General features: G+C 39.5%; 1 protein-coding gene and 1 long non-coding RNA gene across 3 annotated transcripts; one reads left to right on the forward strand and one right to left on the reverse strand.

Moving 5' to 3' along the window:
• Nucleotides 1-2,093: 2,093 nt before the first annotated feature.
• LOC116652774 lies at nucleotides 2,094-5,917 on the reverse strand. The gene is made up of 2 exons (XR_004305978.1): nucleotides 3,996-5,917; nucleotides 2,094-2,602 (listed from the first exon to the last, which is right to left on the reverse strand). It is a non-coding gene; the product is annotated as an uncharacterized LOC116652774 (long non-coding RNA).
• A 363-nt stretch (nucleotides 5,918-6,280) lies between these two features.
• On the forward strand, nucleotides 6,281-56,354 carry CWF19L2 (CWF19 like cell cycle control factor 2). 2 transcript variants are annotated; one of them, XM_015852225.2, is made up of 18 exons: nucleotides 6,281-6,752; nucleotides 10,479-10,589; nucleotides 11,527-11,646; nucleotides 12,994-13,101; nucleotides 14,572-14,691; nucleotides 15,594-15,687; nucleotides 16,788-16,903; nucleotides 18,470-19,167; nucleotides 21,973-22,069; nucleotides 22,889-22,978; nucleotides 34,241-34,366; nucleotides 35,351-35,488; nucleotides 48,513-48,725; nucleotides 49,336-49,452; nucleotides 51,712-51,867; nucleotides 52,845-52,925; nucleotides 54,812-54,913; nucleotides 55,773-56,354. In XM_015852225.2, exons 1-18 carry the CDS (start codon nucleotides 6,492-6,494, stop codon nucleotides 55,911-55,913), a joined length of 2,889 nt encoding a protein of 962 aa, XP_015707711.1. In that variant the 5' UTR covers nucleotides 6,281-6,491; the 3' UTR covers nucleotides 55,914-56,354. The 2 variants fall into 2 exon arrangements, with proteins under 2 accessions (XP_015707711.1, XP_015707712.1); XM_015852226.2 differs by lacking the exon at nucleotides 6,281-6,752 and adding an exon at nucleotides 7,527-7,623 and having other exon boundaries at nucleotides 55,773-56,345.
• Nucleotides 56,355-72,089: the final 15,735 nt, after the last annotated feature.

The raw sequence follows: 72,089 nt of genomic DNA on the forward strand, positions 1-72,089 counted from the left end.
TTATTATTATTATTATTATTATTGTTATTATTATTATTATTATTATTACTCTAATGATTTCTGCTGTGTACTCACTTCAGATCTCACCTCACCCTACAGCCCATGTTCTAAGGAAGCATAAACAGGATCTTTTATTTTGAGTTCATCATCACCTCTTGCCAGGGCACCAGAATGAGAGAATACATTTCATCTGGCCCTATTATTTGCTCCTCCTTCAGATCATGTCCTCTCAAATTGTGAAGTTAAATCACTGTGAAGACACTGGAAACCAGCATCCACATTCAGAGCTCTAAGAATTATTTTTGAGCCCTCCAAGCAGTCTAATACCTTTTTTAATTGAAACAAAATGAGTAAGGCTGTCCTCCAGTAACAAAGCTCTGTACTCCAGTCTCTGTGTTACTGGGATTTGAAACCAGCAGTGTAGGGGATACATGAAAAGACATCTGGTTCTGGAAGGTAGTTTGGTTCAAGAGTTTCAATGGCACTTGGTGAGAGGGGGCTGTCACCTGCTAATTCTACCACTGTAGGCGTAAAGGTGGTGTCTATTACAAACCTCTACGGTGGAGGCTGAAGAAAGCCGGATCACCACAGGAGGTTTCTAGCAGAAAGCAAATGGCCACTATTTTCTGACTAAGTGCAGCCAGCACTTCTGGTAGTACCTACAGTCTGATGGGAGTGCAGGAGCCCTACCCCGGAATCTTCTTGGTTTCACAGCTATGCAGACCAATGGATAGCTACTGCAGCATCGTCCCCTCTGTTTTTCATCTCTTTCCTCACAAAGTAACACAGTCTCCTTCTCATCTAGATTAACTTCAGCCTGCAACAAAGAAACATTTCTAAGGGAACCAGAGCATCTCATTGCCCATATTCGATGAAAATTAAATGAACAGAGATGAGCTGCATACCAAGATATCTATAGCTCAGATCATCTTACTGTGCATTGCAAACATGTTCAGCGAAAGCAGTAATTTACCACAGCGCTCATTAAAGCAAAACCTTTCCATCCACGAGCAGTTCTTGTGTCAGTGTATGGAAGGCGCGTACTAGAACATAGGACTGAACTTATAGGACTGATGGAGCACTGGAACAGGCTGCCCAGGGAGGTGGTGGAGTCTCCTTCTCTGGAGATATTTAAGACTTGCCTGGACGCCGACCTGTGTGACGTGGTGTAGGGAGCCTGCTTTGGCAGGGGGGTTGGACTCGATGATCTCTAGAGGTCCCTTCCAACCCCTACAATTCTGTGATTCTGTGATTTCTTGTTTTCACTATTAAAGATCTTTAACCTATCTTTCTGAAGCAACGCTGTGAAGAAGATAGCAAAAAAGCATGCTTGCTTATTTTGCACTTGGGTTCAGGATGATAAGAAGGTGATGTGCAGTGATTCAAGTGTACATTCACACTTATTGCTTGTAATGAAGCAATGCTGATGAAGATTTGGCTTATCCATGTACTTTGATTCTCCGTTGCAATGGAAGAACACCCTCCTATGATACTCCACAACCTGAGTCCAGCTGGGAGCCCACGCAGTGACTTTCTTCATATTGCTGGGTGCTGCCCACGTAAGTGTGCATTGAAATGAGCAGGAGAGGAGGACAGACAGCCCCCAGGTCTCTGGGAGATGGCTGCTGATGGAAGACAGCATAATGCACTGTCTGTGATACCAGGTTAGGGTATCCCTGCTCTTCTAACTATAGGGCTGACACAACTGCCCATGGAACTAGGCTACAGGCTGATTTATGTAACTGGCCCGGCCTCAGAAAGCAGATATATTTTAATCTTACTTTAAAAATTGAACAAATCAACCCAATGCGTTGCGCTGAAGCTTTAAACAAGACTGTTGGTGCTACTGTTGCATTGGTCTGATGCATTTGGACTGATACCCCAGAGCCCCAGGGTGTTAATTTCTGCCCCAACCAGGTGATCTGAGTCAGTATATCTGTCTGTGAAGCAGCTGGCTTGGATCTCCCTGTCGTGTGCACCATTGGATCTCTCCAACATGAGCAGGCTTAGAAAAGATCTTCCCATTTCCCCCAGAGAAATGATTTTTAAAAACATCAGCTATCAGACTCAATAAAGAAAGGCCAGGACAGGTGTTATCACTGCTTTGTGCTTGACGACTGATAAAAGCCTTTGTTTTCAAAGTCTCAAAAGATAAAAGCAGTGTGTAAAATTCCCACAAGAAATGAACTGAACAAGTTATCATTGCACGTGTATAACAGCACCATTTGAGCTTCTATAGCTTCCTCACCAAACATTCATTAGTCGCTGTCACTGGAGAATTTACCGGATGAACCATCCTCATTATTACGGTTGTAGAGGTGGGGCGGGGAAAAACGGGTGTAACCTCACATCCTTGGTCTGCTAAACTACACTTGAAAAGATCACTTGTTTCCAACATAGCCAAGCAAATTAACAGAATAATTTGCTTAGGGGCAGATCCCGTAGTGTTCGCTATTGAAAACAGAACAATGGGTGAATCATTCTCCGGACCATCACAGATTCCTTGTTCATTTTCATGGTGAGCTGAGCTCTGATTCCCGAGGCAGGCTGCCATGATTCTCGCTGTCACAGGGCTCTTTTGCTGCTGCCAGGAATAGTCTTTCTGATGGACAGAAGAAAGATGTCAAGTCAGGCCCTGACTGCACAATTCAGGCAGCTAACGACCCAGGCAATGCTACTGCACTGATTTCTGGGCGAGGTGTTCTATCATTTTATAGCACCAAGGTTAGACATGGTTCCTTCAGTTTTCTGCTGAGGAAGCATTATGAAATTTATGTGAAAGAAATACTAATTTCCCCACAATTATGTATTTTTTTGTTATTTTTTCTTTTTTTTTTTTTCTTTTTCTTTTTCTTTTTTTTCCTGTACTTTCTCAATGGTTCCTATTTTGATTTTTCAGACCATTCAATGCAATTTCCCATCCTGGTCAGTTACCCTTAAGAATCAAATCCAAATGACTGCTCAGAAGACTAACGGCAACCAGATGGTTTCATTTTGACTTGAGTGTACCCTCTCTATTGGATCTATTGGATGTTGTGCTTCTTCAGTACGAACACTTCAGCATATATTGCTAAAACTGAAGTGAGAAGCTGTCTCCTGTGGCAGGCTGGATTTACCCACGTGCTTAAAGCTTCTTTACCGCTGCAGAAAAAATACTTCCATGTTTTCAAAGTAAAGAACCTCTTTTCCCCAGTGAAGCACTGTCTTTCACTTAAAGAAAACTGTAGAGGAATTTTTTTTCCAGCCTTTTTCTTGTAAAAATAAAATATCAGAGAGCTGAAGGCAAGTAGTGAAGGTTGCAGTGTGAAGGTTTATAACACTGGTCAGCTGGAGAGTCATCAGCTTCTTGGAGGGAAAGCATAAAATGTGCCATTAAATGGGAAATAATAATTTACTCTGCAAGGTCAGTGCCTCCCTGCAGGAGTTCAGTAAGGATCAGTATCTCTGAAGCATTATTGTTTTACTAGTGTGGTTAATTTTGGGAATTAGATGACTGAGCAGAGGTGCCCTGCCAACCATTGCAAGTGGTATATCAGGGTTCTCAAGGTTCACTGATGATTTCTGAGCACATTAAAGTACTCAGACAGAGCAATATCTCGAACAAAATGAGACTAAAGTTTCATTTTTTGCTTGTTTCCTCTGAAAAAATCCTTTCCTAGACAAGGAGATGAAATAAGATTAAAGTATGTCAACCTTTTCCTAACGTCTGACCTCAGAATTAAAGTCAGCTCACAAAAAGCCAACAGCAGAATGGTCACATTTATGAGAACGGTCACATTTATGAAATACTTTTCTAACTCTAATAGTTCCTTCAGCTGTTGAGATTCAAGAGTGCATTTGTGTCAGCTCATCTCTTCTAAAACAGAACAACTCGAAACTTGGATTTAAGTGAAAATTTACAGTACTGCCTTATTAATCAGGTGGACAATTACAGATACCAATAATAGAACCAAATGCTGCAAAAGGTCAGACACTGCTTGGAGTTCTCTTTGTACCTTTCTGCTGTAGAAAACACAGTCTTTGTTCTCATTATTGCTGCTGGAGGAAAATAATTGTCCACAGCTGTTGCAAACTGGCTTCTGTCAGCTCCCAGGCTTTCATTGCAGGTATCTCTTCCAAGTACCTCCTGAACTGATTCAGTCAATAGCAGTCAGATCAACTCCCGGACTATCAATTCACCATCTAGTTCAATATAAATCCATTAAACAAATATGCCTGACTGCCTGGAGTGAACTAGGGGGCACCCACCTGACCTGCCCTTCTGGCTGCTTGGAGCCAAGATAAATACGAACCAGTTTGTCAGTTAAAAGAGCACATCAAGATCAGAGAAGAGGCTTTGCTTACTGAGCCAAACAGGTGCTTTCCTACCTCCTCTTTCAACTGGTGTGCTTCACTGCAGACAGCCATGGACTGAGCATGCAAGGCATTTTACAGCCCTGCTGGAACATCTTTTGTATCCATCTGTTTCCTCTATAAGTGGCTCTTGTACTGCTTTGCCAAACAGCTTATGAAGCAATATCAGTTATCATTCCCTACCTAGTGGTGATCTATGACAGGCTTTTTTCTTGAGATGTTGGCTGTCATAAAATAAATCAAATGCAGCAAAAAGATGCAAATGTGATTTTCACATTTAATACCACCATGGAGATGATGATTAAATTACTGTTATCACTTCAGAAACATATTGTCCAATGCAAATAGCCAACAAATTACCGGAACACTTTGCTCAGACCTTCACCTAAATAATGTCATTACTTGGCAGCTCTGAACGTGTCTGGTGTCACGCACATTAATAATGCTCTGATCTCGTCCCAAAGAAATGATGTTTTGGATGAATATTTGCTACACCTGAGATACAGCAGTCCTGTCAAATACTGTTGGTCAACACCAATTTGTGCGTGCCTTATATATATATATTATATATATATATAAATTTTTCATATATATATTTTAATTTCCTTTCAGGTTTGCCCTACCAGCTGCCAACCTGCCACTTATAGAAGCCAAAATGCAGCCCAAAGGTGCTGAATCACCTGCAAAAGGCAGATGCAGAGGCCAAATGTCCTTGTGCAGAGGTATTGCAGCAACGTGTAGCTCAGTAGCGTGCAAGAGCATTAGGCCACAGTTTTCTCTTGTTAATCTTGGTGCAGAGGAGTAGACTGGGGCTGACATAGGATTATTTCGACCCAGCAGGAAGATCAAAATTCAGCCTGCAGTTCAATATTTCCTTGCCATAGTCTGTGTTTGTTGTCCCATGTGTCAAGTGGCATAAACATTAACTAAGTTATACATGCCATGATGTGCTACTTGCTGTGAGCCTTACTAGGCAGACTGTGAAAAGTCTTCTAGGTGTTGGGTCAGAGAATCATAGAATCATAGAGAGGTCTGGGGTGGAAAGGACATCAAAGATCACCTTTCTCCAATCCCCCTGCTGTAAGCAGGGCTGCCAAGCACTAAACCATGTAGTAGGTCATGTTGCCCAGGGTCCCACCCTACCTGGTCTTGGCCATCTCCAGGGAATGAGCTTCTCTGGGCAGCCTGTTCCAGCACCTCACCACCCTGTCAGTGAAAAAGCTCCCCCTGCCATCTAATATAAATTTTCCCTCTTTAAGGTTAAAACCGTTCTCCCTTGTCCCTCAGACTTGAACACAGTCTGATGAGATGGGCTTGAACTTGCTCTGCTCTTACACTGGGAGAGGTTTTGCTCACCCAGCTCCCACCTAGAGGTTCAGGGATGTGAGGTTCAGGGATGTGAGATGCAAGAAACCTGGCTGCCAGTGAAGACTGAGGCAAAGAGCTCGTTGAGTACTTCAGCCTTCCCCGCATCCATTGCCTCCTTATCCCTCGGGTTGGGGAATCACAGAATCACAGAATGACCTGGGTTGGAAGGGACCTCAAGGATCATGTAGTTCCAACCCCCCTGCCTGGCAGGGCCACCAAACATACACATTTACTAGATCAGGTTGCCCAGGGCCCTGTCCAACCTGGTCTTGAACACCTCCAAGGACGGGGCATCCACAACCTCCCTGGGCAGCCTGTTCCAGGGCCTAACCACTCTCCTAGTGAACAACTTCCCCCTAACATCCAACCTAAATCTTCCCTCTTTTAACTTAAAACCATTTCCCCGTGTCCTGCTATTGTCAGCCCTTTCCAAGAGTTTACTCCCCTCCTGGGAGTAAGTTCCCTTCAGGTATTGAAAGGCTGCAATGAGGTCACCCCGCAACCTTCTCTTCTCCAGGCTGAACAAACCCAACTCCCTCAGCCTGTCCTCATAGGGGAGGTGCTCCAGCCCCCTGATCTTGTGATGGGAAACCATCACAAGAAGGATGGCTGGATGATGGAGTTGGTGAAACCATCTCAAGATGGACAGCCTTGTAGTGGTGGTACAGGCAAAGCAGAGCTGTGCTCCGGAAGGACTGCAGACCCAAATGTTCAGCTGAACCCGGGCCCTTGGGAGGGGAACTGCCCAAGTGCAGACTTGAGTGGGAGCCATGGCTGTGTGGGAGACAGCGCACACAAGGGGCAGCCACCACAGCCCGTCCCCGGCTGCCGGGCGGATCCCAGCCCAGCCCGCCCCGCCCGCCGTTGCCCGGGACGCCGTTCGCGACAGCCGCTGTCTCACGGTACGGCAGCGCTGCCGTGTTTCGCCGTGTTCCGCCTTGTTAGCGATGGAGGCCGGATGGGAGAGTGAGCGGAGCCTGGAGGAGCGCAGGGAGCAGCGGCGGCGGGAGAGGGAAGCGCTGCTGGCGCAGGTGGGCGGCCATGCCCGTGTCCTCTGCCGGCTGTGGGGACGCTGGGAGAGTCCGAGGGGGTGTGGTGAGGAGGGGGTTGTCAGCCTCTTCCATGTAGCAGTGATAGGATGAGAGAGAACGGCCTTAAATTGCATCATTTACTCATGCTAGGTGCTTGTGCGAGCTGAGACACAGCAGTCGCTCTTTTGCAGCTTCCATGGTGTTGCTGTGACCCAGCAAGCTGTCCTTATCCTGACATAGGCAGAGCCTGCCTGTGTGCAGTGATCGGTGCATGTGCAGGAAGCTGCTCGTTCTCATAACTCAAAGCCAGAGTGAGTGGTGGCATTAGGAATCACATGCTGGTTAGGTAACATGGCTTAGTATGGAGTGACAACATGAATGTGTATGAGGGGGAGAAGATACAGAAATAATAGATTGTGATGGTGGGCTTGTGAGAGAAGGAAGACAGCCAAGATATTTGTAGAACAAAGGTAATGGGAAAAAAGCCTGAATGTCCCGCTGCTTACACAGCAGTGATGTCTTTTCTCACTTTTCAAAGCGACAAGATAGCAGAGTTTAGGTAATGTTTTACGTGGGTTCCTCTTGCATAGCTAGGAACTGTTCCTAGGCAACAGGATTTCCATTCAGTGACATCAGAATGTGAAACAGTTCTACCCTGTGTGTTCCCTTCTTACAAGCAGTTGAAGGGAGTATCCTTTAACTAAGCAGAAGCCCGCAGAAGTCCTTTTTTTTCTTTCTTTTTCCTTGGAGTTATTATATATATATATATATATATATATATATTTGCACTTTCTGCTTGATTTGAATCCCTGTTAGGAGTGCTCAATTCAAACTGATGGATGCTGAAAAACATGTTCGTAGATGGAAGAAAGTAAGACTACTGTAGGACACCATTATCCTGCTTTACCTCTTCTCACTTGTACAGTAAGAGAGTTGAGAGTTCACAGCTCTATTTGTCGAAACATTGTACAATGTCAGGCATTGTTGGTGTAGCTTATCAAATAATCATTTATCTCTTTGCTTTCTTTGCTCCTGCTGGCATCAGTGGTGGAACATGGAATAGAAGTATTCTGGGAGGATTCTGCTTAAAAATTTTGGCATAACTTGCTCTTCAGAGGACTTCCTACTTCTTTTGTTTGTATCTTTAAAATAGTGTGAACTTTAAGTAGGAGATGTAGCATTAAACACTTCTGTGGCATCTCTGTAGTCATTAGACTGTGGTATTAAATATACTGGAAAAGCCAATTAATTTGTATTTAACTTGTCATCATGTTTAGGTAAGTCTCATTTGAGGGAGACATGGTGAACTGCTTAAGAGTGTGGATAGTGATACAACAAGGGAAATAGATTTAAACTAAGATGGGGAAGGCTTAGGTTAGATATCAGAAGGAAGTTTTTCACACAGAGGGTGGTGAAGCACTGGAGCAGGTTTGTGTTTGCGCAATTTGCCCTCCCAACTGCGTTGATAAAACCCCAGCAGCTGGTAATGCTTATGGATAATGATCAGTAATCAAATAATTAAGTGTTGACATGCAAATTGGTATCAAGCTCCAGAAATAGCATCTTGTTTTGATGACTGTGATCGTTCATGACACGAGTGTTTCATTTTGCAAGTTTAGGAAGAGAAAATAAATTGATGGGTGTTTTGGTAAGCGCAGGGGTGTGCACTTGTCTTAGATCATAGAATCATAGAATTACCCAGGTTGGAAAAGACCTTGAAGATCATCAAGTCCAACTGCACCCTAACCGTAGTACCCTAACTCTAACAACCCTCTGCTAAATCATATCCCTGAGCACCACATCCAAACGGCTCTTAAACACAACCAGGGATGGCGATTCAACCACCTCCCTGGGGAGCCTATTCCAGTGTTTAACTACCCTTTCTGTAAAGAAGTGCTTCCTAATATCCAACCTAAACTTGCCCTGGTGCAACTTGAGGCCATGATCATAGATGTGAACACTTGGTTTCTTTCTTTGGTAAAAACTGGCAATAATTCACTCTGGAGTTAACCCCTGAATCTGTGCATTTTGTGACAGCTTTTAATTTTATTGCTACCCTTCTTTGACTTGTTTTTTTATGGACATTGATGAGTTGGACATGGTTTAGTTGGAGCTATTGGTAATAGGTGAATGGTTGGACTGGATGATCTTTTAGGTCTTTTCCAACCCTGGTGATTCTATGATTCTATGATCTATGAGTTTTGCTTGGTTTCTAAGGCTGATGTGATTTGCTTATTGCTTATGTAGGAACTGTTGGGGATGACTGATAGATTGCAAGATTCTCTTGCTAACAACATGTTGTTTAATAAATATATATTTGCAAGTAAATGAGAGCTCACTCAGTGGTTCGAGTGAATACGGTCTGTTCTGAAACAATGTCAATAAAATGATGGTGCTTTGAAACAGGGTAATGACACGAACAAGAATTTGTTCCTAGTTTGTAACATTAGCTTCATTTAACTCAATGTCTATTTGTAAATTTTCCATCACGAGGTGAATAATGATTTCATTTAAAATATACCTTCTGTTACAGAGAAGAGTTTAAATCACACACATACAACAGAGCACAGAAAAAAACCCGCAGCCCAGCAAATGTGAAGAAGTAATGGAATATAAGTGAATTTATGAAACATTGATGAGTTCTTTGGGGGGGAGGGAGGGGCGGAAGTAAATACAGGAGAAAAGTGAGTGTTGCTGAGGAATGAAGCTGATAGAGGAGACAAAAGGGTTGGGGGGTAATTTTGAACTTTTGTAATGTGAGAAAAGAGGCAGCCAGTTCCAAATATGTAATACTGTCACTCTTTGTATGCAGTCACTTGGTTTATGATTGAGAGCCCTTTGTAGTAAGACTGATTCAGGATGGAAACCAAATTCTGCCTTTGGTTTTTGCTTCAGCTGCAGTAGAACGTGCACAGTTTATCTCACACAGCTGAAAACGTCGCAGGAGTGGAGTTGTAATGGAATAAAGATTTCCTGCTTCATCAGATGTGATGATTGCATTTGGGATAAAGAGTTTTCATAAGGACAAATTCAGTTTGAGGGAAGTGAAAGCCACGCTGCTGATGAATGTATCGCAGGAAACTTCATTGTCTGGAAAGGTCGACGTTTTATTGACATAGTTTACAGAAATCCTTTTCAGGAGTTGAAGCTGCAGTGATTATTAACTCTTCAGAAATAGGACTAAAAATATTTCTAGTTTTCGCTCCATAACCAGAAAGGGAAGAGCCTCTTACAGCTCCAGATTTTGTACCTGGCTGAGATATTTCTGAAATTGAGAAGACTTGCTTACAGCTTACCTGTAAAATTAACTCGTACTGAGCTGTGCTTGGCAATGGAGTAATTGCCCAGGGAATGTTAGAGATAGAAAAATCAGAAGTCCCCTGTATCATGTAATGTGCTCTTTGTGAAGGCTGTAAGAAAGAAGACTTCACAGAGCAAAGGGAAAGTGAATGTTTTTGCCTCGTTTACTGAGGATGATAGGATGGAATTGGTGAGAGGAGCTGCAGAACTGTAGCCTGAGGATGTAGGGTGCGTAATCTTTTTTTAGCTTGCTTTCTGTTTAACGTGTAATAATCCTAAAGTACTTTTATTGCTTTCCTCTAAAAAGAAAAACTCTCAAGTACTGTTCTTAAAATTGTGTATGATGTGTCAATGTGACTTACTAAAGCATCTGTAACTAATGCCACTGAGCTGCATTTAGTTATTTCTCTTCTCTGTTTGTCCTAGGCCAAAAGTGATTATGAGAAGGAGGAGAGGCGCAAGCTGCAGAAGCGTCTGCGAGGTGAAGACACGTGGATGCTTCCTGACGTGAACGAGCGTGTGGAGCAACTGGAGGAGGTGGGGACAGGACTGGGGGAAATGGGATGAAACTTCAGCATAGGAAGTTCTGCACGAATGTGCACAAGAATGTCTTTACAGTGAGGGTGACGGAGCACTGGAACAGGCTGCCCAGGGAGGTGGTGGAGTCTCCTTCTCTGGAGATATTCCAGACCTGCCTGGATGCCTACCTGTGTGACATGGTGTAGGGAGCCTGCTTTGGCAGGGGGGTTGGACTTGATGATCTCTAGAGATCCCTTCCAACCCCTACAATTCTGTGATTCTGTGAGGTGATGTGCCTGGGAATCACTGAGTTGTCTTAGTTTTATAAAATGTCCAGTTCCTAAATTTTTTATGCTTCAATATTAGCTTAGTTTAAGTGGAAATGACAACTTTTTAAAGTGGGAATGACAACTTTTGTCATTCAATTCCAGCTTTAATTTTTATCATATGCAGGGGAGCAAGTACTCCCAGTGCCACGAGAGGAATTCTAGAGGCTCCAGGGTTTTATAGTAGACCCATTTGTGCTAATTTAAGGGAGAAGTTGTAATGGAGCATACAAATATCACACCCCTAAATGTTATTTTAGGATATATTATTTATATTATATATTATATTTAGGTGTGATATATCATCAAATGAGATGTGCATTGATTCAATGTTGCCCAAGGAAACAGGTTTGACCAAAACAAGGGTAGTGCTGTATCTGATCCAGTACCTTAGTTCTAGTGAAGAGGATACTGTGGGTAGGGGTGGGGATTGGTTATGGATGTGAGGCATAGCGTGCTCTTCCCTATCCCCAAAGTGAAGAGAGAAAGTAGCAGAAATAAAATGTGTCTGTGTCCAGCTGTGTGTGTTTTACCTTTTTCAGTGTGCTTTGGTATGTAGGTTATGATTGTTTTCCTTGTATGTGGCCAATTGAGTTTACTGAATCTCATTTACAAACATTTTCTTGCAGGAACACTCTGGGAAGAAAAAAAAGAAAAAGGAGAAACATTCAAAAAAGTCTAAGAAAGAAAAGAAGAAAAATAAAAAACATAAATCTGAAAAAAAGGATGACACTGATGATAGTTCTTCAGTAAGTAAGAGACTTAAGAGGGCTTCAAGTGACATTTAATAACCTACAACATTCTGTGGGTACCTGGGTACACATGGTTAAGTAATACTGAGGCTTGCTTTTTCTGTTGGGAAAAGCTGTGGCACTATTTGTCTCTTTAATGTACCAAGTCTCTTTCATATAACAAATGTTTAGTCAGTTTAGAAGATGCTGTAATCTGAGTCTGTCTGAATTGTATAACATTCAATTAGGAAATAAGGATTTGCAGTTTTTTAGCAAAAAACTTGATATTGGGGATTTCTGGGGTGGAGTGGAAAAAATTGCAGATTCTCTGTAGTTACTGGTATAAGGTAGAATGATGTGTCTCAAATGGAAACTGTTAGATTTCAAGCATGAGTTACTGTTGCCTTTTCCCATGGATATTCAAGTATCAAGGAATTCATATCCAAGTACCATGGATATTCAAGGAAGGCTCAGACCAGTGCATTTGATTCTCTTGACAGATGCCTTCTCATTCAGAGGCACTCTGGCAAAACAGCACAGAGACTGTATTAACCTGCTGCTTTCTGGCCATGATGTGCAAAACATGTTCTTGGTGTTTTGGTGCAAGTCAGGTAGCAGTGTAAGTTTTCTTTGGAGAGAATCTTTTCCTGAGTGAATGAACACTCAGTATGATGAGGTTTATTTTCTAGTGTCGATGGAGGTGAACTATTCTTTAAGTGTAGGAAATAACCACAAATTTCCCACGTATTCTGTGGGATTCATCAAAACTAATATCACATTAGTGAGTCCTGCAATAAAGCACAAGTCTGATTGCTTTGGTCCAGAGTCTTTTATTGCCATTACAGGTTCAGATAAATAGCAAAGAAATTCTATTCAATAAAATACAGTTTTGTTCAAGTGTGAAATTACAGTGCATGGTTTGCAAATGAAGGAAGCTGGATATGAAAATGAGAGTACATAGCACCTGAAGTGCTTTATTTGGTACTGTTGTTGGTTTAGTTTTCCAGTGTAAAACATAGTAATGAACCTAAACTTTTTAAATGTTTTGTTTTTGTAATTCAATGAGGACATTTATGTTTGTTTTTATTTGGCTGTTTTAATGTTAGCAGTATTATGTTGTGAGTCAGCAGCCATTGGGAACTGGTGTTACTGCAGTGTGCTCATGAACTCTAGCAGTGCGTTTTGGTTGTGAAGGGACAGTTTCCTTTTGGATCAATCAAAACTACATTTTTATAATCAAACATTTCATTAGCATTACTTAGCAACCAGCATCACGTTTGACTAACAGTATACTTGGTAAGTGGTATAAATTTTATCAGTGTATGTTGGTGTGTTGTAATTCTTTGTATTAAAATTCATACTTAGGATTCTTCAGTTGAATGGGTCGAGTCAAATGCATCACAGTCAGATAACAGAGAAAAGGCCTGGAAGGTCAGCAAGCAATCAGATGCTGTGAAAGAACCATCTGTGCAGGTAAGAGGTCAGAGAACTACTCCAGAAATAAATTCAGCATGAGCAAATGTGGAATGTGTTTGGATTTCTTGACAGTTCTTTTGCAGTGTGTTGAAAAAGCACTTTTTCACGGGGAAAAGTCTGTGTTTATAAAGCAGTCTTGGAGCACATAAACCCATTTCATATATACAGAAGACAGAGCCAGGCTCTTTTCAGTAGTGCCCAGCGCCAGAACTTCAGCAACAAAGTTTGCTCAGAGCAGTTGTGAAATCTCAGAGATCTTCAGAAGACATCTGGATACTGACCTGGGCACCCTTCTCTGTGTGGAATCAGGGAGCTTGGACCAGGTGTCCTCCAGATGCTTACAGGTCTTCTGTTGATCCATATTGCTTGGTTATGTGAGTGCAGGTTCTATTGAATTACCTGAAAGCAGATTATTTTTCAGTTCTTTCTTGGAGGAGATCTGAGAAGTGGAATGTTGTTTATCACCTCCAAAACATTCTGTTCTGTTGTTTATTATCATTTTTGAGCAGTGGAGAACTAGTTAACGTACAGCATCTGTTAAGACTGACAACTCAGACTTGAACCTTAGCAAAGACATTTGAAGACTCTTCTGCGAGGACATGTTTTGAAATAGGTGTAGCTGTGTCATTTTGATTGCTGTACTATATATAGAAGTGTTCCAAATGCTTTTGCAGAGTAGTTGCTTATAATGCGTGTGACACTGCCTTCTTTTGATGCTTCAGGTTTTGTATGTATAAAGGAGAAGTGTTTCAAATTTGAGTAGGTTGTCCATATGCTGCTGTTCTTTAGAAGGCAGTCCTAGTTTTTAACTGTCCTCAATCTGGCTTTGGTTCTGTGCATGCAGTTTTCTACCTGCTGCTGTGGGGTACAGATCACAGAATTTAGATGTGCAACTCTTTAATTTGAGGATGCTGTTAGATGCTGAGATATCCCAGGTGTATGAACTATGCTCAGTGATATTTTTTCGGCAGATTTTGTATATGCTGGAAGATATACAGGAGTTTGCAAAGCCAAAAGCAGCAAAATGAAGCTCTGTAATGATGGGGAAGGAACTGGTTTAGATGTACAGTGTTCACTTAAGCAAAAATCAGAAAAAGCTGCCTATACATTTTGCATATTTACTAGTGTCTTAAATACACCGGGTGGAGGACATGGGGCAATGGGCACAAACTGGAACACAGGAAGTTCTATCTGAACATGAGAAAACTTCTTTACTGTGAGGTTGACAGCACCAGAACAGGCTGCCCAGAGAGATTGTGGAGTCTCCTCTGGAGATATTTAAACCCTGCCTGGATGTGCATCCACACACACTTGCATACAGAAATACTAAAGACCGAAGTTCTTAAAATCACTTTTGCTTTTCGCTGAAATCTTTCATATGTATTAGTAAAATATATGCTGTTTATTGTAAATAGCTTTTGCCAGTAGTTGCATTGTTTTGTTTTGTTTTGTTTTTTTATTTTGAAGAGAGAAGAATGGATGAATTTAGACTTCATGTCTCTGAAAACCACGTCACTGGCGTCTGTCAAAAGTGAAAGACAGAAAGAAAAAATGCTGGAACGACAGAAAGCTCGAGAAATTGAGCAGGTAGGAGGAATTAATGCACCAACTTTTTTCTACATTTTACTTATGTTTTACATAACAAACTGGATCAAAGACCTAAGTCTCAGTATGCTCTTAAGTTGTTTAGGTTAATGCCTGATGTTGTGTATGATAAGGGTTCTAATTAAATGGATCAGATATTTGTTCTCATTGGGTACTTGTAGCAGGCTTATCCTGTAGAGAAAAGTCTGTAGTTACCTTTCTAGTAAGAAAAAAGCCAGCTTAGAAAGTACTAAGTTCTGTAACGATTGAACTTCTTCTGAGACGTGTTATTTAGTTACATACTCTTGGTATGGCCTTTTCCCCATGACATGTATGAAAGGAGCCCTGATGTTTTGTGTGATAAAAGCTCACTCAGATTTCTGTGTTAAAGCATATTATGCTTAGGCTGTTTTTCACGAAGAAAGAACTCAGAGCAGTTGCAGTGCCTTTCATGCGGTAGTTGTGTATTAACACATGGGAGAATCAGAGTCCAATTGGGGAAGGGAATGGTGTCATAAAATTAGTTTTGTGTATGCGCAGTTGTTGGTGGCTTCATTAGTTCATTCAGCTCTTTAAAAGCAATAGGATCTGATTTGAAAACGTAGTTGATGATCACAGCCTGGGTACCCCAAACCATCAAAGAACAGAGTTGAAAATACTGTGGAACCAAATATAGACTTTTTTTCACTGCGGGAATTTCCTATTAAAAAATTTCTCCAGTGAACTTGCTTGCTTCCAGAGAAGTAAGCTGACAGAATCACGATAAGCAATCTATTCTGAGATTTCTTGAGGTAAAACCAAAAGCTTTCACTAGCCCTCCTTCAGACACAAGTGCATGTTACTGCTATGCTGATAACAAATACAAAACATATGCTATGCATGCATAAAAATTATCTCTGTATTAGGCTGTGCTTTCAGAGAGAGAACTCAATCCCTATTGGAAGGATGGTGGTACAGGATTGCCACCAGAAGAGGATGAATCAGCTTCAGTTAAGAAAGGTAAACAGCATAAATAATATTAAATTTCTGTCTCCACTCCCTGGTCTCTGGGTTACTAGCAAGTTACTACAAACGTTAATGTAACTAGCTTATGGATAAGGTAGAATTCAGATGAAAATTTGGTAGTCAATATTGGGTTAATATCATAGTATGTTGTTTTGCAGAATTTCTCTTCACTGCTTGTTAGTCTTGAGTGGTTTAACCTTCAGTATCTTCATAGAAATTCCCCATGTGAAACTAATTAAAATAAAGCATGATTTAACCAAGACAAGATAAATTGTTGTCATCTCATTTGGTTCCTTTCATTCCATTACAGAAATTATAGTTTTAGAATACGCAACTACAGTAGTCTGAGTCACATTAAAATGAAGTGCATTACAGATGCAATTTGTGAAAAATATTATTTCTGTAACCTTTCCTTACACTGGGGTTATCTTGTTTGTTTCTAGCAAAAACAGCTAGAAAAGTGTTTTTCGTAATGTCATGAAACATGTATCATGTGGTAAAAAGTCAGTGGGGAACACGAGGGTCCCTTACACTTCTGCTTGGGAACCTTTCCCTGTGGACAGTCTGTCCTACAAACCATCAGCCTCATGCACGCTGGTATGAGTAGCAGGGATCAGTGCTTTATGAAGGGTGACAGGCATTGGTGGATACATATCCTGAGTGTTAAGACCTCATGCTAACTTCTTAAAGGAGAAGCAAGGGATTCCTCTTCAATTTTCTGAGAAGGAAAATGCACTTGTTTGTATTGGATAGATGTGCCAAAGAACAGACATAGGAGGTAGAAACACTGAGAAGGTTCTGTAAGTTCATTTATAAAAATCCCACAGCTTTTTGTGTGCTGCTTCTGTATTGGAAGATTTATGTTGTGTTCTGTGACAAAAGAGAAACTTAATCAATAGTATGACTGAGGTACACTTGACTGAACTTATAAAAATGTGTAATTGCATTATTATATTCCTTCTATTCTTCTTTTGCATCCCACCAGTTATTACATTAACTTCAGGTGAAGGTTTAATGTCACATAAAGAGCAAGATTTAAATAGAAGTAACTACTGAAATACAAAATTATGACTTCTCGTTATTTTCCATTTTAGTTACAGTGGTAGAAGATGCTGGTTTAAGTTGGTTACGAAAATCATATCAAAGAATGAAGGAGCAAGCTGAGAGAGAGAAACGAAATATTGAGGAAATTGTAGCTGAAAGATATGGGGTAAGGATCTTCAATTATTTTTTTTATACTAATAGGTGCTTGGAAATGGTTACTTTCATGTAAAAAGCACAAATACTTAATGTGTGGTGTCAGAAAGAAGCAGTAGGAAAGAAGCAGGAAAAGGCAGCCTCTTAAGAAGTGATGAAGAGTTAAATGCTATCCAAATTCATTTAATATCTTTTTAGTTTAATATTATACATACTATAAAATTATATTATAAACATTATAAATATTATTTAGATTTTAAATCCCATATATTGAAATAATTTCAGTTACAAAGTACCTGAGTGCATTAGAAAATTGTGATAGTTATTAGAAAATATAATTTTTTTCTGCTCATACAGCTTGTGGGTAATAATAATTTCAAAGTAATTTGGAGAACTACCAGATCTGAATCTTCTGGTCTCTTGTCCCTGTGTATTGAGAAAGCTGTATGCTTCTGAAGAGTTTAAAAACTCCTTTATTAAGTCTGCCATAACAATATTAGAATCATAGAATTATTGTATCATTTGAGTTGGAAGGCACCTTTAGAAGTCCTCTAGTCTAACTCCCCTGAAATGAACAGGAACATCTACAGCTAGATCAGATTGCTCTTTAAGGCCTATTCAGATGTGTGGGCTGATAGTATTTAATCTTGGCTGTAGTTTTATTTTTGAGTTCTGTGTTTGTGGTGTGTGTGGTTTTGGGTTTGGTTTGGTTGTGAAAATCTTGAGTAAGACCATGTGAGTTCATACAGTTGTTTTGTCGCTCCTGAATGATGAAACCAGCAACATCAGCACTGGTGGAAATCGGTTGGTGCCAGTGAATTTAAGGAATATTATTTTTAAGAGTCTTTTTCAAGAAACTAGGATTTAAACACACAAACACTCAAGCTGCTGTGGTACAGGGTAGTGATTGAAAGAGATCTTAACCAGGTATGCCTCAGTATGTACTGTTTTTAGATGGATCTTTAAGATCCCTTCCAGTCCAAGCCATTCTATGAAAAACATGTGTTTAATGGCATTTAACTCAGCTCCAAAGAAAGAAGAGGAACAGTTCACATTTTGTATATTTGGCTAATGGATAGGTTTTTGATTTTGAGCTTTTTCTCCTGTGTTTTTAAGGGTACAACTGGATGATAAAATAGTTTAGTGGGAGCATCCGTTGGTTCTGTAAAAACTGAACATCCAGTAAGCATAAATGTTAAGTCCATGAGCAGGTAAGAAGAAACCTTTCTTCCCAGCTCATGCCTCTTATCGCTGAGTTAGCTGGAAGAAGCAGTTCTAAAGCTGTGCTTTCTGTTCCCAGGAGTGTTCAGCACTTTACAGTAGAGCCACTGAATGAAAGTTAGAAACAGTCTAAGATAAGGAATCAGAATGCCTTCCCTGTGGAGCGCTTTAGACTGTAAACTATTAATCCTTTTTTTTTTGTTGTTGTTGTTTGATCTTCCTTTCCACTCCATGGCTCATGGTTCTGCACAGTGATACATTTTCACAGAATGGTGCCTTTTTTGTAATATTTCTTAGGGAGCTTTACAATATTCCACAAGTTTAAAAGCAGCATGATCTTTTTTGTTCTTTCTTGTAGTCAATGGAGGCATTTCAGTCACGGTTAGAAGAAGCTGAAAAAGTTGCACCCAAGAAGGAAAATGATTATAGAAGTGGTAGGTGGAGAAAACCTGACTACTCAGAACATGAGAAGAAAGGACATCGTATGAAAGATGAGACACGACACGGAGATGGTAGACACATGTCTGGGGGACATACAAGGGAGAAGTATGGCAAAGGATGGGCACAAGAAGACAGAGGTTACAAAAAAGATGGATCAAGTTTGGACCAAGAACGTGGACACAGCAGTAGAGACTCAGAACTGAGAGGCTATAGCTCCAAAGTAGAAAAACACTTGGATGAAAAGCGAAGTAAAGAGAAGAGTGTGTCTCTAAGTGACATAAAACATAAATTTCTGAAACCCTCTGATGATGACCCGTCATCCTACAGTGCATCTGGGGACTACAGGTCACACGGGTCTTCTTCAAAACTACCTCTACATAGCTCTTTAAGCAACCGTTTCCAAAAACCTAGTGAGGATACTCCGTTGTGGAACAAAACACACACGCAAGGTAACCATGAAAGATCGATGTCTGATCAGAAGCCATCAGATACTGCAGCAAAAAATGATGGTGAAAGAACTCAAAGTTTTGACAAAGAGAAATCACGAGAGGAGTACCCAGCCAGTATCCCTGAGAAGAAACAAACGTTGTCTGACAATGTAACAGCATGTTCTAGGTATTTTACAAACGCCTTTTCTTGCCTTTGGTTTGTCTGTATTGTTCATGGCAAAGCGTACCTAAAATGTTGTCTTTATTATCATAGTATCCAGTCTGTCCATGTCAGATCTCTTTGATTAGGTGGACACTTGTCCACTTGTCTCCCAGCTAGGCACAGCCAAAATGGACCTGTGTGGAATTAATGAACACCTCTCTTTCTCCTTGGCATATTTAAGAATTGCCAGTTACAGATTATTTTGCTGCTTCTTTGTTAGTTCACTGTACAGTAAAATTGTGTGTGATTGTTCATGGTCTGCATGTGTGGGGTGACAGGGTTTAGTCAGAAAATGTTCTCAAGTATAATTCCTTGTTTGTCAAATGCTCCTATCAGTTATTTGCATTAAAAGTTCTTATAGCAAGGTTATGGGTTCACTTTTAATGTTTAAATGTTGGATTCTAGTAACAAGACAATACCTTATAATTCTTTATTTAACATACAACTGTTCCTACACGTAGTACTTTCAGAAACCCTGCAGTGTATCTGCAAAGGTAAATTGTGCATTAAGGCAATACTGTGTGACTAACTAAAGACAAGTGGCTGAGTCTACACAGTTCTTTGTGTTGCACAGGTTGTGTGGTTCTTCCAGATTTTACTTACTACATGTTCTGCTTTGAATGGAGCTAAAGAAACATACTTTTCCTCTCATAGCAGGGGTAAAAATGATGTTGCCCTAGCACTGGGCACCAAAATTACTTCCTGATTGTTATCTTAGAACAAGCAGCTACTGCTTTACAATTGTATTTTTTGTTGTTTTAGCACAGGTAGCAAGCACAAGGCTGGCTGTAATTGGGCAGAACCACAAATTTGGGAAAACCAGATTGTGTGCAGAAGTGGTTTGCTTATTCCAGTACATCGAATTAAATTGTAATGGTAGAACAGATAAATTGATGTAATTCGTTTCTTTCCCTCACAGAACAGAGTTAAGCACAGAAGCTATTTAGCTGATACTTTCTTTTGCATGTTTTCTGTTTTAGTTCTCTGAAACCCAATTGTGCAGCTTCTTTTATATTATAATTCTATTTCTTAACCAATTTGATTACTGAGTTGATTTATCAGTAGAGTGAAGATTATATAGTTTTCCGGGCCTAAGTAGACTTTGCTTATTGGTTTATTTCCAAGCTCTTTTAAACTGACTCTCAGCTCCCTATGTGTGTCTCCCTGCTGTGTTTGCAACAGAACATGACATGTCTTCCTGTTCTCTTCAGTGATAACATCTTTATTCTGACTCCTGTAACTTTTTGGGGTTGGGTGTTTGAGGTAATTAATTTGGGGAATGATTTATAACTACTGTTATCTTCCTGAAGTTCTGAGGCTTGTGTTATGTGTATGCTTTCAGTGTTGTTCAGTCAGTCAGTAAAAGTACACCTTGACTGAAATGAAGCCTTGAATTAATAGGTTTTGCTAGTTTAGTTCCTCTTCTCCCACACTGACAATGGACCTTTTAGATTTTATCATTTCTAAAACATGGGGAGAGCTTCAGTCTATAAATCGAAGTATTTTGAACGTCTATGACACAGGTTAATTAAAAGTGCTGATTAGATGTCCGGGGGTTCTCTCCACAGAGAAGTCCATCCAGTTAGTGTTTGCGGGACATCACACTTAATTATGTGACTGCTTCAGAGTTTAACTTTAGACAAAAAAAACAAACAGCAAAATGATGCCTCTTGTCTCAAAGTTTTAAGGGGTCGATTTACAGAGTCACAGAATTGTTGGGGTTGGAAGGGACCTGTGGAGATCATCGAGTCCAACCCCCTGCAAAGCAGGTCCCCAACAGCAGGCAGATACTAACAGTGCTCAAAAAACTGTGCATGAATTGGTAACCATCTCTTGCTCCCTTTGCTCAAGTGCTCTGCCTTGTTTTGAAAATGGAGGAAAAAAAAGTGAAACTTGTTTGATGGCTTCTTTGAGAAGCTATTCTTTGAGCTGTCCTTTATTGTCCCAAGAAGCGAGTACCAGAAGCTTCCCTATATTTCGTATGTTACACATTAGACAAATTTAGACATAAGGAAAAACTTTTTCTCTCAGAGAGTGGTCAGGCACTGGAATGGCTGCCCAGGGAGGTGGTGGAATCGCTGTCCTTGGCAGTGTTGAAGAGGCATCTGGGTGAAGATCTACAGGATATGGTTTAGTGGCTTGTGGTGGCAATGGTGATGGGAGCACAGTTGGATTGGATGATCTTGTAGGTCCTTTCCAACCTTGTCATTCTATGAATCTAAATGATACCAGTAAATTTTCCATGGAAATTTTACTGTACCAGCCACAGCTGGTTATAAACAGAGATGGTGCTGTAAGCAGATAAATATGATAAGCATAGAAGTAGTCTTCAAGAGATGGAAGGCCACAGGAGAGCTGGGAAGTGGATGTGTGACCAAAGCCAGAAAGGATGGCTACAAAGTGGGTTTAAGTTACTCTTTTCACTGCTATTTTCTTTGCTTTTTGTTGTCTTGTACCTAGTAATGGCTCTTGACTGATGTTTATGCTGGGTAGTGCTTTTCATTTTAAAGAACTCAGAAGTAAAAGGAAATGTACCTCATGAATTTCTTTTAAGCTTTTTGGTATCAGAGGCAATAATAGTGGTAGTGTTCTTTGTAAAAGAGAATCATTATAACAATGACAACTTCTGACTGCAAGTATGTTTCCATAGAATGTTGTTATTATTTTTGACAGGAAGAGTGTATGTGCCAATGCAGTAGGTATATAATAATTGCACAGGTGAAATCAGTATTGTTTTTGTGTAGGTTTAGTGCTGATGATATTTTACAGGCATCCATCAGAGGACGAGCAGCCTCGGGTCCTTAGTGAAGATGAGATGAACAAACTGGGAGCCAGGATTGTGAAAGCTGAGCTCATGGGAAACATGGTAATGTGTTTGAAAAATTATGACAATTTACTGCAATTTTGCACGCAGTGCTTTAGTCTTAAAGAACCATATGAACAATGGGAGTACATTTTCTGAGCAAATGAGAAGTTCTCTGAAATCTGATCACGTAAGATTTGATGGTGCTACTTTTAAGTGTAACTCAAATAGAGTATTTAATTTAAATAGAATATTTCTGTAACAGAAATACACAGATAAAAAACAACACTTCTGAATTAATATAGCTATGTTATAGGATTGTGAGGGATGAGTACCAGTGACTCAGATGTTTTACAGGAGATCCTCCAGTAGTTTTGTTCATATGAAAGTTTGGACACAATCATAGCTAACTTCTCTTTAGCCCAACAGCAGCAGATTAAAGCATATTTTGAATAAGCATATGAGTGATGTGTGGGAAAAGAACGATTCTTTAATTCTGATACCTTTTTTTTTTGGCAAAATCATGTAGCAGAAGATGACACTGCGATTTTCTGTCACTTTAAATATGCTTTTTTTTTTTTTTTTTCTGCAGACTCACTCAGAATTAGTTTTTAAGCCAAAACAAAAAAAGCAAACTAATTTTCAGGTGTTTTTATTACAATATGTATTTCTGTACTGTAGGTACATCTTGTCTGAACAAATATTTGTATTTTCTTTCCAGTAAAGAATTGTGTGAATTATATTGACATTTTCTCTAGAATTTTAGTATCATTAAGCTTGTTAAAAATAAAACGTAACTAAATGAAATCAATAGTTACTTCGGACAGGTTTCTAAAAGTTCAGAAAGGTTAAATTAATTCAGTACTCCCACTCTGTTTGAAGGAATTGGCTTCAAAACTTCAAGCAGAACTTGATAATGCGCGCAAGTTAAAGGAGGCTCAGAAGCAGATCCCAGAGAAGTCTCGCAAAGAGGTAAGGGGAAAATATTCTTTTTATTTTTTTTTATGCTAATGTAATATGATGCAAGTAGCGGTTATATCAGGGAGAACATGAAATGCACATAGGAAAATTAGAAAGTGTAGCTTGTAAGAAGGGTCAGTACCTTCATTTGTAGAGTTTATCCTCATAATGGAGAGAAGATTTTTAGGCAGAACTGTGAACTGAATTTACAAGGATTAAGAATTCAGAAGTTCTCTGTAGGTGAACTTGGAAATTCTCATGAACAATTTTGAGCACCCTTAAGTATTAACCTTAGTCTGTTTTTTGTCTTAATTTTTAATGAGAGGATTTTATAACTAACAATATGATGTCATTGCAGAAATACAAAACGTTAGTACTAAGTGAATTTTCTTAAGGGAAAAATCATTTAAAAAAAAAGTGAAAATATATTTAGCAGTTGATCTCATAGACTTTACTTTTACTAAGTGACAGACTGCTCTGGAATGTGGAGAATCCCCCCTACATTTAACAGCACTAAGTTCAGGAACATGAGAGTCTGGGAATTCAAAAAGATGATCTATGAAAAGAAAGATAAACTAAGGAAAAAGAGCAAGTTTGTATCATTTTGACTAGACATGACCTGGGTGCTAGTAAGTCTTGGACTGGCATCTGAAACATAAATGAGCAGTCCAATAGGAATCTTATTAAGAAGGACATATGATAGACTTTGCTAGGCTGGAAAGACTCGCTTCTTGAAGCCTTTCAGGCTTGCTTCCTGAAAACCTTGAAGCTACTGACTTAGTTGTTTCTGTTCATGAATATTGCTTTAAGATATGATTTGGACTCAATGATCTTCCAACTATTCAGTTCTATATGATTTTCTTATATCTTTTGTGTGACTGTCTTCAGTTTTGCACTCTTGTAATGTATACTTCAGCTCTTGAAATGCACCTTGCTTGAAGAGGGCCAGCCACATTACAACCTGCTGTAATGTTGCTCAGCTTCTTAGGCTTGTTGTTTATTGGCAGACTCTTCCAGCCTCTGCGAAATGATGCTGTTTACATGAAGTCATTTTGGATTTAATTGTTGCCAGGGCTTGCTTTCCAGAGAGCGAGTGTTCTCTGTTACATTTTGAAGCCTTGCTATGTTGTCTTTATGAATATGCCATGGTAGTGCTTGTTTCTTGGCTATTGCTAACTTATATTAGGTGTTTTTTGAGTGTGAGCAGTTTTGCAAAGCTGATAGTTGCTGAGTCCTAAGTCCTATCCATGTGGTAGTTGCCAAGGTAATCTTACCAGTTTGCTTAGCTCAAATTGATTTTGAAGTTTTGGGACATAAGCAGAGTGTATTGCGACTGCAGTATCATCAGTGTATAAGCAACTAATAGGTTCAGAAACCATCTTGTAGCAAGAAGCTGAAAATATATCGATAATATCAGTTTTTCTGTAGCACTGACCATTCAAGTGATGGTGTCAATTGATTCAGACGTCTGCGTTCCAAATTAGATGCCTCAAACAGTTTCCACAGGAATGGTTTTCCAAAAGAATGCCCCAAAAATCCTGAAGTTTGATGTATTTGCCTGTTACTGATAACAAACACCAAGAATTTTGTTTCAGGCAGGTCTCTCGTTCCTTGAAATAACGATGCCAGTGTTGTGCTGAAAGGTCCCAAAACATGGATTTGCTATTCTTATTTTAATTCTGGTAGGGAATTTGGGAGATAATTCAGAAAGCAGTGAAGGTAATTCTGAATGCATCTCCATAGCTAATCTTCTTCTTTCTTTGCAATTGAACATGGATCTATTTCCCAATTTGTTTCACTGTGTGACTGAAAGTAGACTCGTACTAGCATAAGGAGTATGCATGGGTGACTGGAGTTTGTGCAGAGGACAGGATCAATTCTTCTGAAGTGGTACTGGTTCTTTACTGACTACTTTGAAGTGATCAAGAAATTACAGTTCACTACAAGAAAGGCATTGAGGCCCTGGAGTGTGCCCAGAGAAGGGCAGTGAAGCTGTGATGGGTCTGGAACACAGTTCTTATGGGGAGCAGCTGAGAGAACTGGGATTGTCTAGTCTGGAGAAGAGGAAATTCAGGGAGACCTTATCTTGGGTTGGCATGTTCTACCACCTAGCAGTGATAAGATGAGAGGGAATGGCTTTAAGTTGTACCAGGGGAAGCTCACATCTAAATATGTATCTACATCCATATCAGAAGCCTAATCTGAATTATGGATGAATTATTTTCAGTACTCTCTGAACTAGTATACTATCAAAGTGTTTTTGCAGTTAGTGGTGTCAGGAGGGCTAAGTATTGTTCTTGTCAGGCTTGATAGCAGAATATGCCATAAAAATGATGCAAGTTTTCAGTGCTACGGTAAGCAGGAAGATTCTGAGAGATCACCACTGTCTGTCAGGCTTCTGTCGGTTAGCAAAGCACCTCAGAAACAAGGCACCTCAGAACAGAACACCAGGCTAGACAGGAAAACGATCAGTACTAAAAGGTGGATTTATTAGTGTGTGTTCTCCTCGCACCTCTGAATATGTCTGTGTCTGGTATCCTTAACTGCTCCACAGACTGTTTTCTGTATTAGAGCATTAAGTAACATTATGATGCTATTTTTTTCTAGTTTGAAATAGGAAATTAGACCAGAATAGTAGCCCAAGGTTAAACACTCTGAACACTGAACAAGCCTGACTTTTGGTGAGTAGGATTAACTTCCTGTGGAAGAAGGGACAGGCAACTCAGGGAGAGTACAAAGAAGTTGTTAGGATATACAGGGAGAAAATTAGAAAGGCAAAAGCCAAGCTTGAACTTGACCTGGCCACTGAGGTAAAAAAAAAGAAAAAAAAATAAACAAAGTGGTTTACAAATAACAGTAAGAGGAGGGCTAACGAGAATCTCCAGCCTTTACTGGATGCAGTGGGGAGCCTGACCATTGAGGATAAGCAAACAGGTGAGGTTTTCAATGCCTTCTTTACACCTGTCGTTAGACATCAGACCAGTTATCCTTGGGGTACTCTACCCTGTGACCTAAAAGTCTTGGACTGGGAGCAGAATAAACCTCCCATGATTTGGGTGGAAACAGAGACCTGCTACTCCATCTGGACTGTCACAAGTCCACGGGTCTGCATGGAATCCACCCAAGGGTGCTGAGGGAGCCAATGGACATGACGGCCAAGCTGCTTTCCATATTCTGTCAGAGTTCTGGTTCAGCCACAGAGGTCTCAGAACTGGAGTCTTGTCAGTGTGACTTCTGTCTACAAGAAGGGTCACAAGTAGGATCCAGGGTACTGAATGTTCCAGACTGCTGTGCCATAGTGATTCTGATTTAGGATAGATGAGGACAATGAGCTCTTATTGAATGTAAAGACAGCAGAAAATTGTGAAAGCTTCAATATTTAAAAAGTAACTTGTATTTTTTCACACTTGCTTTAGTATTGTCCTTGCATAAAAATTAGTCAAATCTGCTCAATGAAAAATATTCTGCTTTTGTGTTGCTAAAAATGTGCTCAACTGTATTTGTGTTTGTTAGTCAGAAAATACATTGACACAGTACAAATGCAGGTAAATCTAGGACTCTTTTTGTGGTGGTGGATGAAGTGTGTTTGCATCTTATAAATATCTTCTATACATCTTGTACTTGGAGGTGAAAATAGCTGTGCCTTTTAAGGACATTTCAAATGAACGAAAAGACCCCTTCTGAGCCCTAAACCTGCTATTGGGTTCCATAGCATTTAATCAGTATGCAGGAAACAGAAAGTAATCTCTGCTGGGTGATTGCTAGAGACAGTTTTTAATAATGATGAATTGTGTTTATAATACAAAAAGGAATACAAAATGGAGTGAGAAGTAAAAGGTGGTTCTTCAAGCAAAATAACATGGTAGAATACATACTATCAGAGAGTATTTAAAAGATGAGAGTGAGGTTCTGAAAAGCAGAAAAGCAAATACTGACTTTTCTATTACGTACTTGAGAGAAACTGTAAGGAAAACGTGAATGACTACAGCATAGTCAACCTTCATTTGAATAACAGTTTTCCATGAAAATGCAGCTGCCTTCAGTCTGATATGATTCATTCAATGACTATATTTAAGCTATAAGGAATAAAACAGCATTTTATTTATATTTTTTACAACATACAGCAAGAAACCTCAAAATCTGCTAAATATATATATATTCTAATGAAGCATGTGTGGTACTTCTGTGAAGACTGTTGGGCCAGGTATCCCTAGAGCAATCATCTGCAGTTTTGGTAGGCATTGTGTTTCGCTTTGCTGTGTGTGTCTGACTAACACTGTGCTGCTTTAAGGGAGACGTTTTCTTTCTAGGCTACCTGTTGCCTCCAGGCAATGATAACACTCTCCAGCCCATTACACATCTCACAGATGGAAGGAATGTTGCAAGGGAAGGAAAAGATGCTTCTTAATTTAGCTCCTTTTATCTTAGAGTGAAAATCTTTTATAGTATCAAGAACATAGTACTCAGTTGTGGTTTTATGAGTATAAAACTTATGCTGTAGTTAATAAGGGTGAACAAGACATGAAGGAGAGGCGAAATACAGTCAGTACTTCTGATGTGATGTTTAGGAAAATGAAACAACAATTCCCCAGGCCCTTAAAATTAGCATCCAAAATTGCAGGTGTGCCATTGTGTTCAATTTCTTGTTTGAGAATAGAGGATATAAAAGCAATTTATTTTTCTGCAGTAAAAATATTTGCTTTTCAAAGCATACCTGTAAAATATGTTAATTCTATGGAGTTGAGTGGACTTTCATTGTGCCATAGCCAGTGTAGGAGTTAAATTCACTTGTAGTAAATCTCTTCAACTTACGTACATTTAGGATAATTAAAAATTACTTAAAACTCTTGGAAGGTTACAGCTGAAACACATGTGAGAATTAGAATGTTCGGGTCTAACAACCCCTGCTAAATGTACAGTAAAAATCTGTGATTTCATTTGGGGATTCAAATAATGTGGGGATACAGTAAAAGATTTTGGCCAGCTGCCTCTCAGATATTTTCAGTGCGTTTTAATTTCTAATCGCTGCTGTTCCATCACACGTGAATCTCCTGTGCGGGATGGCTGTGCCACAGTGTCTGCAGCAAAGGCTTTTCTCCGTGCAGTGCTGAATAGTTATAACTAGATCAAGGAATAATAAAGTAGGCATACGTTCATAGAAGAACTTAAACAGCATTAGAGTGTTCTTCTTAAAAAGAATGGGTATGTGCAGCTTCTGGTGAGAGTATTTCCGGAAAACTCTTGTTCATGTCAGCTGCTGAAGGTTAAACAATTCTTTATACGACAAAAACATATTAAGGCAAACTTTCTTAACTTCCTAAATGTAATTTTCAGGAAATTGAGTTTTGTATTTAAAAAGTACTGGAGAAATTGTATTAGTAACTAAACGAAATAAAATATCATACCAGTTTCAGTACATTATCGCATTCTGAGTCTTATATTACATTTCTGTCTTTGATAAGATGAAACAGAAATTTGCAGCCTTAAGAATCAATATGCTGCACGACCTTTCTTTTTTATGGTCTGAGTGTTTATGTTTTGTATCTGGTGTTCTTGCTATAGAAACAATATACCTAGTCATTATTATTTTTATTTCCTGTATTATTACATCCTGTGCCTGCAGTGGCACTTTTGCTCTGTTTACAAGACTCTTTCAAAATATAGCCAACAATTTGAAATATCACACAGCATCTTCAAACCTTTCACTAGAGCTATATTTGCAAGGTTATGTGGCTTGTTGACACCTGATGTTGTTCTTCCTAGACTTAATCTCTTCAGTTTTTCCTGGTAGGCTCTTATTATAGAACATAGTGCAAACTGCTGTCAGGTACATGTATCTAAGTCCTAATCTTAATCCCAGAAGCTGGTAATAGAAAGCCTTCTGATTTTGATTTTAGGTTGTATGCTTGTTTACTCTGTTCATGAGATGTTATTCTAATCATCTTATCTCAAAGATGCTCTAAGTACTGAGAGCAAATAGAACATCTGTTGATTGGAGGCGTTCAGTATCAAGAGGAAATGAATAAGGCGGTCAGGTTCGTTATTCTGAGCAATGAGCAGTTGAGATAAAATTCCATTTTTCAGAATACAAAATCAAAGAATTGAATTTAAAGGGCAGACAGTTTTATAATTATAAGACAAAATTACATTTTTATATAACATGTTATTAACGGATGTCACTAATTGGATTAAAAAAAGAGATAAATTAGTAGTTATGTGTCTGATCCTTTTGTAATAATGAATGTTTTCACTTATGAATTAGGAGCTAAGATATATATATATTTTCATCTCATGTTGTATATATAAATCTAGCAGAACCTAATGAAGATATTCTTCTGTAGGATGCTTTGGTCTGGTGTTACAGCCTGCATTAGATTTTCCCCTTTTCTCCTTCGTTAAATGCAAGGTGCTGATTATTCTTCATCATCTAAAACCAACAATCAAACAAAAGTTTTAGAAGTCTTCCTGTGTTTATCTGATACTTCTGGAAGTTTATCAGTGATGCTGATCTGTGACCATTTTAACTTCTTGCTGTGAGATCCAAACCTGGGTCTTGTTAGGAGAATGCTGTATCTATCAGTTTATTAGGTATTGCCTTTGAAGTGGGCGGTTCTGGTATTCACAACAAATGGCAGACCCTGAGGAGTAGCCTAGGTGCTTTGAAACGTAATAGACACTCAGGGTAGTGAATACACTGGTGAGCTCTGCTGATAAAAATGGCAACAAATAGAGGCAGGCTTGAGCCTGAGCAGGGCTGCCTCACCCTGGAATACTGTGTCCAGTTCTGGGCTCCCCAGTACAAAAAAGACAGGGATCTCTTGGAAAGAGTCCAGCGGAGGGTCACTAAGATGGTGAAGGGCCTGGAGCATCTCCCCTATGAGGAGAGACTTAGGGAACTGGGTCTGTTTAGCCTTGAGAAAAGAAGGCTGAGAGGGGACCTGATTTAGGTTTATAAATACCTGAGGTGTGGGGGCCATAGTGGTGAGGCTGGTCACACTTCAGTAGTGCGTGAGGACAGGACTAGGGGTAATGGGATGAAACTACAGCATAGGAAGTTTGCATGAATGTGCACAAGAACTTCTTTACAGTGAGGGTGACGGAGCACTGGAACAGGCTGCCCAGGGAGGTGGTGGAGTCTCCTTCTCTGGAGATACTCAAGACCCAACTGGACTCCTACCTGTGTGACGTGGTGTAGGGAGCCTGCTTTGGCAGGGGGGTTGGACTCGATGATCTCTAGAGGTCCCTTCCAACCCCTACAATTCTGTGATTCTGTGATTCTGTGATCCTTCTGGAAACTCAAGTGATCCTGTGTAACCACAATCTGAGGAGTCAGAAAAAGATCAGTTGAAAATGGAGAAAGCAATTGAAAATAATAGGAGACAGAGGATGGAAGGAACAGCCAACTGTAATCCAGCATGCTGAGAAGTCCTTTAGGCCAATTAGAGATGATGGATTCAAGGCATTTCCACTGGCCATGAACTGTAAGAGAAATAAACAAATTAGTTCAGCGCCTGATATATCTGCGAGCAAAGAGCTGGTGTTATGGTTGTGGTTTGTCTTTAAGTTTGTTAAACTCTTCCTGTTTTTGAAGACATGTGCAGGATTTGTTTTTCCCTTGTTATGGTGCTGGTAACACTCCAGTGTAGCCCTTAGTAAGGATGTGCAGACAACTTGTTTCATGGAGTCTACAGCTTTTTGTTTGCTCAGTAATTAAAAAGAGAAAAAAAACCAAACAAGTTTGTTTTTCAGCTCTCCGCTCTGCAATATATTGCCTCTTAAAATGTAGTTTATTCTCTTGGACTGCTAATACTGAAACCCAGTTCCAATTAAGCAGATACTGTCTCGGATGATTGCCCAGCTTACTCCCTTTGTTTAGGCACTCGAATGTCTGTTCCTGCATATACGGTGGCAGAGCTTTTTCCATTTCCTCCTGTTAGATTATAGAATAAGCAGCATCTCTGGAGAGTTCAAAAGTGCTTCATGGAACTGTGTTTTATTTACTTATTTAATTTTAAGCATTTATCTTTCCCATTGTTTTGTTCACTAAGTTGTTAATTACTCTGCAGCATCTTGTATATTTTTGAGAACTGCTTTGTACTTTGCATGTTTAATCGGCCTGAACTAGAAATTCAGTTCCCTTCATTAATGGCAACAAAGAATTCCAGTCTTGTTCAGTAAATTCACCCAAACATTGCTTGCAAGGGATGTAAGTTATATTGTCTGTGTACTGATCATCACCTGGCTCAGGAATGGTGACTGAGCCTCTTCTGCAGTTGCAATTTTAACATGTAATAGTATATGTAGTATTTAATATACTTCAATATGTATTCTAAAAGTTCGTAATGTACTTTTGTTCATATTGTAGCAGGACAAGGGGAAATGGTTTTAAGTTGAAAGAGGGAAGATTTGTGTTGGATGTTAGGGGGAATTTTTTTACTAGGAGAGTAGTGACGTCCTGGAACAGGCTGCCCAGGGAGGTTGTGGATGCCCCGTCCTTGGAGGTGTTCAAGACCAGGATGGACGGGGCCCTGGGCAACCTGATCTAGTAAAGGTGTATGTTTGGTGGCCCTGCCAGGCAGGGGGGTTGGAACTACATGATCCTTTAGGTCCCTTCAAACCTGGATCATTCTGTGATTCTCTGTGATTTAACTGTAAGATGTTATTTATCTGACAGTAATTATTCAGGAAAAATTAATGCATTGATATGACAATTTATTTTGTACTTATAATATAGCAGAACATAATTGAAGTTATTTGGAAAGCTGAGAGATTTAAAGTAAGCATTGTAACAGCATGTAATGCCATGCCACTTTATGAAGGGATACATATACTTTCAAGATACTAAAAGCAAGTTAAAACAAGCAAAATCCATTCTCAAAGTGAGTCTCTCTATATAAAGCACAAGAATGCTTTACATGTTGTGTAAATGGGAGCCAGCTGAAATTTGCCCTGATGGCTTCATCTGACTTCTTTGTACTGGTTACCTGCTTGTCATATAGAGAATAGTTGGACGTCTTGATTTGCACTGCAAAAGTGAGGTCTGCCTTTAATGGTACGGAAATGGGAAGTTTAGTATATCTACACAGTTTTTTCTCCATAGCTTCTACACTTGTGTGCCCATTCCTGTAAAATATAAGCTGTGTGAGCCAGCATACTTCAGTATCTCTAGAACATTCTGATCTGATAGTGGTTTCTGGGACAGGCTTTCATTAGGGAGGAATGGCACATGCAAAATAGACACATCAGTTGGTTAGTGGAAAATAGCTTCAAATTGAGATTAATAAGGTTGTTTATAGAACTTGACAAAGGCTGTGCTAATATCACCAGACTTAGTGATGTCCCCCTTGTTGCTCTAATTTCATCACCTGACTTGCCTAAACATCTTTGTTGTCTGGTGTGTAATCAAGAAGCTCTCACATTTTTATTTTTCTGGTGAACAATTTCTGCCTTTCCTCTACTTATTTTAATGTATAAATGTATCTCCCTGTTTATCTATGTCTTTATTTGAACTCAGCACCCCTGTGCTGTGGGAAAGTACTGTTGTCCCACTTTTGGAAAGTGCTGTGCTAAGCTGGCTCCTGACATGATATTCATCATGCAGCTCAGCTGTCAGAGTGGTGACTTCCATCCCAAATCAATCTCACCAAATGAATCCTTCCTATCTCCTCTTTACTCCTGTACAAATATTGCAGGTCTCATCTTCCTCTTTCCCTCCTTGTTTGGTGGGTAGATAAATCCTAGGAGGTGGATTTATAATCTTCTTGAGCTGCACTGAAGTTAAGTCTTCCACACAAGTGAATTATTTTCTTCCAGAACATGTTCATGAAAGGATGTCAGTTTTTTTTCTGAATGAAACCTATATCTTTTGGAGTGTTGATGAGCAGCTGACTTGAAATATGACAACTAGGGATAAAGGTGCAGGATAAAGGTACTTTGTCTGGGCTTGGTTGTGGAAAAGATACTGAGCTACCCATCTCTGGTGAAATGGGGACAGTTTGGGATGTACTCAGAAGCATAACACAATGTGTCTCTAGAACTTCACTGGTAGATCTTGGAGTCTGTTACAGTCTCAGGTGTGAAGGTCTGGAGTCCAGGGAATTAACTTTTCTGTCCAAACTAAGATGACCTCATTTGTAAATAGGTCCTTGATGCAGGAGTTTGGTACTGGCTTTATAGTTCCGAAAATGTTCAGTACAACAAGGAATTACATTATCTGTCAAAGTGTTTCTACAAGGGAGTCTCCTCGGTGTTCATATGAATGATAGAGACTTCGCTATTTTCCTATTGCTGGCTGACAGATTGAGCTGAAACCAGTGGTTGGTATCATGCTACATGGGTTCTGATAAAGTCAAATCAGCATTACCAGTAGTTTTGGTTTTAACTTTTATAACTATATCTGATGGTAAGGACCACTCTGTAAACTTCTTTCCAGTGAGGTGCTGGAACACGCTGCTGAGAGAGGCTGTGGTTGCCCCATCCCTGGAGGTGTTCAAGTCCAGGTTGGATGGGGCCCTGGGCAGCCTGGTTGAGTGTTAGATATGGAGGTTGGTGGCCCTGCCTGCAGCAGGGGGTTGGAGCTTGGTGATCCTTAAGGTCCCTTCCAACCCAAGACATTCTGTGATTCTATGATTGTTTAAATAAAAGTCTGATCTCATGGGATATATTCAGAAGTAATAGTCAATGTTTAGACTATCTTGCTTGCCAAATTTTGGAGAAACAAACTAAAAAAAACCAAAACAAAACCAACCCCCCAAAAAAACTCAAGCCAACCAACAATTCAACAAATAAATACCCAAGATAAAACAAACAACTCCCACCCCATTCAAGAAACAAAACCAAAACCAAAGCCCAAACCAAAATCACCAATAAAAAACACAGCAGAAGTGGTAAATTGCCATAGCCCTTCAGATGTTTTTCAGGAGTACACCATTGGGTTGGTTGTGTAAATTAATTCAGTATTCTCTGGTGAAGGATTCAGAAGCATTGTGTTCCTCCTGGGGATGAGATTTTATGAGAAAGAATCAAGAATACAAGGTTAATTCCATTTACAAAAACATGTTTACTCTGGACTTGACTAGTTGGATTCATTTTCAATATCCTGTTCATTTTCACTATGTGTTTAATATGATAGTTCCTTCTTATAATTCAAACAAACATGCAACAAGAAAGTAATTTGTTCTTTAATCTTTAGGGTTTAAATTGTTTATTTAATGTGGGATTAGGTGTTTCTTTTGTCTTTGTCTGTTTTAAAGTGTATCTTAAAACCTGTTACAGGCCTCACGCCAACAAGAAGATGAGCAAGTGATCCTTGTCAGAACAGATCAGAGTGGAAGGGCATGGCCTGTGACTGCAGGAGCTGAACCAAAGGAGCCTAAAGGAGGACGGAGAAAGAGACAGATGGTAAGTTTAAAAAAAAAAGTGAGTATTAAGGAGTGTAATTCAAAAATGATTTTGTAGATGTCCTTGTGTGGTGCAGTAATCAATGAGAGTGTCATATCAGAATGTCAATAGGTAGTTAAAAGTTCCCTTCAGATAATGGTTGTAATTAAGTGATAGAGTACATATTTATTAAGCATATATTAAGTTTATTCTCAGACTTACATTTCCCTAGAGAATTTAAGTGTACTATCAAGTGTCTTTTTTTTTTCCTCCCCAGATTCTCACAGTCTCTTAGCTAAGCAGTTTATATTACATAATGTTTGTAAATAGTAAAGTTTAGCAGAGCTGAATACTTCCATGACTATTTTCCCTTTCTTCCTGATAAAAAATGCTGGTGATGGTAATAAAAATTATGACCTAACCTTAACAGAAAAGTGTTTGGGGGGACAGAATCTTAGGGCAGCATTCAGTACCTCTATATTTTTAGGGTGTATGTTTTTGTTTTGGGAAAACACCCCCTTTGGCATATGGTTAATGACCATATCCTACCATATCCTTCTTCAGTATTTAGCTTAGACCTGCTCTGAAGGACAAACTGTTTTGCAGTGCACTCTGAGGTGGCAGAGGTATCACATTTATACACATTTTCAGTAGTGTTTGTAATTGCTTGATTTTTTTAAAAACTACAGTAGATAATGGAATTTACACTTTAGATGTTCGTTCCATCTTGTGAACTGATCAGATGTTTTAGTGAATTACTCTGCATCTTTCCAGACTTGGTAAGCTCTGTCAGCCTGAGGATGTAGGAGTTGTAGGCAATATTTTTATTTAGGCATACTGAAACAACTGAAGAAAATGGAAAACTTTCCTTTCCAAAGTTAAATGAAGCAGCAAGCCCAGTTGTTTCAGATGTGTTTAGCTTGATCCCTCATTCTTTAAACTTGTTGAAATTATCAGGGTCTGAAGCTTTCTCACCAGATTAATATTTATTTTCATTGTTTTTAGGTCACGACTCATGTAGATAAAGAAAGAGTAAGATATTTTCAGGATGATGATAGTATGAGCATGCAGGATTTAGTCAGAAAAGAGAAAATGAGAACAGCGGAGGATCAGAATGCATTGTTCATGCGTATGGCATCAAAGGTAAGCTATGTGTTTTTGAGCATTTCACTATCAGAAGTATTGAGAAGACAGTAGAGTCTCACTGTGCTAGGTTTGTTGCTTTGACATTCTCAAAGTCATGGAAACCTGTGTGTATGCAGAAAATATGATGGTTCGGTTCCTTCACAAGCTGATTGTTCTGCCTGTTTTTTTTTAAACTTTTGAGGTAAATTCTTTTAGTGTGCTGTACGTTTTTTTTTAAATACCTGACAAAGTCTGTTTTCCCCAAATCAATGATGACTAAGAGCAGCTTTTTTTAGTGCTTAGAGTCCCGGAAAGTACCATAAAAGTGGTTTTGTATTTGTTTGGTGTCATTTTTATATTCTCATTCTCATGGTGTTACTTGAAAGAGTCAGAAAATGTCCAGCGGGAAATATTTAATCTGTTGTGATAAACCTTCTGGCAGGAAGTTCTTCTGGAGAGGTTATCAGAGCTTTACATAGTAATGTGGTTTATGCTTCCAATGCAGCTGCTTCTGGTACCTCTCATTCTCTCTCACTGGCATACTGGGTGAGAGGGAGGGGAAAATGCCCTTGAGATTTGGTTTGATCAGAGAAAGAGATGTGTTGTTGCCAAAAAATGACGTGTTTTGTTTCCTTCTTTACTCTCCCTGCTCAAAAAAACCCAAATACCTAATGTATAAAACTTTGCTTGAAAACCATTCTAATAGTGCAAGATGTTACTTATAATTACATATATGTCATCACCATGCAAACATGGAAAAGTGAATGAAAATATAAGGACATAGTAAGACTTCATACTGTTTTCGTACGCTAAAAAGAATAGCAAAGAGAAATAGTCAGCATTTAACTCAAAAAACTTATTCTTTGTATTGTCTTCTCTCTTTGAATTATTTTCTTTAGATAGGTATCTTTCATCAGAAACAGTGGCACTTTGTGTATTTATGGAATATATATATATGTGTGTGTAGCTGGATTTTAAAATAAATGATTCAAATCTGAGTATTAAAGGTAAATTCCTAAATCATTATTTAAACTGAAATGATCATTGGTGTGCTTAGTTTGTCATGTGTTTTTTCTGATGCTTTCACTTGACTGCATCCATAAAATGGTTCGCGGGCTTGTTTAAATTTTTGTGGACTGATATTTTCATGTGTCTGAAAAGAATAACTGGTCTAACTTGTTCTTGCTGGGTTTGGTAACAGTAGAACTCTCTTCAAGGCACTTGGAAAGAAGCTATTAGATCTTGGTAGTGGTAATTGCTCCCCAAACCAGAAACATTCATTTATTTGGATTCTTCTAAACTCACCTGAAATTTCTAAAACAAGTAGAAACTATTTTTGTATATGTATTTATTGATTCTAAGTTTTTTTTGCTTCAAACTGTAAAGAACACTTGCATCTTCAGTTACCATTTTTGTACTGTTGTTGCTGTACTAGGTAATTATTAGTGTAAGGATTAGGTTGTATGCAGGGAAGAATGAAAAGCATGGAGGGAGGGAGGGAGATCAAAGGCTTCTGTATTATTTAGTTTTCTGAGTCTCCAAAGGGAAAATTCTGATAGTTTTTCTTTTAATTTGTTATTTTTGCATGTTAATTTATTTTGGTTCTTTTTTTCCTTTCAATCTTGAAATGTTGCAAATCCTCTTAGTTCTTGAGGACTGAATGCTTCTTATAAGAACAGTCATACTGGGGATTCACTCAGCCCATTAATCGGTTTTCAACTGTGAGGACATACGGTGTAAGAACAAATCACATTTCTAGTGATGCATCTGTGTATTTTTCTGGCTTTTAGCAATATCAAAAAGCCCCGCAATACCAGCTGTAGCTGGTACTTCTCTCTGCTTTTTGTTTATGGATTGTTAGGATAATTAGCGACTGGACCGAGCATCTCCTGTTATTTCCTTTCAGCAACTCCTTATCTCCTATTCTATTATCTGTCCCTACTGCTAAAAGGTATAAGCTAGAATTATTCAATTTGAAAACAAAAAACACAAGAAACCCTGAATCATGTGTGCATAACATTTTTGGTAAGCAATCTTGTCTCTACAGTCCATTCCTTAAAGTTTTAAGTTATTTTCATTAAGTTATTTTCATTGAAAGGTTTTCTGGGATATTGCTGGAATTTTATCCAGGTAGGAATGGCACAGAAATGGCTGGGCATTGGCTTTTCTAAAAATAGAAATTCTTTACAAATGATCATAAACCTTGGCAACTAAACTTCTGCATACATATGGTAGAGAAAAATATAGTGTAATATAGTCTTTATCCTCTAAAGAGAAGGTTTGTTTGTTTTTAATAAAGAAAAGTATTATGTGGCAATAGAAGATGATAGTGCCTTCTATTAGGATACAAGCACCACAGCAATAACAGGTAAAAAAGAAGGAAAATTGGCTCACCCCTCCTAATGACCAACAGCAGCCCAAGAGGAGTACAGTCCCTATCCAGAGAGATGCTGCTTCCTCATTTGCTAATCCATAAATGAAGGTGAGGAGGGCTGGATCCAGGCTCCAGCCCTTCCAGTCACTCACGTGCATTGTTTGCACCAGAGCTCCCTGGATTAGCCACACCTTCTCACCTGGTGCTCAACAGCTCAGGCTGCGACCTTGCAGTTCTGCTGCAGAGAAGATGCTTGCAGGCTGTTAAGAAATTCTAGCACTAAATGTTAACTGCAAATACATACCACTGACAAAACAGTTTACGGGAGAGAATGCTTTCCCAAAATGGGATAAAACTTTTGTTATAAATAAGTCCAAGGATGGCTGAACAGAAAAGTAAAGTGCTTGCTGCATCTAGGTAAGAGGAATGGAAAGGAGCCTGAGCTTAGCAAGCTATAGAAGCAAGCTTTGATAAGAAAGATTGAAAAATGTTCTTGAGGGAATTATATTGAGTCAATATTTTGAGTTCGCTGAAACCAAAAAAACAGGGATTAAACTCTCTGTATGTTGCCTGCAGAAATGTGTTAAAAATAATCCATTGAGGTGTAAATAGAGCGTTTAGGAAAGGTAAATGCTTGATAGAAGAACTAGTGAACTACTTGCATTTGAAGAGCAATTCAGGGATCTGGGGCTATTAAACTTGAAGAAGAGGTAGCTCCTACAGCTGCAGTGAGAAAAGTGTTGGTCTCTTTCCTCAGTCATTTTATTGGGTGACAAATGATAAGATATGAGGAAACAGCCTCAGGTTGTACGAGGAGAGGTTTAGACTGGATATTAGTAAGAATTTCTTCATGGTTAGCAAGGTTGGGCACTGGACAGGGCTGCCCATGGAAGTGGTAGAGTCATGATTCCTGGATGTATTTTAAGAGACGTCTGGATGTGGAATTTAGGAACATGCTGTAGTGGCAGACTTGATCTTGAAGGCCCTTTTGTACGTAGATGTCTCTGAGAAATGGTTAAAACTATAAAGCGATTCCTTTGCATGAGGGATTATCTATGGGGAATAAATGATTAACTGTCTCAATAGTATCACTGAAATGGGATTTAGTTCAATTATTTAAAAATCCATCATTTTAAACCCAAACTTGAACTTGAGAAGAATAATGACAAATGACTGAAACCAAGTGGTCACTCAAGTGCTCTGAAAACAGTGAGAAGAGATGTGGCTGAATGAGGAACTGAGTGCAGCCTTTACTCATTCATGGTGCTGGGGACCAAAGGATGGCAATGGCAGTAGCATTCTTTAAATGGAAAATAGAAGGCAGGAATAAATGTTTAATTTTTTATTATAAAAGGAGATTACAACTGCACTCCATAATCATCTCTTCTGTTGGACATGTACAGAAACCATCTGGAAGGAGGGATCCTTCTGACATATTGTTACGTAGTCATTCAAGTGTGTTAATACTCGAGCTCACTATAAAGAACTGAGGAATTAAAAACAAAAAGCGTTATGAAACACATATCTGAACTGATTCTTGAGATTCACTTCAGGAAGTCACTGGAGACAAGTATGTATTTGAGTGGTGTGAGTCATCTGTCCTATTTTGAGTGCCTGCTGAATGATTTTATGGGTATAAAAGGAATTAAGAAAATTAGTTTAGACACATAAGATTGTGCTGTAGTCCTCTAAAATACAGAGATCTCATCATAGGTATCTGGACAGTAAGTTCAGATGAAAGTCAGGACTGATGCATATGGAGTAGTGATAATCATAGACGCATTGAGGTTGGAAAAGACCACTAAGATCATCCAGTCCAACTGTCAACTCATCACCACCATACGCTCTAAACCTTCCTGACAGATTTACCCTTTCTGTGACTGCCTACTACAGCTTAGGCCATTACTTCTCATCCTAAATGAATGATAATGATGAAGCTGGGAGAAACTCAACTGCACATGTAACACCACAGGCTGTTACTATTTCATTTGAGAGTAGTTGTGAGCCTGCAAACATCATCTCAGGACCAGTGTCATTGAAAAGATAAGCACAACTTAGGGGATTTTGAAAGATGGGAATCAATGGTGAACTTAAAAAAAAGCATGTAATGCTAGTATAGTGTACCAGTGATGCTTCCATACTTGAAGGATACCCTGTGGTTAAAGACACAAGCTTTTTTCAGCTTGGTTGGGGAAAAGGCAACTGGTAGAATAGAAGTCACAATTAGAATGAAAATTGTTGTAGAAAGCAACTGCTTCTTTATCAAATGGAATGTACAGTGGTCATGGACCAGAGTTTGACACGATAGAGGTTTTCATTCAAGCAGAAAATGAGGGAAGTGGTAGAACTTGTATTGTAGAGCACAGGATAATTTGGAGGCTGTGAGCAGGAGCAGAGAGGATGTGGCGATTGTAAGCTACACTTTCACTGGTAATTATTGAGAATGGAAATATGAATACAGTTGTGTCTCAGGATTTCCACATGCTGAGAGAGTTCTCCTCCACATGAGAACTGCTGAGAGCTGCAGATGTGTAGGAGTTTCTCCCTGAATGTTTTAGCTGTTGCTGGAGTTTGATTTTTGTAATGTAAAATAGTCAGAATGCAGTACAGTGTACAGCTGAGTTCAGTGTTCTCCATTCCATTTGTTTGTTTCTTTATTTGTTTTAGGATAATATTTCTTAGTAACATTAGAAGAATGTTTCTTGGTTTATATATCTGGTTTCTTTAGTTTATGATGGCTCTGAAGTTTGCAGTGACTTTGGATCTGCTGTGCTGTGGTTCTCTTTTCATAAGAGACAAAGAGGAGCTACATCACATGATTTTGTTAGAACGAGCTTCACGACCAGCTCTTGGCTAAATCTTGGAAGAGAAATTGGAGATCTGTTGAGTAATTTCATTCATCTTACTGTCTAAATGAGTTAGAGCAGGTGCTTAAAGAACATCTTTATGTCAGTTACTGCTCAAGGTGAGCTTATGCTTTAAGCTCTGTAAATGTATAATTGCACTGTGTTTTTAGTTGTCCAAATCATAATTCATAGTGCCAAAGATCTGCAGTACCATGCAATCTCACATTTAAGTTTCATAAAAAGGAGCATTATACATTCTAGTTTCTCTCCTTTGTTAAGGTCTGGAATGCTTTAATCGTTCCTGTATAGTTTATCACTACAAAATGTGATGATTTTCATCCAGTGGTGATTGCTTCTTCGACTTAAATTAAGAAGCTGACTATAGGCATGCTCAGGTTTCCATATATATATCTCTAGGTAGAATGTGTTCTTGGCAGCATTATAAGGTCAGCATTACGTTGAAGCGTTGGTTTCTGTATTTATAAGCCTGTACTGCGCTGCACATCTGTGTTGTTATTTGGGAGCTCAGCGAGACAGTCTTCAAAAAATCTTGCATCTCTCCTGTGTTGATTAAGTAAGTAAGTTCAGCAGGAACCCCAGCAACCAAACATCTTATGTCAGTTTTAGTATGATAGCGTGGCACACTACTTTGACACATATAAATTATTTTCTTCTCGTGGGTAGCAAACATATCAGTAAAGATGAATCTGCCATCCTTCAGAAGAACAATGGGAAGAAACTGCTGAAGGTCTGCAAATGATATCCTGCATAGGATGGGAGAAGGGAGATCCTATCTGTTAAAAATCTGCAGAGTAATTTCATTCATCTTACCTGTCTGAACTGTTTTTGTTGAGTTATTGTTGTGATTTCTTAGGTGTGGCTACTCAGAGGGAGATAGCACTACAGACAAGACAGTTGCTTGTAAAGAAAGGAATACAGGGCGTATTTTTACTACAATCCCATTGGAAAATAAAGGTAGATATGAAATTATTTCATGCCACAGTCCCATTCAACTTCACAGACTTAATATGCTCAAGTCATAGTTGTCCTAACAAATCCTTTATCCACCCATAAAGTCTTCCTTTCTCAGGAGCTCCCCAAGGTCAGACAAAAGAGGTACACTGTCTCCATGCTAGTTATTTTAGTCTGTTGAGCCTAGGTTTTAAATTAAGATGAAAAGCAAATTCCAGCGTTTTCAGTTTGCTTGTGCTTGTTGTTTGTGTTCTAGATCTGCATTTAATACAACCCTGTTGGTCTTAGCATTTTCTTGCACTGCTTCTTTTTGGCTTTAGTTTGCAACAGGTTGGCATGGACTTCAGTTAACTTGTAAGTACAGCCTCTGCCACAGCTGTCTTATGCATGCTAATATGTTCAACTTAGAAACATAATGAAAAATCCCCATATCTTTTACTTTCAGTGGTGGAGAAGTTTTGTTTTTTGTTTTTGTTTTAAGTAACAGGAACAAAATACCCAACACTGATCTTTTCGAAAAATGAGTATAAGCAGGCTTTAAAATCTGATTCTTTCAAACCAGAAGTTTGAGGTATTTCTGCTTTTTACTTTCTTCAGCAAGGAAAACAGATTTGCGTCTTCCTGCTTCTTACTGACCAAAGGATACCAAAAAAGCTAATAAATAAATAAATAGAAAAAATAATTATATATATACATATATATATATATATATATATATTACTGACAGTTTGATAATACAAAGTATATGTGAAGTATTCAGTTTTTACTACTGTTAGCTTTAAGCAACTTCTCAGTAGTTCCTTCTGCCCTTGACTGTTACAAGTAGTTCAATTTTCCCAAATTCATGCTGTTAAAACGTACTTAATCCTTTCATTTCATCAATAGATGCTTGTGGGTGTATGGAGACTGATTTCTGGAACGGCGCCTCAATAGAAATTACCTTTTACTTGGATGCAGAAATTCTACTCGGGATTTTTCTTTTTGTTGTTGCTTTTATTAAGTTTTACAAAAAGCAAGAAAGATTCATTTGTATTAATTTGTATTGCTCATCAGACCTGTTCAATCTTGACCATGAACTAATTTTTCTGCAGTCATTTCTATAACATGAATTTAAATGCTTAACACGTTTATTTAAAGTACAAAATGGCATTAGTAATGCTGGCTTTTATTACATATTTACTGAAGAGATGTGCTGGTGTTATGGATTTCCAAAAAGGGAATTTGTGTGTTGCCTTTCTCTGGTTTGAATCTGTAAAATGGCAAATTGCTTTCAGCCTTACCATTTTCTCTTGCTGTGCGAACCTGTCTATTGTACCTATTTGCATTTCCATCGTCATAAATCAAAGTAAATGTCTGCAAGCACCTTATAAGCTAAAGTGAAGGAATGCAGGATGCTGCTCCTGCTGTTAGGTACTAAAACTTTTGTTCTTTCTGCACTTGGTGAAGCCCTTCAAGGGCAATGCTTAATAGACGTGATAGTATTCTTACAAGGCTCTGTGCATTGTTGCATTTTACATTCACTTGAAGATGTATGCATGCACGTTGTGTACTGTAGAAACCTGAGTGAAAAAATTCCATTTGTTGTGTTCTGTGTTCCACTAGGCTTCAGTTGAATGCAGTAAACAGCTTTCTGTGTGTATTGCTTGGACACTGAGCTAAAACAGTTCATTGGAACCAAATCTGAGTCATGAGAGCTAGGTTAGAAAAGAAAACCCGGGAAAATGAGGAACTCTATGGATGCAGCATGTTAAACATCTGTGTAAATGTTTTGTGTTCTTTATGAATTATGTGAAGTTTACCAGGTAAAGTACAAACGAAGAGACCTCACTGTGGTCTTCCAGTGTTTGAAAGGGGCACGTAAGCAGGAGGGGGAATGGTTGCTTATGTGGGTGGATAGTGACAGGACAAGGGGGAATGGATTTAAACTGAGGCAGGGGAGGTTTAGGTGAGATATCAGGAGGAATTTTCTCACACAGAGAGTGGTGATGGACCGGAACAGGTTGCCCAAGGAGCCTGTGGATGTCCCATCCCTAGAGGCATTCAATGCCAGATTGGATGTGGCTCTGGGCAGCCTGGTCTGGTGGTTGGTGACCCTGCACATAGCAGGGGGTTGAAACCAGGTGATCATTGTGGTCCTTTTCAACCCAGACCATTCTGTACTTCTATGATTCTATGGAGACTTGTGCAGGACAGAATGTTTTGTGCCTTAACCGTAGATGGATAACCGTAGAGTTTACCGTGTTATCTTACTAGGAAAAGAAGTTTGGGAAATGCCTTTATGAGGCATTATTCATTGAATTAAACCTACCAACCCAGTTTCTGTGGTTATAGGGAGGTTGGAGTTACAGTAACAAAATTAACATGATAAAGTTTTATCTTAACGAAGCTTGAGCAAATACAGTTTGAGATGAGAGACTTATTTCTATGGTGATTTTGTTGCAAACAGTGTGTTTAAATTTAAGTATGGTGACATGTTCTTTTGTCACTCAGGTTTACATTCTAAAATAATAGTTTATTCTTTTTTGCAGTTTCCCAAAATATATTATGAGTACAGCATCCCACAAATATTAACACTGTCATTTAAAGTTGAAGACGTCAGCGTTGCCATGGCAATTTAAAATCAAACCGATACGTTTTATACAATCTATAGAGGCTTTTTTGCAGATCTTCCAAGCAGATGCACCTTTTTTTTAGCTTATATGGAAGTGACTTTAATTGTGATTGTGTTAAAAAACAACAGAAGCAGAAGTTCAATGCTTAAATACAGAATAGAATGAGAAAATAAGCTGAAGGTAAATCTGAAAAAAAAATAAATCTGAAAAAATGCAGGTATATTTTGCTACCACTCTAATTGTGCTTAATGGAATTAGAGGAAATTTCAGAGGAAATCTGAAGAGGAAAAGCTGCAATCAGTGTATTATGTAGGAGTAATCCCTGTTGATTAGGAGTTCTGTGACTTGAGGTTTACTTTCAAATGGTATTAAATTCTTTAGTAGGGCTTTCTTTCCATAGGGTGCACTGACGAGCAAGTATTACCAGCAGAGGGAGAGATAGGAGGCACAGTGCGATTCAGATTGAATATGGAGGCTGCCAGCAGTGTGTAAGACTCCGGGGGTTTTACTGTAGCAATAAGAAAAACAGAATCAATATAAAATTAAACTGACATACAGTTCCAGTTTTCTGAACATGTGTTGGCAGAAAAATGAGGCTGAGTACAGGTCTGTGAGAGTTACTTTCATAAGCAGCCCCATGCCAAGATGCCTGCTGGCTTCAGTAATGTAAAAGGGGGAAAAAAATAATCAAATGTTGCATGAAATGAATATTATATAATGAAATTACTTATGTAATATAGTAATTAGCATGATTAGAAAGAATATATTAAAGATTTCGTTAGCAAATACAGCACAATGTTGTAGCTTTTCCATATCAAATCATTCTCATTTATGCATTGCCAGATGCTAATATGTTCTTGAGTTCCTGTACTGAGTGGTCAGATCTCTCTCTCTCTCTCCTATTTATTTTCCTGGGAGTCTGCCATGTTTACACTGTAGTAGAGCTGTCTAAATGAAAATGTAATCTCCTGGATGAAATTTCGGTGTCTTCCCTCACTATTCCTGAACATTTGTATAATGCAGACCTTTCATTGGCCAGGGCAAGCAAAATAATGATGCTATCTCTGTTAAATAAGCCCAAACTGCTCCTGGCTTTGGTAAGCAGATCCTCTGTGAGATGGATGGGAGAAATTTTGTAATTACATGCCATGAATTGCAGGAGACTGGTGGTAGGAGGTGAAAGCTGCCTGTGTATTCTCTGGGTGATCGTTACTTGCCAAAGGAGAAGGAAAAGTTGGGAAGTAGAGTTGACCTATGAGTGAAGAACGTGGCCCATGGGAAACAAAACATGAGGGACTCTCTTATGAGGGTGTCAGATTAGCTCTACTTTTTTGGCCATTGTCTGGTAGAAACAACAGTGTGAGGTATGTTGTCTTCATGAGTGTCTATTTCTAATATTAACTTTAAGCTAGTCAGTGATATTCCTAGGACATCCAAACCTGAAGTGCTACATAAGTTATCGCCTGTTTCTCTGTGAAGTCCAAAATACAGAATGCCTGCATAAGTAGCTTCTTGCATGGCAAGGGAATTAAATGCACTGACTCCCACATTTAACAGGTGCAAACACTTGTTGCAGTACAGGGGCTTTCCAGCAACACCTTGGTAGGGTTTCTCCTTTGAATTTGTACTCAGCTGTGTGTTTTGTACAGAAGAACATATTTATGAAATAAATCAGTTTTTAAATGACTGCTTGCTTCCCTTCTGGCATTTAGGAGAACACTGTCTTCCTGTTCTTTCAATTACCCCAGTAACTTGCTGAGAGAGTTTTGTTATAGCCAAGTAATGCAATTGGCAAAGCATACCAGGCACCTTATTATAAGAGTTGAAATTTTTGGAGAGAGAACTTCAGTTTTCTTCCTGAATAACTATATATACATATATATTTTAATCTAGTATTTAGAATAGTAATTGAAGAATACTATCTATTCTGCTGTAGTGGTAGCTGCATTTTATTGTATTTCAGTGCTGTGTGACGTTGTAGGGAACCCGCTTTGGCAGGGAGGTTGGACTCAGTGTCTCTTGAGGTCCCTTCCAGCCCCTGAGATTCTGTGATCCGTGTGTGTCCCTTCCAACTGTGATTTTGGGATTCATTATCTTGTTTGTTTCTGGTAAAGACTCTGTAGTAGAGGTAATCTGAACCTGATCTGTACATGCTCTCTCTCTAAATGCCCCTTTGCTGTGGCTTCTCTCACCAAAATACTTCTTTGGAACCTATGTTTTCTTGTTCCTGTTTATCAAACAGTTTTGTGTTTATTTTATTGAGTTTCTTGACTTGCTTAGACCAGTCTTGTAGAGCAAAATGTGTCACCTCGTAAAACAAATTGAGTTTTCCAGATTAAGTTTTGTATTTTTTATTATTCAGTTTTGTTAAAATGTATGTCAGGGAATAATATTTTATGATTTTATGATAGTATTTTATGGTTAGCATCTCTAAATTTGCTTGCTGTAAAATGAACCATTAGGATGTAGCTTGGCAAATTTTTGTCTTGTAAATGCCATTTAATATTGCTATTCCTCACTGACCTTCATGGTTTCTACTGGTATAAACTCTTCTACACATCTTTCTGTTTCCCAGAAATATCAAAAACTTTGAGGCATTCTACTGTCTCATATGCAGGTAGACACCAAGTGGAACCCAGGCTGTCGTAGAAACTCGCACTGACACTTTGTATGTGTTCATTACAGAAAGTCCTAAAGTATTGAACGAGTGATGTATGCATGTGATTCCACTTCTGTATAAAGTCTGTTGGAATAGAAGACATTATTGATTTTTTTCTGCCCTTTCCCTTCACTTTGAAGACTTCTAATATTGAATTCTGAACAGCTACAGATAGATTTTCAGAAGGCACTGAGAGATCTCTCTGGTGCGCCACCTGTTCTTCTGGTCTCCAACTTTTACCAATGATCTTTTTGTTATGTTTTGTTTGTTTTTCCTTCCCCGCCCCCTCCCCCCCCTTCTTTTTGTTGCATTTATAGCTTATAATTATTAAGTTTCCTAAATTGCTCTTATTTTATTGATATCACTCAAGGTTATGTATGTATTCGACTTCATGTTATTCCAGACCTACTCTTAAGTTTGAGTCACTGAATTTTAACTGAAGAAAAATACAGTTGCTAAAGGACATCATCATCATTTCTTTTTGGTCTTACTGAGTTACCATTTGAAATGTAGCAATCTTGTGTTGTTCATTACTATGCCAGGAGAAAACCAAATCTGGTCTTTAGACAGTATTTTAATAACGGTTACTGCTTTTAAGATGAGCCTTCTGTTTTGGGCTCTATGTGTCTTGTATTCAGCACTTTATCCACTGTTGAAGAAAGACGTCAGCCAGCCTGTTTAACAAGGTGTATATTAATTTCATCAGCAGATAGAATTCTTGACTTGTGTTCCTGTTGTGTAAGGAAGGGACTTGCTTACTGGGATCCATAGAGTATTTTTAAGTGTTTGTGGAGAGTTCTGTTACGTTAAAGAGATCATGCTTAGCAAAACAGATATTTCTGTGACTTTTCAGGTATTTTCTTCTAATTTTCTGAGCTTTCTTTTAAATAAACGGATCCTACCTGAAATGTAACAAATATCGAACAGACAAAACAAAACAAAAAACAAAAGAAAAAAGGAATTATTCAGCCTTTTTTTCTGTACATTTAGTTGTGTTGGTTATCCCTATCCAGGAACAGATTCATTCAAGAAAGAGAAAGTACTGAAAACAAAGATGACATCTTCAAAGAGTGGCTTAGAGTTGTTCACCTGAGAAGAGTGTTGGCATGTTTTCACAGAGCATGAAGATGAGGCATAGATTCACAGCCTAGCTATTTTACAGTGCATGATTTAGTGGGCAGTGGTAGTTGTAGTAGGAAAGGAAGAGGAGGGGAAAGATTGAAATAGAATGTATGATAGTACATGATTAAATGAAGATAGTACATCTATTTTAAGTTGGAGTTTTGCCAAGGTACTTGTGACTAGCTCTTAACTTGTGATGGAATATAGTGATATACTCCTCTTCCTGTTGTTAAACATCTGTACTTTAATACCTGAGCTGTCTGAAACAGGGCATGATTGCTCTCAGGAGATGTGTCTGATAATAGTATGGTTTGCAGATGCCGTATGGAAAAGAGTAGTGCTGCTTCTGCTACACACTTTATCCTTTTTGTAGTAAAGGATATTACAAAGAGCAAAGTATGCTTTTTTCCTAACTTATTTATATTTAAATGCAATTTTTTTTTGTCTGTCTTTTCAGCTTATGGAGAAAACTGACAGAGACTACTACACTCTGGATGATATGTTTGTTTCCCAAGCAGCAAAAAAAGCACGCCTTGGGGAAGAAGAAGAAACACAAAGAAGAAGAGCAATACATGAGCACCAGCAGCTTGCTGCACGCATGGAAAAGTGTCCTTACTGTTTTGATAGCGGTGAACTTTCTAAACATCTTATTATTGCAATTGGTACCAAGGTAAGAAAATAGCGATTTAGCACAAAATTAAATGTAAAAAAGAAAGAATAGTGGAGTGATTGAGTTAAAGAGCACAGTTGCTTCTTTATTTGATTATTCTGCCTCTTATACTCCCTGCCCTTCCAGTTGATTTCAAGAATTCCTCAAAGATTAGGGAGAAAAAGATATGAATCTGTTGTGAACTGCAAAGCTAGTCTTTGATATCAGAACTTCTGATTTGTGGAAAACATAAAGCAATAATGAAAGATCTAAGTAAATACTGTAGGTGGATTTGTGGAAGGCTAAGTCATACTACACTGGAGGAAATTTGAACTGATAAAGATCTGTATCTCAGTGATTTCAAAGAAACCCAAGTGGAGGATTTCATTCTTAAGCTTAAAATCCTTTGGAATAAACAAAACCAAACCATCCTCATTTTGTTAATTCTTTTAAAATATGTATAAATATTTGGATTTATAGCAGCCCTTGCTGTAAATACTTTGCTGTAAGTAGAAGATAATGTCTTCTATTGGTTTGAACTGTAGCAGATGACGTATTTCTTCAACTTAGCGATGAGAATATTTTAAACACTAGAATAATAGGCACTTCAGTTTTTGTTCACTCTTCATAGGTATACTTGTCTCTGCCAAGCAACCAGTCCTTAATTGAAGGTCACTGCCTGATAGCTCCTTTACAACACCATACTGCAGCCACTCTTTTGGATGAAGAAATCTGGGAAGAAATCCAGGTCAGATAAGAAACTGTCTCATGTTCCAACAGCTTTGTAAAATAATATTGTTTTGAATGACACGGTACACGCTTGAAAAGTAGGTACATGAGAATCTAATGAGATTTAACAAGGCAAAGTGTAAGGTGTTGCATGTGGGTCAAGGCAATCCCAGATATGAGTTCAGACTGTGAGTAGAACTTATTGAGAGCAGCCCTGCCAAGAAGAACTCGTATGTCCTGAAATCTTGTTCCATCAAGATCACTGCTTTCACAGAATCACAGAATCACAGAATTGCCCGGGTTGGAAGGGACCTCAAGGATCATGTAGTTCCAACCCCCCTGCCTAGCAGGGCCACCAAACATACACATTTACTAGATCAGGTTGCCCAAGGGCCCGTCCAACCTGGTCTTGACCACCTCCAAGGACGGGGCATCCACAACCTCACTGGGCAGCCTGTTCCAGGACCTAACCACCCTTCTAGTAAAGAACTTTTCCCCTAACATCCAACTAAATCTTCCCTCCTTCAACTTAAAACCATTTCCCCTAGTCCTGCTGTATATCAGCCCTTTTGAAGAGTTTACTCCCTCCTGGGAGTAAGTTCCCTTCAGGTACTTGAAAGGCTGCAATGAGGTCACCCCGCAACCTTCTCTTCTCCAGGCTGAGCAAACCCAACTCCTCAGCCTGTCCTCATAGGGGAGGTGCTCCAGCCCCCTGATCATCTTTGTCGCCCTCCTCTGGACCCTTTCCAAAAATCTCCATATCTTTTTGTACTGAGGGCTCCAAACCTGGACACAGTACTCCAGATGGGGCCTCACAAGAGCAGAGTAGAGAGGGACAATCACCTCCTATCCCTGCTGACCACCCTCTCCTGATGGAGCCCAGGATCCCATTTGGCTTTCCGGGCTGCCAGAGCGCACTGCTGGCTCATGTTAAGTTTCTCATCTATTCAGGACCCTAGGTCTTTTTCAGCCGAGCTGCTCTCAAGGACAACTCCCCCAGCCTGTACAGGTGCCTGGGGTTCTTCCGGCCCAAAGTGCAAAACCTTGCACTTTGCCGTGATTGAACCCTATTAGGTTCACCCGAAGCCCAGCTTTCCAGCCTGTCAAGGTCCCTCTGAAATGGCATCTGTTCCCTCCACCGTATCGACTGCACCACTCAGCTTGGTGTCGTCAGCAAACTTGCTGAGGGTGCACTCCATTCCCTCAATCGATGTCATTAATAAGATGTTAAAGAGCACCGGTCCCAAGAACAGACCCTTGAGGGACGCGCTCGTTACCGGCCTCCACCTGACATAGAGGCATTGACCACCACCCTTCTGTCCTGCGGCCTTCAAACCAATTGCTTTATCCATCTAGTTGTCCACCCATCAAATCCACCTCCCTCCAATTTGGAGATGAGGATGTGATGGGGGACCATGTCAAAGGCCTTGCTCAGGTCCAGGTAAATGACATCGGTTCGCCTTCCCTTCAACCACCAACTGCCGTACTCCATCATAGAAGGCCACAAGATTAGTTAAGCATGACCTTCCCCTGGAGAAGCCATTGGTGGCTGTCTCGGATCACATGCTTGTTCTTTATGCGATCAAGCATGTTGTCCAGGAGGATCCTGTTCCATAATCTTCCCAGGCACACGAGGGTGAGACTCACCGGCCTGTAGTTACCCGGGTCGTCCCTGCTCCTTTCTTGTAAATGGGAGTGACGTGACCTCTTCCTCCAATCATCCGGGACCTCACCCTGACAGCCACGACTTCTCAAATATGGATGGAGAGCGGCTCAGCAACTCACCTCAGCCAGCTCCTTCAGGACCCTGGGATGCACGCCATCTGGCCCCATAGACTATACTCATTCAGTCCTAAGGAGGCACTCTCGGACTTGCTCCTGCCCTTACAGTGGGGAGCGGATTTACCCTCCTTGGTCCCCACATGGAAGGTATGGGGTGCAAGACTTAGGGAGTGAAAAAGACTAGAATCCTGGCCACCAGTGAAGACCGAGGTGAAGCATCATTCAGCACCTCAGCTTTCTCTTCATCTGTTGAAGCCATTCTCTTTTTAAATTTACCAGAGTAGGTCGCCCATTTTGGCCTGTCTCTTCTGGGCCAATGTACCTGTAGAAGGTTTTCTTATTGTTTTTCACATCCCTCGCCAAGTTCAGTTCTGCCTGCTTTGTTCCATTTTATTATGATTTTCTAAGGAATTTTATATCTATTAGTGAAATAATATATTTTATCTGGAAGCTTTGAAAAGCTAATTCACATTATTCATTCTTTTTCTTTTAACAGATGTTTAGAACAGCACTGGTGAAAATGTTTGAGGCTAAAGGCTTGGACTGTGTCTTTATGGAAACAAATATGAGTATGAAGAAACGATATCACATGGTATACGAATGCATTCCTCTTCCAAAAGAAGTAGGAGATATGGCTCCAATCTACTTTAAGGTATATGAAAAAGCTTTAGGTCATTTGAATGCATTTAACTTATAGTATTTCTGGAAAAGTTTTCTTATATTGAAGTGCCAGTTTTGAATAGGTAATTTTTTTTTCTGGTGAAGAAATGTTTATTGATCTTTGAGCAAATGTATTGATTTAGTATCTGGAAAAGAAGGTTTTTGAAGGGTAAATTTGAATGAGTGCACATACTTCAGTATTTATGAGTAAATTATTTTATTTGTTCTTTGAAAATATTCTCTGAAAATAAATAATATAATTGTTTTAATGAAGTGGATGTCAGTGTGATGAATAGCAGTGCAATAACTTTTATGGCACATTTGTAACTCTCCACGTGGCTGATTTCATTGGCTATGTTTTAAGTGCATTAAGTATTTTCTTTGAAAACTAGCAGAAAGGTGAAACACAATGTCATTTGTGTTCAGAAATTTTCCACCATTAAAATACACAGTAAATGAAAAATAAGAAGGTACCTACACTTCCATACTATGATAGATGCAGAGTCAGCTTTACAAGTCTTTGAGTGCAATCAGACGTCTAATTTGGATTTTCCTTTTGGAGTTCAAAAATGAAAAAGGGAAAGAAAGATAAAAGATAAAAAAAAAAAAAAGACTAATATGGCATAATGAAATCAGAACAAGTTTATTATGAGCTCAGTAAAAAGAAATTGAGACCTTTTACTCCCTAATAATTTGAAAGTTTCTTGTTAGAGATAGCTTGTCAGGCTAAAGAAAGATTCCGGGGGAAAAAAAAAAAAAAAAAGGAATAGAATTAAGTGAGTTCCAAGATATTAAATGGTTCCTCTATAAAGTATCTAAGTTCTCGAAATCAGAAAGATTACCAAAAATAAAATTACTTTGTTAAGAAATAGCTCATACTTGCAGTGCAAAGTTTGCTTTACTCCATTGGAAAGTGAGTTCTTTGCTGTACGAAGGCCTATCTTCTCATTTGGATAAATGATTTTACAGAAAGCTATAATGGAGTCTGATGAAGAGTGGTCCATGAACAAGAAGATAATTGATCTCTCTTCAAAAGATGTTCGGAAATCTGTAAGTAATGAAATGTATTGAACACTGAAATTTTCAGCAAATTGCTTTAATCTATTTAAGTTATTAACTGTTTCAAAGAGAGAAGAAAAGGAGCGCAATTAAATTAGTGGATCGGGAGATGGCATAGACGTGATGAGCATTGGAGTCTGACTGAACTCATAATTGATGTTAGAAAAGATTCCCATTTATTTCAACAACAGATGAACTGAGCTGCAAACATTGCTTGAGAACAAAGCTGGCATTTTGAGTACATGTACCAGCATAATTTTCTTGATTAACTTTAAGAATTAAGATAGATCAAAGATCTACAAATTGCTGTCTGGGAAAGAATATGATGTATCTTTTGCATTGACCTGGAACAGCCTTTGGTGTTGCTAAGTTTATGAAGTGAAGATGCAAATAGTGCTATAAATCTTTATTTCTAAAACAAAGGAAATGTTTTTTTCATATAAATCTTGAAGGAATAATGCTAAAACTGTTAAGTTCAAAAATTGGTCCATAGATATACTTTGGGTTTCTTCTGCTTCTTGGCCTTTCATAATAGGGAAAGCCAACACCTGTCTCAATAAAACAAAGTATAATTTTCTTGTCTTGTGATAGAGCATCGGGACATCTTTTTTTTTTTTTTTTTTTTTTTTTTAATGAACCATATGATTTTATAATTGTTTTATATACCCATTTGAAGGTAGATCACTTCTCAAATTAATTCAGGGCTCTTCTTTAAATTAATAAACTGCATCTGTGTGTAAAGTGTTTCACAGTTCTCTAACTTTAACATAATTTTAGGATAAAAAACAAAATAAATGCCTTCAAGAAAATATTGAAGTACAATTTAGGGTCTGACCTGAGGGAAATAGAGGGTTGTACTATGAAGTGGTGGTGTGTGGAATGAGAAGCAGACATGACTGTGACATTTAATGGTCTGATTGTGTGCAGAAATTGGGATTCTAGGGGCGGAACCCTAGCACACGAGCCTGAGCAGCCAATGCTCTTGCATGGTATCAAAGCCTTTCTGTTTCTTACTCTTGACCTTCCAATAAACAAATTCAGGGGCAAGCAGTGGGCTGGGAGGGGGCACAGCTGGGACAGCTGACTGAGGAGCAAGCACTCTTCAGCAATAAATAAACACTGGTATATTATTATGGTGTATACTGGCCTAGTTACCAGTCCAAAACGTTGCTTCGTTTGGGCTGCTCTGAAGAAAATCCATCCACAAGCAATATAAGGAACACTGAATGAAAGTTTTCAGTTACTTTAGCTGTAGCAGAGAAGATACGTATGAGTTTGAGGCTTTGTAAACCTTACTGTACAGGAACAAATTATAAGCAGATTGTGAAATTATCCACTTTGGCAGTTAATCATAATTTCCTTCATCTAGTTGGGTTTTCCAATAATGTATTCTCTGTAGAGGTGCTTGTCTTCCCCCTCCTTCATGAAGACTATCAGTGTCTCCTCTGAGTAACCACTTCCTCTTACAGCGTGTCACCTTATTTTTAATAAATGTGCTTAAAATTAGTACTCATCCCATATAATTCAAAGCTGTGGACTCAGAAAGGCATTTGCTCAGTGTGCATTCTGTGGTCCAGCTCTTTCCTTGTTTCCATCCCTCCCTGATTTGTAGTGGTGTCCTCCAGGTTCTGCCATCTGGCAGTCCTTTTTTTCCTGTTTGTGGTGTCTAGTTGTCATGTGTTGTTTTTTTTCCCTTTACCCATTGGTTTTACTGTTAATCCGTAGCAATTTTATACTGCACTAAGTGGTCTGAGAAGTGATTTAAAATAAAATTTGTTGTTACTAACTATAAAGGCACTTTGTTAAAGAAGTTGTGGGGAGGTTATTAAGTACTTCCAGTCTATTAAATATCTAAAAATGCATTTTTTTTTATATAGGTTCCTAAAGGATTACCATACTTTTCAGTGGACTTTGGCCTTCAGGGAGGGTTTGCTCATATCATTGAAGATCAACACAAGTTCCCTCATTACTTCGGGAAGGTATTGTTATATGCAAAACCTATTTACCAATTGTACTCTGTTGTGTAAATTTTAAGTAATTAAACCACTTGCTGCTACAGCAGTCACTTTGAGGTACCTTACCACAGTTCATTAGTTGCCTTTTCATGGTAAGTCATTATAACTTAGCTTGTGAAGAGAGGAATAGTTGATTGCTTTACTGTTTGATACATTATAGATTATAGATCAGATTTTCTTTTGAATGAATAGGAATCCTAGATATTTGACATATAGTCTGACAGTCAGAAAATAACTGCAACTACTTAAGATGTTAAAAAAAGCGTTTTCTGGATGGTGATATCTTCATATAGGTTCTCTGACTGACATTTGTGTAAAACAGAGGTCATACAGAGGCTCACAGACAACTCGTATTGTAATACGTGAGGTTAAATTACTCCATTATGGCATAGAAAGTACCGCAATAAAATCTTCTTTTCCTTACTACATCACAGTCATCAGCTCTTGAAAGGGTCGCTATTATAGAAGTTTGAAGAGGGATTAGGGAGTGATATAACTTGAAAAAGTTGAGAGCAAAGTGAGTGGTTTTCTTTTTCCTCAGCTTCCCATTTCTTTGACACAAATATAGAAATGCATCAACAATGTTGTAGTGTTAGGATATTTGTGCTGTTTTGTATTTAGAAGAATTCTAATGGGGCAACCATTTTGCAACTACAGTTGTAGTTTTTTACTTGGTATGTTTTTCAGAATTTTCAGTCGTTATAGCTAGCACAAATGATCTCATAATTGGAAAACTAGTGTTTTTACGTTTTATGCTAAAATAGCATTAAGTGATATTATATTTTAGTATTTATCATTATCTGTCTCTGTTCTACCTGCAAAGGAAATCATTGGTGGCATGCTGGACTTGGAACCACGGCTATGGAGAAAAGGAGTCAGGCAGAAATTTGAGGAACAGAGGAAGAAAGTGTTGCAGTTTGCACAGTGGTGGAAACCATATGACTTCACCAAAAAGAAAGAATAAGTACATCCTGGCAGCTAAGGACTATATAAGCCATAAGTTATATAAAGAATATTTCATTTATGAAATGTAATACCAGCATATTAACACCAGTACATTATGTATTGCTATTATGCTTTAAACCCGGGAGTGTTATTTAATTGATTATCTCTTTCTGGTTTAGATACTGTATGCATAACGTGAACTTGCAAGCCTGATAAAACCAGAAGTTTACAGTGATTCTGGTTTTTAATTTTTTAGCTGAGCCAAAACCAAAACATCCATGTGGCAATTGGAATTCCTAAAAATACAGCATTTTCTTCTGAGTTTTATAATATTTGAAACAACTTTTTTATCTTGTAGCATTGAACCAGTGCTCAATTACTGCAGTATCTTATATCATATCAGAATATGGTGTACATTTTATGAACATATTGATTAAAACAAACACATTGTTGCACTGCCTTTGAGTCTTCGTTTTCTTTTAGTTGAGATCATTGCAGTAATGTAAGCGTTCCGTTATGATGTGACAAAACCTTGTTAATCCTGTGCACAAAAGTGCATTTTTCTGTACTTTCTCTCAATACGCAGTAATATTTTTAATCTGACTTGTTGCACAAAGGATGGTGAGATGCTCCATAGCTGATGGCAAATGACAGCTTTGGTGGTTACAGTTAGTACTGATGACAGTTAAAACTGAAAAAGAAAGAGAGGGGAGGGAAGGGAAAGAAACTTAAGGGACAAATATTCTCTGATGGACAGCCAAGAAAGAAAATCATCACAGGGTCCTCCCCAAATTACTCTTCTCCACTGAGCACCCTTGCCAGTGTGGCAGATGATTTGTAGTGATACTTCCCAGACACAAAATTCATAGTTTTCACTGGGACCGGCTCAAACATCCTCTTGATTGTTCCTGCTTATGTAATTGGAATATTTCAAGGACTATTATTTTCCATATTTTTCACCAGGCAGATCTAGGAAAACAGTGCAGGGACAGAGAACAAGGAGGAAGACACTGCTGTGGTGCCCTTCTAGTGGACAGAGTGCAAAGTTGCAAATGCAAGACTTGAGTGTTGAATAAGTGTTCATATCGTCTCCCTTGGTGATCATTTGCAACTATTCAGAAGAAATAGGAGTTTTTTTTTCTTATTTTTGACACAAGCACATAGCTTTTTTTTTCCCCCCTCCATTTTGCCTAGTAAATCTGTTAGAGGTAGAAAGCTACTGCTATGTTGTGAATTTTCTGTAGGAGTTTTTGTGAACTTCGTGTACTTTGTGAACTTCTGTGATTCTTTGTGAACTTCTGTTACTACAAGAGAAATAACTTCAAAAATAAGCTGTCAGGATCATTTTGACGATTGGATGCCTGATTTCTTTTGTTTTATCCAGCAAGCCATGGATGAAAGAACCATTTCTACTGTTCTCCAGTCAATTTTGATTCTTTAGGCTACTGGGGAGATTACAGTGCAAATAGGGTATGAAACAGTAGCTGGGAGCTGTTGTTACGATGTGGTGAAGCTGAAGGAAACAGGTAAAATGCAGCCCTTGGTGGTATAAAACTTAAAGGTTATTCTCTTGGAGAGTGCACGTTGCCACTGTTTTCATCTCTTGCTTTGCAGGATAGCCATGAAGTGGCAGAAGTGATTCTCTTAAGGCTGTAGGAAAGTCATTTAGCAAATGCAATGTTAGAGATGCAATTTTAAGAAATAATTTAAGTTCTCGCAGTCTCCCTTCATCAAGAGGAGGGAGGTTTGTGGTTCACATAGGATATGTAACTCATACATAGAAACATCACCTGTGCATACTTTTATTATTTTGGTGTCAGCAGTATTTCTAATCTTCAGACTGGAAAGGACTTGGGAATATGTATGGGCAACATCTCAAGCTACAAAGACAGGGGAGTGTCTTGTTCTGTCAGAAATTCATAGAATCAAGGTTGGAAAAGACCACTAAGACCATCTACTCCAACCATGTACCCAACCCCACCATGCCCTCTAACCATGCCCCTCAGTGCCATATCCACGTAAGTCTTGAAGACCTCCAGGCATGGTGACTCCACCACCTCTGTGGGCAGCCTGTTCAAATACGTTGCCATTCTTTCCGTGAATAAATCTTTTTCTTAATATCCAACCTGAACCTCCCGGTGCTACTTACAAAGCACCTGGCTTTGACACTGGCTACAGAATGGAGCTGAAAAGCTACTGAGGTATCCTTATCTTTCTACATAACCACAGTGGTTGATAGCAAGGTGATTGCCTGAAGTAATCTACTGAAGACAGACTTAAACTCAGCTAACAGGGAGAGCAAGGCTTCCTACTAATCACTGGTGCTTTTCCAGATAGGTGGTTCTCATGCACCTCCATGTTCCACTTGATTTTCTTCTTTCCTCTTGGATTCTCTATTGGAGTAAGTCTGTGAGATGCTGCATTCAGTACAGTTTTGTTGCTTTGTACTTATTAAAATTCCTGAAGGAATACAGGGTGGATTTTTATTGCTTTTAAAGAAAGTTAATATAGCAATGTGCAAGGTCTTTTTGGACTGATTTATTTATTCAGTTTGTTCAGAATGAATTAGTCCCAGATTCATAACGAAATGTGACTTACTGGGATTTTATGTACTGAGTTCTTCTACCGACTTCTTTTAAACTTTGTATGAGTTTTGACTGCAATATATCATGGTAAAATAAGCAGTAGTTCTCATGGCAGGAGATCACATATCTCTTGTAATCTAAAGAATGAAAGAAGAAGCGATTTGATGTGTCCCTAAATGATTCTGTCTGACTGAAATTTCTTCAGTGTTTTTTGTCTCCTACATCTCTATTTTTATCATTCAAGCACGTTCTCTCTTTATAATTCAAGCTGCACAAGATGATGTGTATACACATAAAATGGTATATGCTTTTGGAAGCAAGATCACTGACTCTTTTGCATTGGAAGGGATCCTTAAAGGTCATCTATCCCAACCCCCCTGCAATGATTGGGAACACCTACAGCTGCATCAGGTTGCTTAGAGCCCTGTCCAGCCTGACCTGGAGCATCTCCAGGGATGGGGCACCACCACCTCTCTGGGCAACCTCATCCACTGCCTCACATCCCACTTTTAGTTTGAAACCATTTTCCCTTGTCCTATCTAGACTCTGCTAGAAGAGTCTGTCTCTACTTTAGATGCTGTACAGCCACGTTCAGGTCTCCCCAGATCCTTCTGGTTGAACAGCTCCAGCTCTCTCGCCCTGCGTCCTGCTGCAATGTAGGCTATTTCATGCATCTTGGACTTTCATTCCTTTTCCTAGATTTTATTTCTGTTATGCTGAAACCATTTTGAATTCAGTTCCTGCTCTTAAAAGATTTTTTCACAATCCTTTGAGTCATCTGCAAAACTAAGCTGCATATGCTGTACTGCGGGAACTAGAAATTCCTGCTACATCCATGCGTGCCCCTTGGCTGCAAAGCAGTACTTCTGTTTTCCTCTGTTTCTGTTTGTCAATAGCCTTGAAATGGGAAGAAATCTTTTTTTGGATGCTGCAGGTGGGCTCCCTATTAAAACACTGTTCTCTGTCCATTGTGAGCTGCACGTCTAAGGCGATAAAGTCAGCACTGTCCTACTCAGTGAAGTTGATGGAGTGTTGTAGTGGTGATTCATCTCACACCGGTGTAGATGACTTGATGGGCTACTCAGATCAATTGCTGGAGTCTAGTGGTATTGATTCTCAGCGTAGAAACAGTCTAGATTTGACAAACTAGATTCCTTTAGCCTAGAGAAGTGCTTCATGGAGGCACAATGAGGCAATATTTATCTTTGTTCCACACAGATGCAAGGAGTTGTTCCATGTTGCATGATATATTTATACCGAATAGTGATTTTACAGTCAGAAGCCTTATCATAGAATCATAGTCACAGAATGGCTTGGGTTGGAAGGGACCTCAAGGATCACCAAGCTCCAGCCCCCCTGCTGCAGGCAAGGCTGTCAACGTCCAAATCTAATACTAGACCAGGCTGCCCAGGGCCCCATCCAACCTGGCCTTGAACACCTCCAGGGATGGGGCATCCACAGCCTCTCTGGGCAGCCTGTGCCAGAACTCCAAACTTTAATCTATCAGCAAAGAAAACTTACAGAAAATAAATATATTTAATTAAATGGCTCAGCTTCATTGAAACAACTTCCTGGATTAAACTTCATGGCTGACATTCTCAATAGTTTTCTCTTTGCTATAATGTGTTGGAAATGTGTGGCATTGCCATACTTAGTATTTTTATCCACCTGCCTTGGGAGCAGGGAACCTCCTGAGTAAACAGATTTGGAAGGCTTGAGGCTGAGGCCTGACTTGTCTAATACTTGTCACCCGTTCCTTGCCCTTTGCTATCTGCAGGTCTGCAGGTCTGTAGGACCATCGGAAGCAGAAGTTTTGGCCGACTGGTTTGCGGTGCTGTGAGTCCTTGCAGTGATTCCCAGACAGTCAGTTGAATCTGTATGTTTATGTGCTGCTGTCCACCCTAGAGAATGCCTGGAAAATGTTATCTGTAATTACAGCGTAGACTTGGAATTTCAGAAAGCTTGAAAATGCTTTCAGAGGCAAGAAGTAGGCATATTTTTTAATTATTATATTAATATTTAAAGATTATATTTATATTTGATATTTATATATTTAATGTTAATTATTATCTTTTATAAACAACATATGCTTCTCAAGAGATTCATCCAATGTGTAGAATCGTGTAGGAAGCTTTTGCATTTATTTTCTACATGGAGCAAAAATATTATGGTTGGTATCAGAACTGGAAGAGATGCTTCAAAGGACGCCCTGCTCCATTCACATCCCTAACGCTAGCTTCAGGATACAACCCGCTTCAAGCGACCAGCTGCCTCCGTGAAGTGCTCCTTGCCCATGAATTCTGTGTTTCAGATGATCTGTGACTGCGTCCTCTTTATTTTTAGCTTCTGTGCAAAGATTCCAAATCAAATCTTTGTGAGAGCTGCCGCCTGGGATAATTTTGTTGTCTTCTTCGCTGCTAATGACGAGTTCAGTCTTGCTGTTAAGCTGTGCAGTTGTCTTCCTTGGAATGCTTTTATACAAATCAAACAGGAATATAGGTAGATGAGAACAGTAATATGATTCTAGTGTATTAAATAATTAACTTCATAAAGGTCAGCAAATCTCCATCTAGCATAATAGCAGTGCTAGTAAGCCTGGATAGTTTTTCAGTGATAGAAGAGAAGCAAGTGGGTTGTGAGGATTCCAACATTTCATTCCTTCCGATCCAGAGAAGGGCCACATGATGATCCCCAGCTCTTCCAGGAAGCTGTGCTGTGAGGATGCTGCTTCTTCCATCATCTTCAAGCTGGGTCTGGTTTCATGTCTGGTTTCTTGAATTGCCCTGGAACAGGTTGCCCAAGGAGGCTGTGGATGCCCCATCCCTGGAGGCATTCAGTGCCAGGCTGGATGTGGCTCTGGGCAGCCTGGTTTGGTGGTTGGTGACCCTGCATGTAGTGGGGGTTTGAAACCAGATGATCATTGTGGTCCTTTTCAACCCAGGCCATTCTGTGATTCTATTGTAAGATGCAGAAAGATGAACAAAACTTCAGTATTGCAAATACATGACCTGAAATAATCCAGTCAGTAACACTGACAGTAGCTTTATCTTCCTTCAATTGCTTGGAATGCACTGAATCACACTCAGAGTCCCTGTTTCTCATTGCCTGTGGTGCCTTGGGAATTCATGTTCCTCCTTTGCTTGAGAAGTGAATTGTTTGATTACAGGAGTGTAGGATGAGGAGAGGGATATTTCTGTCACAGACTCTGGGGGGACTCCCATTCAATCCGCAATCATTGCTCTCTTATGTCTCTATTACATGTAAGTCTAAGCAAAAACTGATTAGGAGACACTCAGAAAGGCTCTAACTGCTGTGATTTCATAGGAGATGGCCAAGAGAATATGAAAGTGGCATAGTTTTTCTTTCCTTCCTTTTTTTCAGTAGCAAGAACTGATGCTGCCTGGAAAAAGAGAGTGACCCACAGAACAAGTAGCTTTGTTCAGATCTTCCACAGAAAGCGAAGAAATAAATAACCCAGGAATTGGTTTTACATCAAAGGGGGCCAAGCTCAGTGTGATTACTTTGTGTCAAATGTTACTAGCAGCCATACAAATCCAGCAATTATTTTATTTTAATTGGAAACTCTAGCTTAAAGTCCCCCATATGAAAGATGGTTCCATTAAGAGTATTTTGCTAATAACAATGTAGTATTTCCAAATAAATACTTCTGTTAAATCAAGTCCCAATGTCTCAATTGCTTGGATAGTTTTATATAATATAATTGCTTTTATATATATATATATATACATATACATATATACATACATACACACACACACACACATATATATATATATATAATTGCTTTTATAACTACATGCTTCCTCAGTTCTGTTGCTATCAGTACTGTGGCATTTTGCACACACAGCATCATTACTTAGGGCAGTAACAGGAAGCTTCATTTTCTGTGTGTTATTTGAGTAGGATGATCATCTTTGTACAACTTCAAGTTAATGTGTTTTTGTGTTACTGGAGATTTCTGGCTATGTAGTTTCTGTTGTGTGTTTTTTCCTCTATTGCCAATGGAAACTTTGCTAATTTGAAGGTGCGAACGAGAAAGAGTCGATTAAGTAATATTCTGCTTAGCATCTGTATCTGAAATCCTCTTGTTTAAGTAGATTGGCCTGTCCTTGGAGTCCCCAGAGTCCTTGGGGTCCCCTGCTTTTTCCTTCCTAATAGCTGGGGGTGTTGGGGACAGTGTCTTTTCTAGAGATGGGTTTGTTGTTCTTATTGCCACCCTGTTCTGGAGGAGAAGCACTATACAGGAGGATCAGTTCTGGGAGCTGGTCTATCATCTTATTAAGGATGTTTACTAATGAAGCCCTGGTGTGGTGACACAGCAGCCAATTATTTTTTGTGTGCTGAGTTCCCACTTGTTTAATGACAGTCAGTAGGACCCTTTCAAAACTGCAACTCTGACAACTTTGTGTTAAATCTGTTATTTCACTCCAGCCTTTAGCAGCATGTCTAAACCCCAATCTGAATCCCCAAATATAATCACATTACAGACCAATTATTTTGCTTGCTGAGTCACTTTGTCAGTTTGACAGCACGCTTGGCAGAAAATGTTGATTCTTTTCAATTATTTGATTAAAGAAATTAATTAATTCAGAGTTTTATTTTGTTTAGGGATGTCAGCATCCGATTTTCCCACTGATTCATAGTCCGCATGGACAGCCATTGGTAGGGCTCATTCTTTCTTCAGTCCTTTGAAACAGATGTTTCTTTTGTGATAAATGTAATGAACCGTCATGCTTCTGGGCAACATCCACCCTACTGCCATACTATGGTGAAACCCCTGTGTTTGAAGACCTACACCCAGCTTATTTCTTGCAATGGACAGAAGATGACTGTGTGATGCGATGGAAAAACAAACAAACAAATATGATCAGCAGGTTGAGGGAGGTGATCTTCCCCATCTGCTCTGGTGAGACCACAATGGGAGCACTGTACCCAGTTCTGGGCTCCTCAGTTCAAGAAAGACAGGGTTCACCTAGGAGGAGTGCAGCAGAGGGCCTCAAAGGTGATGAGAAGTCTGGAGCATCTCCCATACGAAGAAAGGCTGAGAGACCCGGGGCTGTTCAGCCTGGGCAGAAGAAGACTGAGAGGAGATCTTATCACTGTTTATAAATATCTTAATTGTAGGATGCAAATGAATGTGGTCAGACTTTTTTCAATAGTGTGCAGCAATAGAACATAGGGCATTTGGCAGAAACTGGAATACAGCAAGTTCCATACTAACTCAAGGAAGAAGAATCCTTACAGCGAGGATGAAAGAGTGCTGGAACAGACTGCCCAGAGAGGTTCTGGAGTCTCCTTCTCTGAAGATATTAAATATTCATCTGGTTTCTTTTCTGTGTAACCTACTGCAGGGAACTGCTTTAGCAAGGGATTGGACTAGATGGCCTCCAGAGATCTCTTCCAACCCTTTCAATTCTGTGATTCACCCCTATGAAAACCATCTTCCTGATGAATGAAGAAGGAATCCAAAGCTGTGGAGACAGAGCTTGGAAATGGGAAACTAACTTTTAGATTTGACTGAACTCTACAACTCTTCCTCAGGTTAGCAGCTATTCAACTAAAGTGTTTGAACTTACGGATGTTTGGCTGCTTAGAAGAGTTGCATATGGGCAGTCTCTAGTGAAGAGTCAGAACTCTTAACAGAAAAATACTGTCTGTCTCTTTCCAGAGTGTTCTATTCATTAAAACAGGCAAGGAATAGTATTAGAACTGGTATTTTGAAACTGTTTCTCAAACACTACAGCGTTTGAGAAATACATTATGATTTGGAATTTGGGTGTTGTATTATTATGGGTACCCTGCAGTCCAACTCAGCTGTTGTGCTGGCTATTGCCTAGTCACATAATTAAGCCACATCATAAAGAGGTCAAATTCTACTTAGAAAACAAACAAACCTCAGAGCAGTGGAGGAGTCAGACTTTTCACTCCTGTTTGCTAATAAGGGGTGACCCATGGAAAGATAAGAGCCTGTGTTAATTGACACTTGGCACAGTGCAGTCCCTCCTGTGCAGAGACAGCCAGCACAGGGCAACATTTAATGGGAGGGATAATAATCCACTTGTATCGTATGGAAGGGACAAATTGCTAGAGATCTATCGATGGACAGAGAAGGAATGTGTAGGGGTGGTATGAGGGGAGTTAAGATGGAAAGCTGGGTCATAAGAGACAAGAGATAAGCTTGTACATATACACTAAGGAAGCACAGGCACATTGCTAAATAAGCAACGAAATTAGCAATGAAAGCAACAAATAACTGATGGTACAAAAGGCGGATGAAGACACTTTTGCTTCTAACTTTGCATGGAAGTATCAGTTTTGATCAGATGCTTAATACGATTAAGTAGCTAATAATCAAATCAAGAATAAGGAGCTAAGAGGTAGAACAAAATGTTAGGCAATTTATATGCATGCCAATCTCTGAAACCTCAGCGAGAAATGGTCTGAGTGGATTGGAGAATTTTGAGGAATGCAAGAATACTGTAACTGCAAACGAATGAATATTCACAAAGAGACCATCAAGTACAGTCTAATGTTAAAGTATGCATAAAATTGCCTGGATCTGTGTCCCAGAGCTTTGTTCCTTTCATGAAAGTCTTTTTTAAAGAAAGAAATTAAGGAAACTTTCAAAAAGAATCAAGTATTTGAAGTTCTCTTCGTGGGAATCTTCACACTTACTTCCTTCAAAAGTAGCTTTCCCTCTGAGTAAAGCTTGCAAAACTTCAGCACTGAGTTTTCTTTGATTCTGCTCTCAGATGGAGCTTTACTGCCCAAGAATAAGAGGATGAAAATCGCTATTCTCTTGATGATGTGTGTCATAGGAAGGTGGATTTGAGGTGCGCAAAACCTGCTCTTTCTGCTGGGCTACACTGCACCCTCTGGTGGCTAACAGGCTGCTTTTTCGGTCCCAAATTCCCTGAAATAGAGAAGCACGCTGCAGCTGGAAGCAACGTGTTTGGATCCTCAAAGCCACCTGCATGGCCTTTCCCTACGATCAAAGCATCTATATCTCTTTCAAAAGAGATATAGTCAAATGATAGGAATTTTAATTAAGATTTCCTTTTTGCTTCCAAAGTCCTCTATGTGGCTGGAACAGAAGTCAATCCTATTGGTGAGCTTACACTTAAGAACTACTGTGGACAGAGATGAGTCCTACCAGCATTCCTCAGCACTTCTGCCAAGTTTCAGAATACCACAAGAAATGTCCCATGGGAATGAGAAGAACTGAGATGTGGCTGTGTGTGTACGTCTGCATCTTCTGGGCTGACTTCCTGATCTGTGTGCTGTGCTGAAATGTGAGGACTATGTGAATGAGGGAATGCTTGTGAACCTGGAGAATGAAGGTCTCCATTTTCCATGGCAGACTTCAGTCCTAGTCAGCCTACATGTAATACATAGCACCTCTTTTCATTAGCTGAGCAGTACCCGGGGGACTGGCTTTTGGACGACTAACCACAGGAGAGATAAATTGTGCAAGGGCACGTACTCAAAAGCATTGATTAAAGCACACGTCGCATTGCTGACTGCCCTTGAGATTGTTTTCTTTCAGTTTTTCCACTGAGCCTAGGCACCTCAATCCTTTGCTGCTTGGATCTTGTTAAGTGAAAGACCATGGTAAGCTATACTAAGTACATACAGTAAGGCTGAGCTAATCTGTGAATCCTCTGTTTATTTAAGACGTTTAAAGGCTACTTTGTAGTTGACTGATATTTCTAAAGACTTTAATCTTATGCCGTCAAAGACACAAGCTTAATTGAATGACTCTCATAAAACTGGCCATATGGTATACTGTTTCCAGCAATTACATCTGCTAACAATAAACTTTTTTTTCTTAAAAGTACTTAGATCAAAGGTTGTATGTTGTTTCCATAAGTTACGGAAAACAGCCTTCCCTAAAGTTTCCTTAACCCTGAATGTAATGATTGACTGCCTATGTTTAAAGCATAATTACCAAGTTCCCGTGTGGCTCTCTCAATTTTATGATGCAAAATCTCTCAGGCATCACTTTAATGATGAGTTTGATCCACTGAGTGTTTCATAGAATCATGGACTGTGGGCACACAATGACCGTCAGCTCCAACTCCTGACTCCGTATGGTTGAGCCACGCCAAAAATTCAGCTGAAATTTGCTGGTAATGTTACTTTTCTGACTATCTCTGGTGAGACTGATTCGTACTCCTACCTGTGACATGCCTGTGATTGATAGCTTTTGATCATGATATTGCTTCTGTTATAGGAGATCTGCCAAGTTAACCCAATAGCCTGAGCTGTCTGACGAGTGCTGGGAAAGGTGATCAGAAATGAAATGACTCTGGCATACCTGAAAATACACTGAATGACCTGATGCAGCTGCTCAAAGAAACTGCTTACAAAAATGGCGTTTGAGAATAAGAAAGGAAGGGAAAAGTGGAAAAGAAATTGAGAAATGATTTAGCCAGGAAGTATTGGTAATGGTTGGACTAGATGATCTTCTAGGTCTTTTCCAACCTTGATAATTCTGTGATTCTGTGATTCTGTGAAATAAGAGTGAGATTGAATGCTGTCCAATTGATTTCACCCCTGTGCACTATGAAGATAAGGACAGAATTGAAAAGAGTTCTGAGCAGGTCTGAGTCATCTCTTCTGATGTGGGGGTGAACTGTCCTTCTGCAGAGTCTTCTCTTCAGGGCATGTTTCTGGCTCCAGGTTTAGTCTGCTTAACTGAGGTGCATTTAGGTTTTGTACAGAAAAATGTGATTGCATTAACTGCTGCCTTAATGGCACCAGAAAGAAATGGTTTTGGGGTAGCTGCTGAACTTGTCACTTTTGATGATTTTTGTTCCAAAGGTGATGCCTCTTCTAATGGAATAATTAAAATATTGCCCTAATTAGTCTGAACCTACAGATGTAGTGTTTCTGGAATAGTTTCCCTGTCATTTCGTGCTTTAAGCAGCATGGTTAGGTATAACAAAGGCTGCCTTTCCCTGCCACAAAATAAACTCTACTTTCTTTTAAGGAGATTCTACAAAAGAAAATCAGATTTAATTTTCTTGTTAAACTTAAAACCATTTTTTTTGGTCAATCTGTACTGAAAAGTGTTTCTTTAGGCACCAAAGCAAAGACTGCAGAAAGAAATCACTGTTTTCCTGCAAATTCAGCTCTAGAAGCTGGAGATATTCTGTTTCTACCAGCCTTCATCTGGTGTGGGTTGCTTGACATCAGGGCTGTCACTCAGACATGAAGATTTCTTTGCAAGTCCATGGACAACCCCACCTCTCAATGTGCTTTTTCTGTGCTGCTCAGGACAGCGTCACACAACAAGGACTTGTGCTCTTCTATATAATCAAAGAATGGTTTGGGTTGGAAGGGGCATTTAAGACCATCTCATTCCAACCTCCTGCTATAGGCAGGGACACCTCCCTCTAGACCAGGCTGCTCACAGCCCCATCCATCCTGGCCTTGAATGCCTCCTGGGAGGGGGCATTCGTAACATCTCCGGATAACCTGTTCCAGTGTCTCACCACCCTCACAGTAAAGAATCTTTTCCTAATATCTAGTCTAAATCTACCCTCTTCCAGTTTAAAACCATTTCCCCTTGTCCTGTTGCTACCTGTCCTTATAAAAAGTCCCTCCCCAGCTTTCCTGTAGGCTCCCTTCAGGTACTGGAAGGCTGCTGTCAGGTCTCCCCAGAGCCATCTCCAGGATGAACAGCTCTAGCTCTCTCAGCCTGTCCACATAAAGAAGGTATTTCAGCCCTCTGATCATCTTTCTGTCCCTCCTCTGAACCTGCTCCAGCATCCCCACGTCCTTCTTATGCTGGGGACTGTAGAACTGGCTGCAGTGCTCCAGCTGGGATGTCACAAGAGCAGAGCAGAGGGGCAGAATCACCTCCCTTGCCCTGCTGGTCACACTTCTCTTGATGCAACCCAGGACACAGTCGGTCTTCTGGGCTGCAAACAATCTATCATCAATTACACTTTTATGTTAAGAAACTTTAATGCATGTACATAAATCATTCCTCCTGTGGAAAACAAAGGTTCAGGTTTTTCGTTGATGTGGTAGCTGACAAAATTTTATCATTCACTTTGCATGAAAAATATCAGTGAAATCGTATAACTCTGCAGTGGCTGCTCCGTGGCTGTTTTGTGTTGTTTGGCTCACTCACATTATAGATCTTGTATTTTCATATTATTTCCCACTCACCAATTGAAAATCACATCAAATTAATTTTCAGCATTCAGGATATCAGTTGAAAAAAAATTACACAGGAGTTTAAAAAGAGCTTTTTTTAATGCAGATGGCTTAGTTAAAGGTAAGCTCTCCTGCGACATCTCTTCTTTTCAGAGCTATTGGAGTTCACATGAAATGTCTTGGGAGGAAGCAAAGAGCAGAAACTCCACAGCTGTTAGAGGTAGACTGAGGCTCTAATTAACCTCACATTCTAGACACTATCTGTATACAATATTAGATTGTTCTTGACACAAAGAGCTGATAGACCAGAGAGAGGTACAAAGAGATGAAAGAAGTAGGGGAGTGCTGAGCTTTGTGGGTACCAGGCCAAGACATCCCTGTCAAGCTGCTTGGCAATATATAGGAATTTTACTTTTTGCCCTCGTTCTGCAGGTATACAAATAGTGACAGAATGGTCCTTAATTTCCAATTCAAGAAAGGTTTTGTGTAAGTGATCCTAAGAGATTCAAGCATGATTAGTATAGTGGGAATATGGGTTTTTCCATAATATATGCTTCTTAATCTGCCTTAATGTTTCACGCCTATTGGACAGCAAATTAAGTCTGTGTTCTGCATCTTTTGGGATATATGTAAAACTGGTTTAAATCAAAGTTTATTGCATGACCACAGCTTATAAGTACAGCGTCAGGAGGATAGATGATAAGTGCATTGGAATTAGGAACTTACAGTTTGCTGGGGAATTTATCTAGACAAGGACAAGAGTGTGGTTTGAGGGATATTGTAATGGGTTTGTGTGGCAATGTTTTGTTAGCAGGGGCTACAGGGGTGGCTCTGTGAGCAGTACCCAGCAGTGTCCAGAGCACATCTCCGTGTGAAGCCATGGAGGAGTCCACTGTGTAGCAGTGGAATAGAGCTGACGAAGGCACAGCCCATGGATACCCCCACAGGAGCAGCCTGGACTGGAGCTGCAGCCCATGGAGTGGAGCCTGTGGTGGGGCAGGAGAGCTGAGGGAGCTGCCACCCTTGGGGCAGTGCTGTAACAGTGCCTGAAGGGTGGGCCCTGTGGGATGGAGCCATGTTGGAGCAGTTGCAGCTTGATATGGCCAGCCATCATGTGAAACCATCACAACATTATATTTACATGATGCTCACTGGGCAGTTGAGAGGACCCTGGCTGGTCTGTAACTCCTACCAGAGCTGTGAAGGGTACCTTGGGTGCCTTGCTGAAGGCAATGGCTTGTGTTAATAACACAGATACAGGCAATTTGTCCCACTTTTCTGTCAGCCCATGATTTCCAACCCTCCCCCAGCTGCAATGCGTAAGTTATTAATGAACATGGAATTCCAACAGAACTGCTTCACTATTTGTGTTCAAAGCAATCTGCCCAGGACACCAGCTCCACCCAACCCACAATGTGTGGAATTTCTGTGGATCATTTAATTAATGCAGCAAGCATAAATGACTAATTAGGCTGAAATAATGAATTTGAGCTCTGTGGGGATTTTCCAGCCCAATAAAATAAGTCAGAGTGCTTTTATATTCTTTCTCCTGCTTGTAGTTCTTGGGCACTGATATCTAGAAGTGCTGCAAGCAACAGATAGAAAAAGATGTAATAAAAGCATCAGCGTGGGTTTAAAACATTTTCTGTACCTAAATGGAAGACACACAATGACACTAAGTAATTTTTAGGTCTATTACGTTATTACAGATGACAGAGGTGCATTTAGACAACTCTGTAAAAGCAGACAAGCAATATTTAGTGAAGAAGGGGAACTGGGTGCTTAGACAGTAGCTGTTTTATGACAGGCTTTTCTGATGAACCAGAAAAGAAAATAGCTGCATAATGAGACTGGAATATGTACTGCAACTACAACAGACACAGATTTAACAAAGCATTAAAATTGTAGCACTTTCTTGGAGACTTGTTCTTGTGAAAGTAGATATTACTACTACATATTTGAGGCTTGGAAGTATCGTGAGGATGGTGAAGAGGATGGTGAATGTTGTCATGTGCTTTATGAAATACAACCAGTTTTTCCTCTCCTCTCCTCTCCTCTCCTCTCCTCTCCTCTCCTCTCCTCTCTCTCCTCTCCTCTCCTCTCCTCTCTCTCCTCTCTTCTCCTCTCTCCTCTCCTCTCCTCTCCTCTCCTCTCCCTCCCTCCTCCTCTCCTCCCTCTCCTCCTCTCCTCTCTCTCTCTCTCTCCTCTCCTCTCCTCTCCTCTCCTCTCCCTCTCCTCTCCCCTCCCTCTCCCCTCCCCTATCTCTCCAAGTCATGGTTGAGGTTGATCTCTTCTTTTGCTAGGAAAATAAAAGGAGAGATGGAAATAACTAATAGATTAAAAAAAAAAGATTAAATATGTAGGTTTAAAAAAAGAGAGAGATGATACTGATTTGTATCGACGAGAAGAGTACAGCCCTTCTTTAAGTAATGGACTTTCCTGAGGTGAGAAATTACAGCAGTTCATCTTGAAATGGCACTGGACAAGCGACAAAGAATCTATTACAATTATATTTAATAAACTGTACATCCCATTGAAATATGTTTTCTACCTGCTTTGCCTACTGGAAACATGCATTTCAGCAATTCATTAAGCTCCTTCTTAATTGCATGGACATAGGCAGCACTCTGCTATGACCCTGCAGGACCAAAACACAAAAAGTGTTGTTCTATTGCAATAAGTACATGCTTGTTTCTGAAAAGAGTCACAGAAAGGTCAGAGGTACGTAACTGCTTGCACCCTCCTTTGGATTTACTGGAATAATTACTTGGTTGTTCAGAATTAGCCGTGAGTTCAGTAAGAATTTTATTACAGGTCAAAGAAACACTTGTGGAAGCAAAAACAAACCTCCTACTGAAATAAAAAATAACAGATGACACAGATACTGTATTTCTATTGCACAGAAAGAATAAATAAGTACTTCATTAAAGTGCTCTCGGAGGAAATAAACTGGCTTGGAAGAGCTCTGAACTTTAAGGACATTTGCTCAATGAGGAACCAAGTTCAAACTTTGCAGCACTGGAGATGTATTGCTTTTAAAGTGAATGTGGTGGGCTCAGAGGAAAAGAACACCTGTAAGTGTAGGACTCCTGGACTGCAATTCCTTCCAGTGCAGTTTATTTTGCAGTTTAGGCTACAGTGCAACACTTGTTATGAAGGAGGAAGCAAGAAACTTTCCAAGGCATTTTGGGGGCCAACTGTTGTGAGGACAGACAGTTTGAAATGCCCAGAAGTGAGCTCATGCCATATGATGTTAACACTTCATAGGGTTTTGAAGACACCTGTTCTCCAGCCTTACTAGTCATTATTTCAGCTTACATGATCCACAGAGAGATTTAAATCGACTTCTTTCAAAACCTGTGAAGCGTCTCGTATTGCCTTTATCTTTTGGGAATGAGGTCCAAGGGCTCCTAGCGCACTAG

This window comes from Coturnix japonica, chromosome 1 (assembly GCF_001577835.2).
Source record: "Coturnix japonica isolate 7356 chromosome 1, Coturnix japonica 2.1, whole genome shotgun sequence".
Lineage (NCBI taxonomy): Eukaryota > Metazoa > Chordata > Aves > Galliformes > Phasianidae > Coturnix > Coturnix japonica.

Bases quoted from the DNA above. Each gene is read 5' to 3' on its own strand.
- CWF19L2 (XM_015852225.2), top strand. From the start codon at position 6,492: ATGGCTGTGTGGGAGACAGCGCACACAAGGGGCAGCCACCACAGCCCG. The intron at 11,647-12,993 runs GTAAGTAAGAGA...ATTCATACTTAG, and splicing joins ACACTGATGATAGTTCTTCA to GATTCTTCAGTTGAATGGGT. The intron at 19,168-21,972 runs GTATTTTACAAA...GATATTTTACAG, and splicing joins AATGTAACAGCATGTTCTAG to GCATCCATCAGAGGACGAGC.